Genomic DNA, 72089 nt, shown 5'->3' with positions numbered 1-72089 from the left:
ACATTCATTTGCCACATCATAATCCCCAAAGTCATGAAAATGCTTCATGCAAAATCTAAGGACCTTGATATGGAGATAGTGAAAAGAAGCACATATGAGGCAGATATCACAACAGTTGACAAGGAAAAGAGAGAGTGGAGATATCCAGTAAATTTGGAAACTAGGAATTGCAGTTGTAGAAAGTGGCAGTTAACTGGACAGCCCTGCATACATGCTTTGTATTTTATTACTTCAATGAGAGGCCCAGTAAGTGAGATTGATCAGTATGTACATGAGTACTTTTCTGTTGCTAGGTTCAATGCTACTTATGCTGAAAATTTGCCTGCAATGGAGGGCAAACAACGTTGGGATGTGGTGGACCCTGGGTTTAAATTGTCTGCTCCATTGCAAAACAGGGCCCCTGGTAGACCTAGGAAGACAAGAATTAGGGCAAAATCTAAGGGAAAAGGACTTGGAGGAAGGAGAAAGAAATGTGGCAGGTGTGGAAGGCTTGGGCATCGTGCCACTCACTGCAAGGAATCCATTGACCCAACTTTTGGGGAAGAAGAGCACTGGGGGCTGAAAATGCAACAGATGAACCTTTAGATGCTAAAACTGATGCTGAAAATGCTACAGAGGTGGAAACAGATGCTGAAAATGCTACAGAGGTGGAAAATGATGCTGAAAATGCTAAAGAGGTTGAACCTGATGCTGCCATTGCTACAGATGCACGAACAGTGTCATCAGTTATAAGGTGCAATTGCTGTAGATGTTCTCATTTCAATTTTTGCATCATTTAATGTTCTCATTTCCTTTTTTGCTTCATTTAATGTTCTCATTTCAATTGTAGCCCAAGAAAGAAGTACAAAAAGGCAGCTGACAAAGGGATGTCACCAGCCAAGAAGAGGCTCAAGTATGCACCAAATCCTACAGTAGGATCTGTAACTGGAAGCAACTAGCTAAGTAAAGAAGTGAGCAAAACTGTCACCACAAGGAGGAGTTCAAGGTTCTTAACTAACCCTGCTTGCAACACCAGGAGCTAGAAGATGAAAGATCTGTGAACTTGTTAGCTGCTATGTTAAGTGTGTTGTTTTTGTTATTTAAGAACTATTTGTGAACTTGTTAGCTGTTATCTTAAGTGTGATGCTGAAATTATGAACTTATGTAATGCTGAACTTGTGAGATGCTATCTTGAATGTGCAATGCTATTATGAACTGATGATATTTGTGAGATGCTATCATGTGAGCTGCTACTTTTAAATATTTTGTGAGCTACTACTTTTAACACAACAGATCATTTGGTCAGCTGCTAGTTTCATTAGAGCTGCAGCTGCTACTTTCAAAATGCCAAGCAAGATTCTTCAGTCATTTCCAAATAGAAATATCACATCATTCCCAAATCACAACATTGTTATGGGATAATACATTCCCAAACTAAGCTCCATCAAAGCATATACTACAAAAATAAATCCATTTAGTATGGATTGTTAGACCACCCAGAAACAAATGTGGCCAACATGCTAAAACCAAGAACTATGATAAATCCCCAGGCTTGCATAACCTTGTTCCTCTTCTTCATCTTCAGCGTCAGTTTCTTGTTCTTCTTAGTTAGATACATCACCCTCCTCTCTAAATAATGAGCTTTTAGCCAGCTCTTCCCCAATCATGCATGAAGCTCCTCAAATGCACGACCAACACGTTCGGTCGACGGCGGGTCAATCCAGACAACCCAGTCACATTCATCAGGAAGCTGCAAAATCAATGATCGAATTAGAAAGAGGAGAAAGAGCAGAATCAAGTCAAGCATTCGAAAGAAAAAACACTTACATCAAGAGGGCAGCCGAGAAACCTTCTGCCGGAGCTTGCTCCTCCCCAGGCGACGCGACGAGCAGGAATAAGCCCGTGGCCAGGGCACCGCTGCGACGACCGAACCTCAAGGCCACAGAATGTCAGATCGGGGATGTAGAACTCTGATTGAAACTGAACTATCCCGACGCCATCAACCTATCAGCAAAGGGCAACCCAAATTGATGAACCCTAATTCCGCAATATCGTCCAAATCGACCCTGAAACTTACATTGGCTGCCACAGACGAGGTCGTAGAAGACATGCCCGCCGTGCCCAACGTACCCATCGCTCACCAAGTTGTACCCGACCTGCCCCTCTCTCTTCGACCGCGGCGGAAACGCCCGATCCAGTTCTTGCTCAAAAATGCCCCTGTCGTCGTGAGGAAGAAGAAAGAGGAGAGAGAGGTGAACCGGTGACCTGGGTCCAGATGTAAGGAAGGAGGGGCGAAAATGTCAAATAAACGACACGTTAGCAGTCAAACAGTCTTGACTGGATAGAAACGGCTCGGAGGGGCATTTCTATAAGGGCACATGACGGCGGAGGGGCATTTTTTAGAAGGCTTTGGAATTAGGGGTATATCTGATTAGGTGGTTCGATTTAGGGACAGAAATGCAAATGGCCCTTATATAATAGCATGAATGCTTCATAAATTATAGATACGTTGGAGATGTATCAAGTTCGAATCACCCCTCGTCTCGTCTCTTTCCCCACCTCTGTGCCGGACGACGACGACAAAGACGACGGTCGCGCTTCACCACCGCACCGGAGCTACATCATCTATGCCCTTGTCCACCGCACCGGGTGGTCCACCGACAACGTCGGCCACCGCAACCGACGTGCCTCATAGACACCGAATTCCACTACATCAGGTGCGCTTCACCGATGCCGTCTCCCACCTCACCGGGGCTACTTTACCGAGCACATTGTCACACCTCCGCCCCCCGAGGCCGTTGGGGCTTCACCAACGGTCTCGTCCACCGCATCGTAGCGTTCCGCTGCCACTCAGGATCTGCATCCGTGTGCGGCTAGCCAACGCTAGCGCATCACCCTCGACGGCTCTGAAGTGACCCGCACTCTAGCTAGGCGAGCATGCCCATATGCCGGTCCGAACTAGGTATCCACACATCACTCCCTTGTGCACTATTCCGACGATGTTTGGATATCCATTCACTACTCTCTTATCTTACATGCCTATGCAACTCTGACTTTAACTCTTATTTCTTCTGGAGATATCATCTGAAACAAGCAAACCATTTTTTAGTGAAGCATTACGGTGCTACGGGATCTGGTACACATCCTGCACACCCATATAACCTTCTAAGTATCTGTCCTCCGGTACAACAGTAAGGTCGATTCCTCTTATTTGATCAACCATTCATCGTGTCAAAAATGCAGAGGGGGATGCAAGGAGCACAAGGCCTACACATCCAACCAACTGGTAACATGGACTTGTACATGGAACATCCCAAGAGCCAGTAGAGCTGGAGTGAGCCTGTACAATGAGCTAGCATAAGTCCCTGCATTTCATTTAATTCATACTGGCATGCGTGTATGATTTGTGTGAAGTGGCGGATCCACGAATTCAAGTTACCAGTGGCAAACATTTAACTTAAAAAATACAAAGGCACTAGCAATCCAGAAATCAACATAACTTGAGAAATGTGAAGCTACATGCACTTTGAAAACCAGCTAATGATCCAAAGTAGTTCAGATTATAAACACTAAATGATGCAAGCACCAAAAAACACAAAATGTAACATGGTCTGTACCTGCTTGAATGATTCGTTCTCTGGCTGAAAATATCAAAGTGTAGTTGCACTTATAACCAGTGCGCAAACTGCATATCAATATATCTATCCTACACAAGTATGCCAATAGTTTCAAACACCAGATTAAAAAAGTATTTATGCTATGTTGTCATGATACGGGGACTTTCTGGTAGATGGCCTTGATGTTTCCACAAGCCATGAAAATGCACTATAATTTGTTTGTCATCAATGGCTGCAAATCTCTATGTCTCTCCCAACATAGCAGATCATCATTAGACACGAAATCCGTCAATGGGAGCTTGCAAAATGCTTGCATTAGATCTCTCATTAGACACTATATGTTCATCACCAGGAGCATGTAAAATGTTTGCATCGAATCCTTCATTAACAGTATGTTCATTAGACACTTCAGGCTCAAGAACAACATGAGCTTGTATGTTTGCACCGGAAACTTGATTAGATACATTAGATTCAGTCAGTTCAGTATTGATTGGGGGAGTTATAAAATAAGCATAAATTGGTTTCATTTTCTCATAGATTCCCTACATACAAGCAGTTTTACAACACCATCAGGTTTAACTATTGGCTAGAAATTGATATGTTGAATTAGATATAATCAGGGATGTGATGTACCTGCTCGTTGCGCATGCTACTCTTGCAAGCTACGACTGTCCTTTGCACAAGCTCGATGCCATGGTCGTGCTGCCGCCCATGCAAGCTACACCCAGGGTTGGATCTTCATCTTCTTGTCCTTTCGTTCGCTTGAAGCCCGACGACCACCCTCCAATGAGGGCGTGAGGAAGTGTTGTGTTGGTTTGTCCAGCGGCGGCTAGGTTAGGAGTGAACCGGACTGGAGGCTGGATCGAACGAATTGGGATTTTTCCTGCTGTCGATCGATATGGGAGGCGCTCGCTTGGGCTGCGAGCCTGCTATAGGGCCTGCCTTGCACTTGTGTTATTGGCCCATCCAAATTGAAACATTTTTCTTCTTTTTTTACATTGCTTGCTCGTGTGTTAGGATGAACAAAACTAGCCTGGACCAACCTGGACGACTCAAACTAGGTGCACCCTTTCCAGCCACCCGAGGCGGCCACCCATACCAGCCCCTATGGTGGTGTCGCCCCTTTTTGCGTGTATGATTGGGGCGGTGAAAAATATTCCAGTGGCACTTTTGATTTACCCACAAAATGGTGGAATTGCTTGTTTCTATGAACTGATTTCGCCAATAATGTGAAGGATGCCGGTCTTTTCATCCTATTGTAGATTTCTTAGATCTCGATATGCGAAATGTAATCGCATGAAATATATAGTAAAAGCCAGTGTGACGTGGGTGGCTACAACTAGTCTGACTACACGTCCTCATATAACATATCAAGGACGCACCATCTTACCAGATTAACCATTCGACTAACCAATGCAGTGTGGGAAGAAAGAAGTAATGGGACTGCATATCCAAGCAATTGATGCCATGGACTCCTTCGTAGAACCTTGTAAGCAAAAAATAAGTTGCAGTGTGCCTGTACAAAGAGCTAGCGTAAGTTAAGTTACCTGCTTCTCGAAATTTTAGTTAGCCACTTATTGCAAAATTGTTCAATTACGTTGCTTGTCTTAATTTAGTTTGCTACTGATTACATAATGCCACAGCCTGTTAATCCTATTATAGACTTCACCTATCTGTGTGTTTGATACTTACTGTTAAGAATTAACTGTTTGCCTGAACTTAAATAGCTACTTGTTTGTTTAACTGCTTTGCTGCTGCAACAACGGTTTACAATGATGTTAATAACTACTTTTCAGCATCCAATTGAAATTCTTTAACTCCTTGTTTGTTTAACTGGTTTGCAGTTATAACTCCCAATTGAGATGTTTTGCTAACTTCAACTTTTCTGAATCCAATCGGAACTTTAATGGCAAAACAGGTTAGCCCAAGATCAAAGAGCGAGGTCCCCATGGATGTTATATCATCCCACAGCAGTGGCACCAGCCCAATCGTGCATTATGAATTGCCAACTGCAGATGCTCTAGAGTCTAAACTAGTGGTAGAAAGAGATTTTGCTTCTGCACTTAGAGATGAAGTTGACAGGTTGAGGAAGCAAACATCACAATCACAAGCAGTACTCAAGACAACCATTAAATATTTGGTGGATTTCAAAACGAAGCAAGCTGAGACTGAGCGCATTGTTAAGGTCCTGAAAGAAAAAAGGAAATTTAATTCCCACTTGGCAAATCATAGGTGAAATGTTCTTTCCATCGTTGAATAACCTTTGTGTTGTTTGTTCATGTCATCAACCAAACCATTTGTTTTAGAGATCATGTAATAATTGTTTTTGTTTTTTGGTTTGTAATTTTATTTGACCACAAGTCTGTATTAATTGATAAGACTCAGAGACATTTCATTTTGATTGTTGTGCCATACCTACAAATATGCCAATCGAGCTGAATGTGCATTCAGCAATAATAGTAGTTGCTACGTCTTGAGCTTGCGTTGGTTTTCCTTGAAGAGGAAAGGGTGATGCAGCAATAGTAGCGTAAGTATTTCCCTCAGTTTTTGAGAACCAAGGTATCAATCCAGTAGGAGGCTCCTCAAAAGTCCCACGCACCTACACAAACAAACGAAGAACTCGCAACCAACGCAATAAAGGGGCTGTCAATCCCTTCACGGCCACTTGCGAAAGTGAGATCTGATAGAGATAGTATGATAAGATAAATTTTTTTCTGATATTTTATAATATAGATGCAAAAAGTAAAGATGCAAATAAAAGTAGATTGAAAGCTTATATGATAAAAGATAGACCCGGGGGGCATAGGTTTCACTAGAGGCTTCTCTCAAGATAGCATAAGTATTACGGTGGGTGAACAAATTACTGTCGAGCAATTGATAGAAAAGTGAATAATTATGAGATTATCTAGGCATGATCATGTATATAGGCATCACGTCTGCAACAAGTAGACCTACTCCTGCCTGCATCTACTACTATTACTCCACACATCGACCGACTCCTGCCTACATCTAGAGTATTAAGTTCATAAAGAACAGAGTAACGCATTAAGCAAGATGACATGATGTAGAGGGATAAACTCATGCAATATGATATAAACCCCATCTTTTTATCCTCGATGGTAAGAATACAATACGTGCCTTGCAACCCTTTCTGTCACTGGGTAAGGACACCGCAAGATCGAACCCAAAGCTAAGCACTTCTCCCATGGAAAGAAATATCAATCTAGTAGGCCAAACCAAACTGATAATTCGAAGAGACTTGCAAATATAACTCAATCATACATAAAAGAATTCAGAGGAGATTCAAATATTTCTCATAGATAAACTTGCTCATAAACCCACAATTCATCGGATCTCGACAAACACACTGCAGAAAGAGTTTACATTGAATAGATCTCAACAAGAGAGGGGAAAACATTGTATTTAGATCCAAAAAGAGAGAAGAAGCCATCTGCTAATAACTATGGACCCGAAGGTCTGTGGTAAACTACTCACAACTCATCGGAGGGGCTATGGTGTTGATGTAGAAGCCCTCCATGGTCGATTCCCCCTCTGGTGGAGCGCCAGCGAAGGCTCCAAGATGTGATCTCGCGGATGCAGAAGGTTACGGCATTGGAAATTGTGTTTCGTTGGCTCCCTGGATGTTTTCGGGCTACGTAGGCTTATATAGGAGGAAGAAGTACGTCGGTGGCCGCCCGAGGGGCCCATGAGACAGGGGGCGCGCCCTGTAGGGGTGCGCATGCCCTCCCTTCTCGTGGCCGCCTTGGCTACTTCTTGACTTGCACTCCAAGTCCTCTAGATCGCGTTCGTTCCAAAAATCACGCTCCCGAAGGTTTCATTCTGTTTGGACTCCGTTTGATATTCCTTTTCTTCGAAATACTGAAATAGGCAAAAAGACAGCAATACGGGTTGGGCCTCCGGTTAGTAGGTTAGTCCCAAAAATGATATAAATGTGTAAAATAAAGCCCATAAACATCCTAAAGGGGTAATACAATAGCATGGAACAATCAAAAAATTTAGATACGTTGGAGGCGTATCAAGCATCCCCAAGCTTAATTCCTGCTCATCCTCAAGTAGGTAAAAGTTAAAAACAGAATTTTTGATTTGGAATGCTACCTAGCATAATTCTCAATGTAATTTTATTTATTGTGGCATGAATGTTCAGATCCAAATGATTCAGAATAAAATTTCATATTGATAAAAGAAATAGTAACACTTCAAGCATACTAATCAAAGTAATCATGTCTTCTCAAAATAACATGGCAAAAGAAAGTTCATCCCTACAAAATCATATAGTTAAGCTATGCTTCATTTTTGTCACACAAAGATGTTCCCAACTTCTATACCCAAGATAACAAGCCAAGCAATTATTTCATACTTAAATAATCTCAAACTTTTTCAACCTTCACGCAATACATGAGTGTGAGCCATGGATATAGCACTATGGGTGGAATAGAATATGATGATGGGGATTGTGTGGAGAAGACAAAAAAGGAGAAAGTCTCACATTGACGAGGATAATCAACGGGCTATGGAGATTCCAATCAATTGATGTCAACATGAGGAGTAGGGATTGCCATGCAACGGATGCACTAGAGCTATAAATGAACGCTCAACAAAAGAAAACTAGTGGGTGTGCATCCAACTTGCTTACTCACGAAGACCTAGGGCATTTGAGGAAGCCCATTGTAGGAATATACAAGCCAAGTTCTATAATGAAAAATTCCCACTAGTATGAAAAAGACAACTTATGAGACTCACTATATGAAAAACATGGTGCTACTTTGAAGCACAAAATATGAGACTCACTACATGAAGAACAAGGTGCTACTTTGAAGCACAAGTGTGGAAAAAGAGATAGTAACATTACCCTTTTCATTTATTTTATTTTTTTATTTTTTTGGGCCTTTTTTTTGGACTTTCTTCTTCTTTTCCTTTTTGGCAATGCTCTAATAATGATGATCATCACACTTTCATTGATTACAACATATGAATTACAACTCAGAACTAGAACAAGATATGACTCTATATGAATGCCTCCGACGGTGTACCGGGATGGTGCAATGAATCAAGAGTGACATGTATGAAAATTATGCATGGTGGCTTTGCCACAAATACGATGTCAACTACATGATCATGCAATGGCAATATGACAAAAGTAAAGTATGCCATGATGATGATGAACGGAATGGTGGAAAGTTGCATGGCAATATATCTCGGAATGGCTATGGAAATGCCATAATAGGTAGGTATGGTGGCTGTTTTGAGGAAGATATAAGGATGTTTATGTGTGATAGAGTGTATCATATCACGGGGTTTGGATGCAGCGACGAAGTTTGCACCAACTCTCAAGGTGAGAAAGGGCAATGCACGGTACCAAAGAGGCCAGCAATGGCGGAAATGTAAAAGTGCGTATAATCCATGAACTCAACATTAGTCAAAATAACTCATATACTTATTGCAAAAATTTAGAAGTCATCAAAAATCAAGCACTACGCGCATGCTCCTAGGGGGATAGATTGGTAGGAAAAGACCATCGCTCGTCCCCGACCGCCACTCATAAGGATGCACAAGCCAGGTACACTTCATGTTTCAAATTTGTTACACAAATTTAACCATACGTGCATGCTACGGGACATGCTAACTTCAACACAAGCATTCTTTAAATTCATAATCACCCAACTAGCATGACTTTAATATCACTACCTCCCTATCTCAAAACAATTATCAAGTATCAAATTGATCATAGCATCCAATTCACTTCCTATGATAGTTTTTATTATACCCAACTTGGATGCCTACCATTCTAGGACCAATTTTATAACCATAGAAAATACCATGCTGTTCTAAAATACTCTCAAAATAATATAAGTGAAGCATGAGAGACTAGCAATTTCTACAAAAATAAGTCAATGTCGTGCTCTAAAAGATATAAGTGAAGCACTAGAGCAAAAACTATCAAGCTCAAAAGATATAAGTGAATTCTAATCAAGTAGGATTCTCCCAAAAGGTGTGTACAGCAAGGATGATTGTGGTAAACTAAAAAGCAAGGACTAATATAATACACGATGCTCCAAGCAGAACACATAACATGTGGCGAATAAAAATATAGCTCCATGTAAAGTTACCAATGAACGAAGACGAAAGAGGGGATGCCTCCGCGGGGCATCCCCAAGCTTAGGCTTTTGGATATTATTGAATATCTTGGGGTGCCTTGGGCATCCCCAATCTTAGGCTCTTGCCACTCCTTATTCCATATTCCATCAAAGGTTTACCCAAAACTTGAAAACTTCACAACACAAAACTCAACATGAAATCTTATAAGCTCCATTAGTGAAAGAAAACAAAACCACCACATAAGTTACTGTAATGAACGCATTATTTATTTATTTTGGTGTTAAACCTACTGTATTACAACTTCTCTATGGTTTATAAACTATTTTACTAGCCATAGATGCATCAAAATAAGCAAACAACACAAAAAAACAGAATCTGTCAAAAACAGAACAGCCTGTAGCAATCTATAACTAACGCAAACTTCTGGAACTCTAAAAATCCTACCAAAATAGGAATTCCTGGAAAATTTGTCTATTGATCAGCAGAAAAAATAATCAACGCAAAATCACGTTTCTGTGTTTTAACAAAACTAAATTCGTGCACACAAACTTTCTGTTTTTCAGCAGAATCAAATCAACTATCATCATAGGTTATCTTATAGGTTCTACTTGGCACAAACACTAAATAAAAGATAAAAACACATCTAAACAGAAGTTAGATGCTAGATTTATTAATAAACAGGAACAAAAACAGAAAACACAAAGAAAATTGGGTTGCCTCCCAACTAGCGCTATCGTTTAACGCCCCTAGCTAGGCATAAAAGCGAAGATAGATTTAAGTGGTGCCATCTTTAATTTTCAGTTTTTTAGCAGAGTCATGCTCGAATCCGGGAGGTTCTTTCCGCTTCACTTCATACTCAGAAATTTTAGATCCAAAGAATCCAACCGCTTATTGCAAAGAGTAATCAACATATTCATGTGGTGAAGATTTCCGCTAACACTTTTAAGAGGATCAAGAGACTTTTGTAAAAATTTTGTTACTTCGCAAATCTTTCCAAACACTTGAGTTTCTTCTTGGGTAGGATGTGATCCTCCCTTTTGAGGTAGAGTTCCCACTATTCCCTCTATAATTCCATCCACAATACTAGGATCAATTTCAATAAAATTTCCCTTGGAAATGCAATCCAAGAGTTGTCTATGCGTCATATTTAACCCAACATAAAAATTGCGAAGAAGAATTCTAAAGTTCACCTCTAGGGTGCATTTGTGAAAATATTCCATCATCCTACACCAAGCATCTTTTAAGTTTTCTCCTTGCCTTTGCTTGAAGCGAAGAACTTCAAACTCGGGAGACATAGGAGCGGATAAGGAACTAGACATAATGACAAGCAAACAAAAGGCAAGCGAAAGAGAGAGAGATTGGGAAAGAGAGGGCGAAAAAAACGGCAAGGGTGAAGTGGGGGAGAGGCAAATGGAAACTAATGTAAATGCGAGGGAGATTAGTTTGTGATCGGTACTTCGTATGTCTTGACTTGAGCGAAGACCTCCCCGGCAACGGTGCAAGAAATCCTTCTTGCTACGTCTTGAGCTTGCGTTGGTTTTCCTTGAAGAGGAAAGGGTGATGCAGCAATAGTAGCATAAGTATTTCCCTCAGTTTTTGAGAACCAAGGTATCAATCCAGTAGGAGGCTCCTCAAAAGTCCCATGCACCTACACAAACAAACAAACAACTCGCAACCAACGCAATAAAGGGGTTGTCAATCCCTTCACGGCCACATGCAAAAGTGAGATCTGATAGTGATAGTATGATAAGATAAATATATTTTTGGTATTTTATAACATCGATGCAAAAGTAAAGATGCAAATAAAAGTAGATTGAAAGCTTATATGATAAAGGATAGACCCGGGGGCCATAGGTTTCACTAGAGGCTTCTCTCAAGATATCATAAGTATTACGGTGGGTGAACAAATTACTGTTGAGCAATTGATAGAAAAGCGAATAATTATGAGATTATCTAGGCATGATCATGTATATAGGCATCACGTCCGCAACAAGTAGACCGACTCCTGCCTGCGTCTACTACTATTACTCCACACATCGACCGACTCCTGCCTGCATCTAGAGAATTAAGTTCATAAAGAACAGAGTAACACATTAAGCAAGATGACATGATGTAGAGGGATAAACTCATGCAATAAGATATAAACCACATCTTTTTATCCTCGATGGAAACAATACAATACTTGCCTTGCAACCCTTTCTGTCACTAGGTAAGGACACCGCAAGATTGAACCCAAAGCTAAGCACTTCTCCCATGGCAAGAAAGATCAATCTAGTAGGCCAAACCAAACTGATAATTCAAAGAGAGTTGCAAAGATAACTCAATCATACATAAAAGAATTCAGAGGAGATTCAAATATTTCTCATAGATAAACTTGATCATAAACCCACAATTCATCGGATCTCGACAAACACACTGCAAAAAGAGTTTACATCGAATAGATCTCCACAAGAGAGGGGGAGAACATTGTATTGAGATCCAAAAAGAGAGAAAAAGCCATCTAGATAATAACTATGGACCCGAAGGTCTGTGGCAAACTACTCACAACTCATCGGAGGGGCTATGGTGTTGATGTAGAAGCCCTCCGTGGTCGATTCCGCCTCCGCAGAGCGCCACTGAAGACTCCAAGATGGGATCTCACGGATACAAAAATGTTATGGCGGTGAAAATTGTGTTTCGTTGGCTGCCTGGATGTTTTCGGGGTACGTAGGCCTATATAGGAGGAAGAAGTACGTCGGTGGCTGCCCGAGGGGCCCACGAGACAGGGGGCGCGCCCTGTTGGGGTGGGCGCGCCCTCCCCTCTTGTGGCCGCCTCGGCTGCTTCTTGACTTGCACTTCAAGTCCTCTGGATCACGTTCGTTCCAAAAATCACGCTCCCGAAAGTTTCATTCCGTTTGGACTCCGTTTGATATTCCTTTTCTTAGAAATACTAAAATAGGCAAAAAAACAGCAATATGGGCTGGGCCTCCGGTTAGTAGGTTAGTCCCAAAAATGATATAAATGTGTAAAATAAAGCCCATAAACATCCAAAAGGGGTAATATAATAGCATGGAACAATAAAAAATTATAGATACGTTGGAGACGTATCAGTAGTATAGATGGACCATATGTGGCACGCATCGGAAAGGGCCAAGATGTCGTAGTAGCTTGGCTAAAAAAGGATGTTGTTGTAGCAAAAAAAGTACAGCGGCCTAGCTTATGTATGTTAGTTGTTATTATTGATCCATATACTCTATAAGTGTTTATATTTCCGTTAGTTCTGTACATTCTTGGTTGATTGACTCGGTATTTGAATCTTGATACATCGCATGTGTACATATCTAAATGGGAGTACACATTATGCTGTGTGTGACATTTGACTTGGACATAAAGTGTTCCAAATATTCGAATTCACCTTAAACTGGATTCTAGCTTCTGAATTTGATTATCGGCATTTGTAAACCATATTCATATCAGTGGAATACATCTTTGTCGTGCTTTTGAAGATATATAAAAACACATAGAATGATTTATAAAGACTCATATAGGAATACAAAATGGATTTCAATTTAGTTGCCAGGGTAAACGTGGATGCTTATTGTCCGAAAATTTGAAAGAAGCGGCAAAATGTCAACTCCCACGCTGGCTGGCCAAAGCCAAGTGTTTGGGAGATGGAAATTACTGCCTACCCATTACACAGACAGTCCATTGGCAAGATTTCCACTGCTCTAAATAGGGGTAGGTTAGTAACTTCAACTAGATGTGACACGACCTCCTCTGAGCCCATTACGACACGGTGGGCGCCAAACATGCGCGGCAAAATGAAAAACACATTTGATTCAAGCTCGTCCGAAAGACCTCTGTTTCTCCCTCCATTTCCCCATTCATACACGGTGGGTGGCAAAACAAACTCGACTCGGCCGAAATTGATGTAGGCAAATATTTTCAATACAGGCAGGTTTGTAACTTCACTCAGACGTTACACAACCGCCCTACTTGTCAGCCCCGTTCATACACCATGGGCGCCAAGCAAGGGCGCCAACCACCTTCTCCTTGCCCGAAATTGCTCTGGGTAAATATTGGCGAGATGCGAGATTACCGTCCTATCCCCAACCGACAAGACGTCTAAATTTTAAACGGGGGCTAAGTTCGTAACTTTCCCATATTTCAGACAGGCGCGTCCCAAAAACATGGTTCCCCGTACCTCTCCCTCCATTTTCCCATTCATACACCATCCGCGCTAGAACACTATCCCCACACTAGCCTCCTTCGCCCACCACCCTATCCGTTACCGCCGTCCTCCACCCCATCCATCGCCGCCATCCTCCACCCCATCCATCACCACCGTCCTCCACCATGCCGGAGCGCCTACCAAGACCGCGTCGTCCACTGCTAGAGATGGACGTTTCTCATCCACGACGATGGACCAAGAGCCTTGCATCACGTCCTCTTGCTTCATCGGCGCCGTCGTCCTCTTTGTCGGGGCCGCTCACATGACCTTCTCTTCCACCGCAACGGTACTTATCCCCCGATGCACCCGTCTACCGTCGCATATCTACTTCAATGCCACCGATAGCCATTGCACCCCCGATGCCTACACGGCGTCGCAAGAGAGGTGGTACTTCATATCTCCTCAACCTTTTGATTTCAACCAGAAAATAGATTGTAACTTGGTTACTCTACTTTCTTTTGAGCTCTTAGAATTTAGTTCTTAGTTCGAAGCAAATAATGGATGCTAAATATCATTTCTCTGGTTTGCAGCTTCAAATCTGCCATGGCACAGTCATAATACGGTTTAATTGATCATGTTGGTTCCGTGGTGGTTTCTTTAATAGAAATCGGAGGGGAAACCCTCTTTTACTAAAAAAATATGCTTAGAGTTTCCCCCTTTTATGATCATTATACGATCAGAATACATGCTTCGTGTCATAATAGTACTGCTCCACCCATCAAGCTAAACAATCTTAGTTGTTCAAATACGAATCTCATATTATTAAAACAGAGTCATTTAATTGGTCAGCTAAATGTTCCTAAATTAGTTTTGAAAATGCATGTTCGCCGCTAGGGTGTGTATCTCTACAGGGTGCCCACGGTGGTCCGGCCCACCCTGGGATTTTGGGTCATCCCAAGCCTCGATTCCCCTCTGTTCTACTGCGCGCTTCCGATCTCTACTCGCCCCCAGCCGCCTGCCTCACCGGAGACTTGCCGTCCCCGGACGGCATGACTCTAGGAGGAGATGCCGGACTAACAGGAGGTCAGGAGCCGCTCGCCCAACAGCGTCACCGCTGCCCGGGCGCGCCGCCGTGCCTACCTTCCCAGACTGTTGAGGGCCCAGGCGTGCAGCACCCACTAAGCCAACCCCACTTATCCTGAGATACGTCCTCAACACTCGGCAGCCACTCCTCATCACCCATTTTCTAATTGATTCATTACTCATTAGGCAGGACTGTCATTAGGGTTTGTTGTGTGCTGAGTGCTACCTACACTTAATGGTTCAGATGCATTTCAGTAATCTTTAGTACCTGTAAAGTTCACATGGTTTTCAAAATTCCAGCCCTAGGAATAGACAGTAGTCATTTTGGATTGTTGGTCATAGTGACATTGACCCAGATTACTACTGCAAGCCAAGTTTGTTGACAATTTTACTTGTCTTTCTTACTCATTCGACATAATATCCAATTATTCACGTCGATTAGTTGCAAACAATAAGTGCTAGACAAACTTCTTGATTCAGATTTTGGACGGTCCCTTACTACATCTACAATTCTTCATACTTGTCCTAGTAAGCTCACAAGTAAATGATTGATTCACTACATCTATGCTTGCCTTGTCATATTTTTGTCAATATTCTTTTAGGGTGGACCACCCTATTTCAAAATACTGGAACTGTAGACATGAGTGAATAGTATTTGTCTGTGTGATCTCTTCCATCATGTGTGGGCAACAAACACTGCATTATATAGAAAGAAAGTGTCATTTCCAGCTTTTACATTGGCTTCAATATTTTACATGGAATACAATCTGCCTACTTGCTTTGTGTTGCACTACCAACACTCCACCCTTGAAGCTAAACATTATGACACTCATAATTCCTTAGTTTATTTGTTCAAATACGAATTTCATATGATTCTAATGTTCCTACTTCAGTTTTGAAATGTGTGTCTGCCTGTTATAGAGACATAAGGGTTTGTATTTCTGTGTGTGGTCTGGTCAGCACGGCTGGGGGGTGAACTTTGCCTATGTAGGGGTTTATAGAGACACACTCTTCGAGTTGAATCCGCAATGCATTCCATGGATAATTTGAGTACTTTTTATGTTTTCATGAATCTCAGATTCTAAACAACATCATAATGATTATGAGCTTGCATGCATGAAAAGAATAAAGCAGAACAATGCCATGACTTTCAAACTTGGCATTAAGGGACTGAAATCAAGTCTGGATGCAATGCAATGCAAACACTCTCCACCTATAGATTCATGCTCCGAATATGATCCTAATAGTGATTCTAAGCTAGAGGGATACCTAAGTCAATGTAGCTCCCTAGTGGAGGAGTAAGAGGTAGATGCCCTATCTTATTCACCCATCAAGGTGCTTGCTCTAACTTTCCAAGGTTATATTGGTCGCACCTATCTTGCAACTGATGCTTTGCATTGCTTCTACTTTGTTGCACTGCCATTAGCTTAGTTTACACATCGTGTATGTGAATACGCCCTGCCTATCCATTTTCAGTACATATTCCATCTGTCATCATACCATATCTATCCATTCAAATGTTGTTCTTGTGTATCAGACGTTCAAAAGGAAGAGGGCGATTGCTGATCATGGAGGAGCACAAGCAAAGTATTTGGTAAAGGTAGTGGCACCTGATAAATCAAATAGCCCATTAGGTGTAGTTGCAATATCACCTGACCCACAAAACACCCCAACTCTAGCAGACTCTAGCCCTACTACACTAGTCATTTCTGATGCCCCAACTTAGCGGACCCCAACTGCAGCAAACAATATGATGATGCCAGTTGACATAGCACCACCTCTACGACGCAAAACCCCCATTCCAGCAAAGAGTACACCAAATCTAGTTGCCAAATCCTTTTTCGATCCAGAGAGAGCCCCAACTGCATTAAATAGGATCCTTGTTCCATTTCTTCCCAGTTCAGAAGATGAAGCTTATATTGTTGTCAGGAACTTTGGGCGCATCTTTCCTTCACGGAAAGATTATACTGCAGACACAGAACAATTTCCAGTATTCCTCCACAACTTACGCGTAAGTAATGTACTAATGTTATTCATAGTCATTACTGCATATGTGCTGACGAATGACACAAGATTTCATTCTTTTAAATAGGCGAGGACCAAACTGGATTGTGCAGACGAGCAAGGGTTGGTTGCGCTTTTCAAGCACTCGTTGATGAAGTATCATTCCTACCTGAGGCAAGCACACTTCAACGGCAAGCCTCTAAACAAAATTTCTGTAAAGTCTCCGGTGCTACACTTATCCGACGGTGACTGGAATAATGTTGTTACACATTGGTCTCGGCTGCAGCATAAGGTATTGTCTATGATATCACATCACAATTTTAACTACATTTCTGCATTTGCCCTAATGTCTCACTTGTACGAAAACTGTTAGCAGAAAACATTCATTCTCAAGGGACCACAGAATCTCGCAACTATACTGCACACTGCATTGCTCTTGTGAGTACCTCTTGCCCTGTATGATCATACTTACTTTCATAGCTGTTTGATTATGTAGCATCACTGCACATGTTAGCCCCGTTATCATCCATTTGGTGGACATTGTAAGATCCATATGGACTCTTACATAAATTTAGAATCAACCCAATGGTTTTGAAGAGGTTTAGCTCTGCAGTCCTCTTGTAAGGACTGAACATCGTCTATCATTGTACTTACATTAACAGCTACTCCCTTTGTCCCATAATATAAGAACGTTTTGTATAGTACACCATTGTTCAAAACACTCTTATATTATGGGAAGAGGGATTGGTTCATTGGGTAGCATTCTGCATCCTATCTCCCTCGCCCACCATTTACTAAAAAAGATCAGTTCTATATTTAATCTTACCAAAAAGTAGAATACACAGACAATGCCAGTGCAGAAGTGTAGCCCATTGCTCTTGTCAGCACATTTTGTCCTGTAACACTTATACTTCCAGGGATTGGTAGTTGATTATGTAGCATCAATCTGCATGTTATCTTCATTATCCTCCCTTCCAGTATTATCATATCTATAATTACTCTCTACAAAATGTAGAGTACATGCAATGCTTATGAAGAAGATTTTGTGCTGAACTTCTTGAGTTATCTTCCCTTAACATGGAGAAGGGCATTATAAAGCCGGTATTAACTATTAATGTAAGTCAGTCCTTCTAAAGCCTTTATCCTCAACTGTTGTTTAATTTGCTCATACTCCTTATCGTTTACTGCTATTTAGTTGGTTGTTTCTATCAAAATGCATGTTCGCAAGAACCGTAAGTTCTAAGTTTTACTTGTAAAACCAAATTCCTTATTCATACCATGCACATTACTCAATACTCCTTATATGTATGCTTGTTTTTGTGGATCTATAATCCAGTGTGTGGTGAAGCAGCCCATGTTTGCACCTTGTCATCTCCTATTTTATCTTACTGATGTGGCTGATGATATGAACAACATGCCATGCACATTAACAAAAATAGATACAATGATTGTCTTTGCCCTTCATCTATGCTTGTTATGTTGACATGGTTATCAAGTAGTGTGGTGAAGATCCCCGCATTATGAACAATGCCAAATTATGCTATTGATAGTTTGAACTTACTCTTTATTTTCTAATTTGAAATTGGATGGAATTGACAGCACAGTTATCATCTTTGTTTATACACGTGCAAAACCTGTCATCTCTCTGCTTGTTTTAGGGTGATATGCCTGATGGCATGCACAAGTCTGCTGAAGGCTGTGAGACAAACCCAATATATATTGTAGCAAAGAAGGCAAAACATCTTGAAGATAGCGAGACAACCCCAAAGTCTTGTCTTGATGAAGTGTTCAAGTTACTTGAGACTAGCAGTCAAACAAGCTCACAAAATTTGTTGTCTGAATCAGTTCGACTTCTTGAGTCCCAAGTTCTAGCAGAAAGGCATTCTACAACTCAACTTCGACTTGAAGTCCTATCTCTAAGAAAGATTGCAGAGAACACCAATGAGAACCTCATCAGTAAACAGCTACACCTAGAAGCTATGACCGACATGCTAGGCCGGTCTCACAGCCTTGCTCAGCAGCTTGCGCAGCAGTTCCCGCGCAAGGCTAACATTTCTTGAACTTTCTTAGAAGTGGTCTCGGTTCAATATTATTTTGTTACGCTGCAATGGTGCCCAGTTTTTGTAATCTGCTTCTTCGTTGCACTTTATGATCACTGGTGACGAACTTCGATGCCAAGTGGATGTAATATACCATATATCCTTTATTGTATAGTGTAGGTTTATTCTTAGTTACTATGCCATAATTTCTTTATTGTATAGAGTAGGTTTGTTCTTAATTCCTACTAGTTACTACCATCATTCGCTATTTGAAAAATATCTGATGTAGTCAACCGGGCCAAAACATTCGCCTCTAACGGGCCTAGTTTTTAGCGGGCCTAAATTGGGCTGGCCTGCATCTTTCTTGGGCCCGAATGATTGGGGCCTTCACACTTTGTGCCAGGCCCACAACTTACTCCGGCCTATATTTTAGTTGGGCATTTTGTGTACCCAATGCTTAGTTTGGCACAAGTAGCGTTGGGCCATTAACAGGCTGAATATTCTACTTGCCTGTTATGGCCCAGATGAAACCATGGGCCTTTAGCAGGCCGAAATGCATGTTGGGCCTCAATTTTCACTAGTTGTCGACGGGCCTTCAGCAGGATGAAATGTAGATCGGGCCTTTTTGGGCCCAGTTATATGACGGGCCGTTACCAGGCCGAAACATATCTCGGGCCTTAGTTGGCCCACTGATATCATGGGCCTTTAGCAGGCTGAAAGCTTAGTACAGGCATCAACAGGCCGAATTATACGACAAGCCTTTAACAGGCCCAAAGTCACATTGGGCTTAACTGTTGCCACCTTTATCACGAGCCGTTAGTGGGCCCGATGTCCCGTTAGACCATATATGGCTCATGGGCAGCACGGCCCATTCCCAGGCCGAAAGTCACACCGGCCTGAAATGGGCCCATGTCTACATAGGGCCTCTAACAGGCCAAAAGTCACTGGGCTATAATTGGGCCCAAATATTCGGCGAACAATTAATGGGCCAGATCTGGCTTCGGGCCGTAAATGGGCCTTTATTAAACAACCCATTATTGGGCTGGCCCACTAGTACGCGAGTAAGTACTACGGGCCTTTGACTGGGCTGGCCTTTTTAACCTATATGGGCCTCTGTTGGGCTCCGCCACGTGTCGACGTTTCATAGACATGTCTCCTCCAATGGACGGGCGACATCCGGCCCACTGACAAGCTGACACGTGTTTCCTCCGGCTAATCAGAATTTTACACGTGGAAATTTCCCATTGGTCCGGGTTGTTAACAGGTTATCAGATCTAAAACAGGAACCGATAGCTAGTGGATGCCACGTGTCGTTCACCCTTGACGAAAGCACTTCTGTGACACGCGATTTATCGCCATGGAAGTGGACACTTTCGTGATGATAATTTTGGTAATGTCATGGAACACTTCTACGACAGCACAGGTATGACTATCTTGATTCTGTCATAAAATCGTCATGGATGGACATGCATGGCAAAAAATACGACCTACTGTGATAAACACGTATCATCACGGAAGTGTATTTTTTGTAGTGATTGGAATATCTTGGTCTCAACACATGAGTAGGTGGTTCTCTCTCAGAAAATGAATGTTGGAAGTGTAGGCACGTTCTGATGGCTCTCTCCACAAATGAAGAGTGGGTGGAGGGGTATATATAGCCTCCACACAAAATCTAACACACAGATTCCCAAACTCGGTGAGACCGAATGGTGAAACTCGGTCAGACCGATTCAGGTCAAAATATGAACGTTAGGATTTTCGATGGTACAAACACAGTCATCTCCCGATATGCTAGGGTTAAGGCATAACGTAATCTTGGTGTGAACGATCACATAACCTCGATGGGACCGATTTCAGCAAAAGGCACATAGAGAGTTGGTCAGGCAAACTCGGTGGGACCAATTTGCTCACTTCAGTAGGACCAAAGTGTTACGAAGAGGAAATAGTGAATTTGCATTGCAGACTCGGTGGGACTGATTCGCTCATTTCGGTGGGGCCGAAATGTTACAAAAAGGAAATAGTGAGTTTGCAATCCCATCTCTGTGAGATCAAGATCCCTATCGATAAAATCGAAGTGACTAGGGATTGTGCTAGTGGCTATGTCAAATGAAACTCGGTGGGGCCGGATAGATCAAATCGGTGGGGCCAAATTTGACTTTTAGGTTTAGGACATATGTGGAAATGAGAAGGTGGTTAAGGGTTTTGAAGCATACCACTAAACATTTTGAGCAAGTAAGCCATTAAGCAACACCTCATCCCCTTTTAATAGTATTGGCTTTCTTATTGACTCAATGTTATCTTGGATCACTTGAATGAAAAATGTAGTCTTGAGCTTGTTGCCAATATGTGTCCTTAGCATTTTGAGGGGTCCACATCTCTAGTCCGTGCCATGCCAATCATTGAACTTTCTGAAACGATCATTTGGAAAGAGCATTAGTTCAATGAACTATATGTTGTTAAGAACTACCCGAACCACCCAGGGATTAGTTGCACTTTCAATCTCCCCCTTTTTGGTAATTGATGAAAACATATTGATTAAAGCTTCGACAAATGATAATAAGAATCAAATACAATATCGCTTTGAGAAGTATGTGATAAGCAAGAGCTCCCCCTAAATTTGTGCATTGTTTAAAATTTGCTTTTGAATGCAAATGCACAATTAAATAGGATCATGGGTTACTCTTCCATGTCACATACATATTGGTGGAGAGCTCAAAATGATAAAAAAAAGAGACAAGCACTCATCAGCAAGGCAAAGTGAATGATCATACAAGAGATACATAATGTCATCATTCAAGCATAAGCGTTAACCATAATATGATCAAGCACATGATCATGCAATCTATCTCACACAAGAAAACATAAAGTATCTCAAACAAGCAAGCAAAGCAAATAAGTAGCAAAAAGAAGCAAAGCTCTCTCCCTCCGAAGCCTATGATCTATACACTTTCTCCCCCTTTGGCAACAAGTTACCAAAAAGCTCGAAAATGCATAGTGCTATGCGTCTCTCTAGGCTTAATCTTCATGAGGAGGTGTTGAGATGACTCCAAGGACGAAAGCATCAGTGGAAGATGATGGTGCTGGTGGAGTTGCCACCAGCGGGGCATGACACGTCTCCATCGTATCTATAATTTTTGATTGTTTCATGCCAATATTATTCAACTTTTACATACTTTTGGCAACTTTTTATATGATTTATTTGGACTAACTTACTTATCCAGTGCCCAGTGCCAGGTCTTGTTTGTTGCTTGTTTTTGTATCGCAGAGAATCCATATCAAATGAAGTCCAAAAGTGATGCAACTCCATGGAGAATTATTTTGGAATATTTGTGATTTTTGGGAGGTGGAATCAATGTAAAAGGAGGCTCGAGGCCACCACAACCCACCAGGGCGCGCCACTACGCCCAGGCACGCCCTGGTGTATCGTGCCCTCCTCGAACGTCAGTTGGATCTCTACTTCGGGTGCAAGGAAGCTTATATTAGGAAAAAAATCATGTAAAAAGATCAGCACAATCGGAGTTACAGATCTCCGGGAATATAATAAACGGTTTTCGGCCAGAGAGATAGATCCAATATCGGAGGGGCTCTCGCCCCTCCACAGCCATGGTGCCGGTGGACCAGATGGGAACCCTCCTCCCATCTAGGGGGAGGCCAAGGAATAAGAAGAAGGAGGGGTGCTCTCCCCCTCGCTTCCGGTGGCGCTGGAATGCCGCCGGGGCTAGGATCGTGACGGCGATCTACATCAACAACCTTGCTACCGTCAACACCAACTTTCTACCCCTCTATGCAGCGGTGTAACACCTCTTCCCCCTGCTGTAATCTCTACTTAAGCATGGTGCCCAACTCCATATATTATTTCCCAATGATATATGGCTATCCTATGATGTTTGAGTAGATCCGTTTTGTCCTATGGGTTAATCATGATCCTGGTGGGTATGATTGTATATTTTATTTATGGTGTTGTCCTACTGTACCCTCCGTCTCGCGCAAACGTGAGGGGCCCCCGGTGTAGGTGTTGCAATATGTTCATGGTTCGCTTATAGTGGGTTGCGAGAGTGACAGAAACTTAAACCCGAGTAGGTGGGATATGACGTCTGGGTGTAAAGAGGACTTGATACTTAATGTTATGGTTGGGTTTCACGACCTTAATGATCTTTAGTAGTTGCAGATGCTTGCTAGAGTTCCAATCATAAGTGCATATGATCCAAGTAGAGAAAGTATGTTAGCTCATGATTGTCCCTCATACGAAATTACATGAATGATTACTGGTACTTGTTATTGATTGCCTAGGGACAAATAACTTTCTTGTTGACAAAAGCTGTCCACTTTTTACTTTCCCGCAATTGATCCATAGTTTTGTTCCTGCAAAGTGCTATGTCTTGAGCTTGCATTGGTTTTCCTTGAAGAGGAAAGGGTGATGCAGCATAGTAGCGTAAGTATTTCCCTTGGTTTTTGAGAACCAAGGTATCAATCCAGTAGGATGCTCCTCAAAAGTCCCACGCACCTACACAAACAAACAAAGAGCTCGCAACCAACACAATAAAGGGGTTGCCAATCCCTTCATGGCCACTTGCAAAAGCGAGATCTAATAGAGATAGTACGATAAGATAAATATATTTTTGGTATTTTATAATATAGATGCAAAAAGTAAAGATGCAAATAAAAGTAGATTGGAAGCAAATATGATAAGATATAGACCCGGGGGCCATAGGTTTCACTAGAGGCTTCTCTCAAGAGCATAAGCATTACGGTGGGTGAACAAATTACTGTCAAGCAATTGATAGAAAAGCGAATAATTATGAGATTATATAGGCATGATCATGTATATAGGCATCACGTCTGTGACAAGTAGACCGACTCCTGCCCGCATCTACTACTATTACTCCACACATCGATCGACTCCTGCCTGCATCTAGAGTATTATGTTCATAAGAACAGAGTAACGCCTTAAGCAAGATGACATGATGTAGAGGGATAAACTCATGCAATATGATATAAACCCCATCTTTTTATCCTCGATGGCAACAATACAATACGTGCCTTGCAACCCCTGCTGTCACTGGGTAAGGACACCACATGATTAAACCCAAAGCTCAACACTTCTCCCATAGCAAGAAAGATCAATCTAGTAGGCCAAACCAAACTGATAATTCGAAGAGACTTGCAAAGATAACTCAATCATACATAAAAGAATTCAGAGGAGATTCAAATATTCCTCATAGATAAACTTGATAATAAACCCGCAATTCATCGGATCTCGACAAACACACCGCAAAAAGAGTTTACATCGAATAGATCTCCACAAGAGAGGGGGAGAACATTGTATTGAGATCCAAAAAGAGAGAAGAATCCATCTAGCTAATAACTATGGACCCGAAGGTCTGTGGCAAACCACTCGCAACTCATCGGAGGGGCTATGGTGTTGATGTAGAAGCCCTCCATGGTCGATTCCGCCTCCACGGAGCGCCGGCGAAGGCTCCAAGATGGGATCTCACGGATACAAAAGGTTATGGCGGTGAAAATTGTGTTTCGTTGGCTCCTTGGATGTTTTCGGGGTACGTAGGCCTATATAGGAGGACGAAGTACGTCGGTGGCCGCCCGAGGGGCCCACGAGACAGGGGGCGCGCCCTCCCCTCTCGTGGCCACCTCGGCTGCTTCTTGACTTGCACTCCAAGTCCTCTGGATCACGTTCGTTCCAAAAATCACGCTCCTGAAGGTTTCATTCCGTTTGGACTCCGTTTGATATTCCTTTTCTTCGAAATACTGAAATAGGCAAAAAAAACAACAATACGGGCTGGGCCTCCGGTTAGTAGGTTAGTCCCAAAAATGATATAAATGTGTAAAATAAAGCCCATAAACATCCTAAAGGGGTAATATAATAGCATGGAACAATCAAAAATTATAGATACGTTGGAGACGTATCAAGCATCCCCAAGCTTAATTCCTGCTCGTCCTCGAGTAGGTAAATGATAAAAACAGAATTTTTGATGTGGAATGCTACCTAGCATAATTCTCAATGTAATTTTCTTTATTGGGGCATGAATGTTCACATCCAAATGATACAAAATAAAAGTTCATATTGACATAAAAATAGTGATACTTCAAGCATACTAATCAAAGTAATCATGTGCTCTCAAAATAACATGGCCAAAGAAAGTTATCCCTACAAAATCATATAGTCTGGCTGTTGCTCTATCTTCATCACACAAAGTATTTAATCATGCACAACCCCGATGACAAGCCAACCAATTGTTTCATACTTTAATAATCTCAAACTTTTTCAACTTTCACACAATACATGAGCATGAGCCATGGACATAACACTATATGTGGAATAGAATGGTGGTTGTGGAGAAGACAAAAAGGAGAAGATAGTCTCACATCAACTAGGCGTATCAACGAGCTATGTAGATGCCCATTAATAGATATAAATGTGAGTGAGTAGGGATTGCCATGCAACGGATGCACTAGAGCTATAAATATATGAAAGCTCAACAAAAGACTAAGTGGGTGTGCATCCAACTCGCTTGCTCACGAAGACCTAGGGCAATTTGAGGAAGCCCATCATTGGAATATACAAGCCAAGTTCTATAATGAAAAATTCCCACTAGTATATGAAAGTGACAACATAGGAGACTCTCTATCATGAAGATCATGGTGCTACTTTGAAGCACAAGTGTGGAAAAAGAGATAGTAGCATTGTCCCTTCTCTCTTTTTCTCTCATTTTCTTTTTTTTATTGTTTTTCTTTGGCCTTTTTTTTGGCCCTCCCCCTTTTTTCTTGCTTTTTGTAAAGTCCGAAGTCTCATCCCGACTTGTGGGGGAATCATAGTCTTCATCATCCTTTCCTCACTAGGACAATGCTCTAATAATGAAGATCATCACATTTTTATGGATTTACAACTCAAGAATTACAACTCAAAGCTAGAACAACATATGAGTCTATATGAATGCCTCCGGCGGTGTACCGGGATATGCAATGAATCAAGAGCGACATGTATGAAAATTTTGAAGGTGGCCTTGCCACAAATACGATGTCAACTACATGATCATGCAAAGAGCAATATGACAAAAGTAATGCATGTCATATGAACGGAACGATGGAAAGTTGCATGGCAAAATATCTCGGAATGGCTATGGAAATGCCATAATAGGCAAGTATGGTGGCTGTTTTGAGGAAGGTATATAGTGGGTGTATGGTACCGGCGAAAGTTGTGCGGTACAAGAGAGGCTGGCAATGGTGGAAAGGTGAGGGTGCGTATAATCCATGGACTCAACATTAGTCAAAAGAACTCTTGTACTTATTGCAAAAATCTAGAAGTCATCAAAAACAAAAGCACTACATGCATGCTCCTAGGGCGATAGATTGGTAGGAAAAGACCATCACTCGTCCCCGACCGCCACTCATAAGGAAGACAATCAATAAATAAAATTGTGCTCCAACTTCATCACAAAGCGGTTCACCATACGTGCATGCTACGGGAATCACCACCCTCAACACAAGCATTTTTCATAATCACCTCAACTAGCATGACTTTAATATCACTACCTCCATATCTCAAAACAATAATCAAGCATCAGATAGATCATAGCATCCAATTCACTCTCTATGATAGTTTTTATTATACCCAACTTGGATGCTCATCATTCTAGGACCAAATTTGTAACCATAGCAAATACCATGCTGTTCTAAAAGACTCTCAAAAAGATATAAGTGAAGCATGAGAGACTAGCAATTTCTTCAAAATTAATCCACTGCCGTGCTCTAAAAAATATAAGTGAAGCACTAAAGCAAAAACTATCAAGCTCAAAAGATATAAGTGAAGCACATAGAGTATTCTAGCAAATTCTAATCAAGTAGGCTTATCCCAAAATGTGTGTACATCAAGGATGATTGTGGTAAACTAAAAAGCAAAGACTAATATAATGCACGACGCTCCAAGCAAAACACATATCATGTGGCGAATAAAAATATAGCTCCAAGTAAAGTTACCGATGAACGAAGACGAAAGAGGGGATGCCTTCCCGGGGCATCCCCAAGCTTAGGCTTTTGGCTATCCTTGAATATCTTGGGGTTCCATGGGCATCCCCAATCTTAGGCTCTTGGCACTCCTTATTCCATAGTCCATAAAAGCTTTACCCAAAACTTGAAAACTTCACAACACAAAACTCAACAGGAAATCTTATAAGCTCCATTAGTGAAAGAAAAGAAAACCACCACATAAGGTACTGTAATGAACTCATTCTTTATTTATTTTGGTGTTAAACCTACTCTATTCCAACTTCTCTATGGTTTATAAACTATTTTACTGGCCATAGATGCATCAAAATAAGCGAACAACACACGAAAAACAGAATCTGTCAAAAAGAGAAAGTCTGTAGAAATCTATAACTAACGCAAACTTATGGAACTCTAAAAGTCCTACCAAAATAGGAAGTCCTGGAAAATTTGTCTATTGATCAGAAGCAAAAAGAATCAATGCAAAAGCACGTTTCTGTGATTTAACAAAACTAAATTCGTGCGCGAAAAGTTTCTGTTTTTCAGCAGAATCAAATCGACTATCATCATAGGTTATCCTATAGGTTCTACTTTGCACAAACACTAATTAAAAGATAAAAACACATCTAAACAGAAGGTAGATGCAAGATTGATTACTAAACAAGAACAAAAACAAAAAACACAAAGAAAATTGGGTTGTCTCCCAACTAGCGCTATCGTTCAACGCCCCTAGCTAGGCATAAAAGCGAAGATAAATCTAAGTAGTGCCATCTTTGGCACTCAATTCATAAGTAGCTCGCATGATAGATTCATAATGTAATTTGACTTTTCTTTCTTGGAAAGTGTTCCATGCCTTTCTTCAATGGAAATTGGAATCTAATATTCCCTTCCTTCATATCAATAATCGCACCAATTGTTCTAAGGAAAGGTCTACCAAGGGCAAGAAAGATTGCAATCTATATCAAGAACGATAAAATCTACGGGCACCAAATTTCTATTTGCAACAATGAGAACATCATTGATCCTTCCCATTGGCTTTTTAATGGTGGAATCCGCAAGGTGCAAATTTAAAGAGCAATCATCAAGATCATGGAAACCTAGAGTATCACATAAAGTTATCAGAATCGTGGAAACACTAGCACTCAAATCACACAAAGCAAAACACTAATGATCTTTAATTCTAATATTTATAGTAGGTTCCCACTCATCATTAAGTTTTCTAGGTATAGAAACTTCCAAATTAAGTTTTTCATCATAAGATTGCATCAAGGCATCAACGATATGTTTGGTAAAAGCTTTATTTTGACTATAAGCATGAGGAGAATTAACAACGGATTGCAACAAGGAAATACAACCTTCTAAAGAACAATTATCATAATCAAATTCATTGAAATCCGAGATAGTGGGTTCAATACTATTTCAAGTCATGACCTCTCCAATCCCACTTTTACCAAATTTAGCATCAAGATCTAAAAACTCCGAATTCTTGGGACGCCTTCTAGGTAAAGTTGACTCATCTTCATTCCCATAATTATCAAGATTCATATTGCAAAACAAAGATCTAGTAGGAGACACATCAATAACTTTAAGATCTTCATCATTATTTTCATGAAAACTAGAAGAACACGCCTTTATAAAGCAATCTTTCTTAGCACGTAATCTAGCGGTTCTTTATTTGCACTCATCAATGGAAATTCTCATTGCTTTGAGAGACTCATTGATATCATGCTTAGGAGAATAAGATCTAAGTTTAAGAGAATCAACATCAAGCGAAAGTCTATCAACGTTCCTAGCCAAATCATCAACTTTGAGCAATTTTTCTTCAAGCAAAGCATTAAAATTCTTTTGAGAGATCATAAATTATTTCACACTATTCTCAAAATCAGAGGGCATCTTATTAAAATTACCATAAGAATTATTGTAGGAATTTCCATAATTATTAGAGGAATTACTAGGGAACGGTCTAGAATTAAAGTTTCCTCTATAAGCATTGTTTCCAAAACTATTCCTACCAACAAAATTCACATCCATAGATTCATTATTATTCGCAATAAAAGTAGAAAAAGGCATATCATTGGGATCAGGAGGAGTATTCTTAGTAGCAAACAATTTCATAAGTTCATCCATCTTTCCACTCAAAACATTGATTTCTTCTATAGCATGCACTTTTTTACTAGAAGATCTTTCGGTGTGCCATTGAGAATAATTACCCATAATATTATCAAGAAGTTTTGTAGCATCTCCTAACGTGATTTCCATAAACGTGCCTCCCGCAGCCGAATCTAAGAGATTTCTAGAAGCAAAGTTCAAACCGGCATAAAAAATTTGTATGATCATCCATAAGTTCAAACCATGAGTAGGGCAATTGTGAATCATTAATTTCATTCTTTCCCAAGATTGGGCAACATGCTCATGATCAAGTTGTTTAAAAGTCATAATATCGTTCCTAAGAGTGATGATCTTAGCAGGAGGAAAATACTTAGAGATAAAAGCATCTTTGCACTTGTTCCAAGAATCAATACTATTTTTAGGCAAAGACGAAAACCAAACTTTAGCACGATCTCTAAGTGAAAGTGGAAATAACTTCAATTTAACAATATCATTATCCGTATCTTTCTTCTTTTGCATATCACACAAATCAACAAAGTTGTTTAGATGAGTAGCGGCATCTTCACTAGGAAGGCCGGCGAATTCATCTTTCATAACAAGATTCAGCAAATTAGTATTGATTTCACAAGACTCAACATCATTAAGAGGAGCAATCGGAGTACTAAGGAAATCATTATTATTGGTATTCGAGAAATCACACAATTTGGTATTATCTTGCGCCATGGCAAGAAGTAATCCAACACACAAGCAAACAGAAAAAGACAAGCGAAAAGAGAGGAGGAGATTGGGAAAGAGAGGGCGAATAAAACGGCAAGGGTGAAGTGGGGGAGAGGAAAATGAGAGGAAAATGGCAAATAATGTAAATGCGAGGGAGATGAGTTTGTGATGGGTACTTGGTATGTCTTCACTTGAGCGAATACCTCCCCGGCAACGGCGCCAGAAATCCTTCTTGCTATGTCTTGAGCTTGCGTTGGTTTTCCTTGAAGAGGAAAGGGTGATGCAGCATTAGTAGCATAAGTATTTCCCTCAGTTTTTGAGAACCAAGGTATCAATCCAGTAGGGGGCTCTTCAAAAGTCCCACGCACCTACACAAAAAAACAAAGAACTCGCAGCCAACGCAATAAAGGGGTTGTCAATCCCTTCACGGCCACTTGCGAAAGTGAGATCTAATAGAGATAGTATGATAAGATAAATATATTTTTGGTATTTTATAATATAGATTCAAAAAGTAAAGATGCAAATAAAAGTAGATTGGAAGCAAATATGATAAGATATAGAACCGGGGGCCATAGGTTTCACTAGAGGCTTCTCTCAAGAGCATAAGCATTACGGTGGGTGAACAAATTACTGTCGAGCAATTGATAGAAAAGCGAATAATTATGAGATTATCTAGGCATGATCATGTATATAGGCATCACATCCGTGACAAGTAGACCGACTCCTCCCTGCATCTACTACTATTACTCCACACATCGACCGACTCCTGCCTGCATCTAGAGTATTAAGTTCATAAGAACAGAGTAAGGCCTTAAGCAAGATGACATGATGTAGAGGGATAAACTCATGCAATATGATATAAACCCCATCTTTTTATCCTCGATGGCAACAATACAATACGTGCCTTGCAACCCCTACTATCACTGGGTAAGGACACCGCAAGATTGAACCCAAAGCTAAGCACTTCTCCCATGGCAAGAAGGATCAATCTAGTAGGCCAAACCAAACTGATAATTCGAAGAGACTTGCAAAGATAACCCAATCATACATAAAAGAATTTAGAGGACATTCAAATATTTCTCATAGATAAACTTGATCATAAACCCACAATTCATCGGATCTCGACAAACACACCACAAAAAGAGTTTACATCGAATAGATCTCCACAAGAGAGAGGGAGAACATTGTATTGAGATCCAAAAAGAGAGAAGAAGCCATCTAGCTAATAACTATGGACCTGAAGGTCCTTGGTAAACTACTCACAACTCATCGGAGGGGCTATGGTGCTGATGTAGAAGCCCTCCATGGTCGATTCCCCCTCCAGCAGAGCGCCAGCGAAGGCTCAAAGATGGGATATCGCGGATAGAGAAGGTTACGGCGGTGGAAATTGTGTTTAGTTGGCTCCCTGGATGTTTTCGGGGTACATAGGCTTATATAGGAGGAAGAAGTACGTCGGTGGCCGCCCGAGGGGCACACGAGGCAGGGGGCGCGCCCTATGGGGGGGGCACCCTACCCTCTCGTGGCCGCCTCGGCTGCTTCTTGACTGTGATTTGTATTGTGTTCTTGCTCTAGAGCGTGAGCGTTCTGTAGTTTCGAATGAGTCGAACCCCTTCTACGTTGCGCATGGGCCTCCTTTTATAGGCTCAAGGGATCACCGACAGGTGGCAACACATGCAGGGGTAAAAGTGTAAAAGGGGTGGTTGGTACAACTGCCATCTACAGTGGATCCTACCTAACTCTGACGGCAGGGGACAAGAGAATTTAATGCCCGTCCGCGTCGCCCAAACAGTGCAAAAAAGCGACCGTTAGGGTTGCCACAGTTCGCCACGATGGCCTTCTCGTCATCTCCACTTGCCACCTCGCACCGCTTGGCTGCACAGCTTCCTGCCACGTGCGCCTGGAACGGTCCTGCAGCGACACGTCGATGGATGCGCTGAAGCGTGGGCACAGAGTGGTGGCTTCGCCGCGGCAAGCGCCTTGCCGCGGTCGTTGTCTTGTCGCGCCCGGGAGCTTGTCGTTCATCGGGTCTTGCCGGGACGCGTGGCGCGTCGCGGCAAGTTTCTTGAAATGCCTTGGTTTGCCTTCCCGGCAAGCTCATCTTGCCGGGGCCTTGTCCTTCCCGGCAAGCTCCTCTTGCCGGGGTCTTGTCTTCTCAGTTAAAACACTTTGTTCTTGAATGGCTTCAATAGGAACTACGGAGCATCTTGGCGGGCACCCGGCAAGCCTTGCCGCGGGACGCTGCGACTGCCCGTGCACAAGTTCGGGATACTAAGGTACCCCTACTTTAGTACACCCATAGGAGCCCCCGGGCCTGGGCCACACACGGTGCCGAGCGCTGTTGGGCCAGGCCCAAAACAGGGCACGGGCACACGCGGCCTGGGTCCACACCATATCTAACTCTGTATCCACCGCGCCCTCCCGTAACGGCACGCGTCGAACGCGGCGTCGCGGGAGAGATCGTGGGTGATTCTTTATTCGGAAAAAGTGTAACGTTCGCCTCCTCCTCTTTATAAGCAGGGGAAACAGGGGCCGTTCCCCCACCTTCGCCACTTGCAGTTCCTTCCTCAGAAATCTCCGCCGCTCCCCTTCGCTTCCCAAAGCCGAAAGAGAGCAGCGCTCCGCCCCCCGTCTTTGCCGTCGCCGCTGCACCCTCGATCTCCCCCACCGCTTCCGCCATGGCTCCGAAGACCGGGAAGGGTGCGAAGTCGGCCGAGGCGCTGCGGCTTGAGGCGCTGCGGAAGGAGCGAGCACTCTTCCCCTCTGAGCTCACCACGAAGGAGCTGAGGGATGGTTCTATATCTTCTGGTCAACGGAGACGCGGGCGCATCCGCGCACGCAGGTACTTTCCGCCGCCGCTTCCACTTTGAAACGGTGTCCAAAAGGATACCCCTTCTTTGCTCTATTCTTCTATTGCGGGCTCTGCCCGCCCTTCTCCGATTTCTTCTGTGATATCATGAATACCTACGGGTTTCATCTCCTTGATTTCACCCCCAACGCCGTTCTGACCATGGCGGTTTTCGCACATCTCTGCGAGAACTTCGTCGGAATCCACCCAAACGTTGCCCTTTTTCGCCACTACTTCATGCCCCGGGCCGAGAAAGGAGAGCCCTTAGCTAGCGGGATCGCCTGGATCTCGAGAGTCGGCATGAAGGAGGTCTATCTGGAGGGGGAGCTCCATAGCAAATGGGAGGAGTGGAGAGCGGATTGGTGTTGGATTGTTGATGAGAACCCGCAGCCATTCACCAACTTGCGCCAAACCCGAGTAGTGCGAGGTGGCGATTGGAGCGCCCTGGCGGCGGACGATGCCAGACTGAAGATCGCCACCACCCGGATCTTGCGGCTCAGGCTTGCCGGGCTTACTGTAGGGGCTGTTGGCGCGGACTTTCTTCGGCGCCGCATCGCCCCTCTGCAGGAGAGGGGGAGACCCGCCTGGCCATTCGGGGGTCCGGCGGATATCATGAGGCTGTGCCCGGGCCTCAATTTTAATTTCACTGTTTTGGAGTTGGAGCTGAAGGTGACGCAGCTAGAGGCTGATATCAAGGCGAAAAATGAAGAGCTTGCCGCGCTCCAGCACGAGCGCGAGAAGGACGCCCTTGCCCATGGTGAGCTGCAGGGTCGTCTCTCTGAGAAGGGCAGGGAGCTGAACGCCGCCAAGGACGCCAATGCCGATCTCAAGCTGAAGCTGGCTACGCTGACTGAGACGCTGGACGGCGCCAAGAAGCGGAGGAGGACTTGAAGCAGGAGCTCAAGGCCAACGAGGCGCTGCTGACGAGGGCCGCCGAGAATCAGAACACCTTCAGGGATACCGTGGAGCTCTGGACGGAGGGCCTTGTCAACATCGCCGCAGTCATCGACGAGGAGCTGGTGCAGCTGGAACTGGAGGGTTTCGGGTACTCCTCCGATGAGAACCTCCAGCCCAGCGCCAAGCTCACTCTGTTCTTCAAGGGCGTGGCGACGGTGATCCAGCAACTCCGGGAAAGGACCCCCAAGCAGCTGGCCGACGAGTCGTGCACGATCTGCGCCAGAGTTCTGGAGAAGGTGCTGGTGAAGGTGCTCTTCCGCAACCTAGGCATCAACCTCACCCACATCCTCAAGAAGCTGCCGGCGGGTGCTGATCTTGAAGAGCTCAAGGCCCTTGTCGCACCCATTGTGGACAAGGTGAATGAAGTCAAGAGGGTTGACGGCGATCGCGTAGACTAGGCCGCCTGTTTCCTCCTTTCCTTGTCGCTCCCATTTATGTTACGAGGACAATTCAGTTAGTGCTGCGACAAGTTACCTTTGTAATATAACTTTATCTTGGGCAGTATTTTCCATGTTATTTCCTTTACTCGATTCCTTCCTTTGTATGTTTTTACCCTACGCTTTTAGAGAACTTGCCGGCGTGAGCACCCTTGCCGCGAGCGCTGAGTGCGGAACATCAGCAGCCTGCTGGCGGTGCTACCTCCGGCAAGAAACCTTGTCGCAGCTAGTCGCAGCACACTTAAATTGTTGAGCGGACTCGAAACAAAGTAAGGGCGCAAGTAACTACGAGTTGGTTCCTCCGCGCATAGGTTTTCCATACAAAGCACGGTCGTTCAAGGAAAATAACTAATTTTTTTTTTAAAACTGATTGTGCTCAAACTTTGGCAACTTAGCTTTTCTGTCGTTTTCGTCCCGGCAAGGCGATACTTTCTTGAACGACGCCTGGTCCACACCATTATCTTCTCCTCCCCCCCGGTGAACTTGTGGGCGAGGGAACCTTCCTTTTGAGAAAAAGAAAGAAGAGAAAATAAAGATATGGAGCCTTAGGGCTCGTTGTTGCTTAACGGGGGTAAGTTCTGCACAAAGTGTCAGATAATACATGCAAAAAAGAAAAAAGCATGAAATATAACAAGATGTGTGGAGCATATGATCTTTATTTGTGCACGGGATCTGCGCCCGGCTTTGTACAAAGGGTTACATGCAATAGCGGCAAGGCTTGTACAAAAGGTGCTTGCCGGAACAGGTTCCGGCAACCGCGCCTTACGGGTAAAACTTACAAAGATGCTCAATGTTCCAGGAGTTGCTCACCGGAAAGCCATCTTTGGTCTCAAGGCGGACAGCGCCAGGCCTAGTGACCCGTTTCACCCGATAAGGGCCTTCCCACTTCGGCGTCAACTTGTTAGAATTCTTGGCGGATTGAATGCGCCGAAGAACAAGGTCGCGTTCCTCGAGACTTCTGGCATTGACTTTGCGGCTATGGTAGAGGCGCAAAGCTTGCTGATATCGAGCAGCTCGTACAGCAGCCTGAAGACGATCTTCCTCAAGGAGCAGCGCGTCATCTTGTCGCAGCTGCTCTTGCTCAAGCTCATCATAAGCGAGCACTCGAGGGGATCCGTATACGAGTTCCATGGGGAGAACTGCCTCTGCTCCATATACTAGAGCGAAAGGTGTCTGGCCAGTGGCTCGATTTGGCGTCGTCCTGATCGACCAAAGAACCACCGGCAGCTCCTCAATCCAGTTCTTTCCGCACTTGTGCAGCCTGTCAAAAGTTCTGGTCTTGAGCCCGCGCAGCACTTCAGCGTTTGCCCTCTCGGCTTGACCGTTGCTTCTCGGGTGAGCAACAGAAGCGAAGCAGACCTTGGCGCCAAGATCTTGGACGTACTGCATGAAGGTGCGGCTCGTGAATTGTGTGCCATTGTCGGTGATGATCCTGTTAGGGACTCCGAAATGGCAAACAATCGACCTGAAGAACTTGACTGCTGATTGTGCTGTCACCTTCCTCACCGCTTCCACTTACGGCCACTTTCTGAACTTGTCGATTGCAACGTACAAGTACTCAAAGCCCCCGACAGCTCGGGGAAAAGGGCCGAGGATGTCGATCCCCCAGACGGAAAATGGCCAGGATAAAGGGATCGTCTGGAGAGCTTGAGCTGGCTGGTGTATCTGCTTGGAGTGGAACTGGCACGCTTCACACTTGGTTACTTGTGCAGTTGCATCCTGGAGGGCTGTTGGCCAAAAGAAACCTTGCCGGAACGCCTTGCCGGCAAGTGCTCTTGCGCCAATTTGATGACCACATATGCCTCCATGTATCTCTGCCAATAGCTTCTGTCCATCTTCCTGGGGAATACACTTCAATTTCACTCCATTGAATCTTCTTCTGTATAGTATGTCGTCGATAAACTGGTACATACTTGATTGCCGGGCTAATCTCTCCACTTCTTCTTGTTCTTCGGGAAGTTCTCCTGTCTGAAGGAAACGGACAATCTGCTGCGCGCATGCTGGAGCTTGCGGCTCGACAACAAGGATTAATAGCACAAATGCTGCTGCGGGAACATCTGCTTCTACGGCAAGAACCTGCGGCTTAGCCGGAGCTTGATGTTCCCCGGCAAGCTTGCCGGAGCAAAACTTGTTGGGAGCGTCTGCTTCAACGGAACAAACCCTAGGGCTTGTCGGAGCAGACTGCTCCCCAGCACCTTTGGTGTTGATCTTGGGGACCTTCTTGGCGGCGGCTTTGGGGAGCTCCGCCGGAAAGTAGTCACCGGAAATCAACTTCCTCTTCTTGCTCTGTCCAGTTGGTGGTGTTATAGATGGTTGAGTCAGCTTGAGCACAAAGATCCCTGGTTCCACAGGTAACTTTAATGCAGCGCACTTTGACAGGCCATCAACAACTTCGTTCTGGGCTCTCGGGACATGCTCCATCTGCAGGCCGTCAAAATGCCCTTCCAACTTTCTCACTTCATCAATGTAAGCTTCCATCAACGGACTCTGATAATCTTTCCTTACTTGATGGACGACAAGTTGCGAGTCACCCCTAACAATAAGCTTCTTGATCCCAAGGTCTGCCGCGATCCTGAGTCCGGCAAGCAAACCTTCATACTCTGCAGTATTGTTTGTCGCTTGCTCCTTGGGAAAGTGCATCTGGACCACACACTTGAGGTGCTCTCCGGTGGGTGCGACAAGCAACACTCCCGCACCGGCGCCTTGCATGGAGAAGGCACCATCAAAGTACATGATCCATTCTTGGTTTGCTTCCTTGACGGGGATGCTCGTCTCTGGAGTTTCTTCATCAGGTGTTGGCGTCCATTCTGCAATGAATTCTGCCAATGCTTGGCTCTGAATAGTTGAAGTACTCTCAAACTTGAGGCCAAAGCTTGACAGTTCTAGTGCCCACTCGACAATCCTGCCTGTTGCTTCTGGATTCTGCAATATCCTCTTCAACGGAAAGCGAGTGACAACTGTGATCTCATGTGCTTGAAAGTAATGGTGCAGCTTCCTCGAGGCCATAAGAAGGCCTAAAAGCAATTTCTGCACACCAGAATACCTTTATCTAGCCCCCTGTAGAAGGGAACTGACAAAGTAAACTGGGCGCTGCACCATCTTCTTCTGCTTCTCTTCTTGTGGCTGCACAGATTCATCTTTGTCGGGACCAGAGCTTGTCGGGGAAGCCCCCTGCTTGTCGCTGGACGTGCTTGCCGCGGTCGCTGGCTCATCATCCGCCTCCCTCTCCGCTACTAACGCAGCACGAACCACTTGATTGGTTGCCGCTAGATATAGCAGCAACTTCTCTTGTGGCTTAGGTGCGACAAGTATTGGAGTGGAGGACATGTACCTCTTCAAGTCCTGCAGCGCAGCCTCCGCTTCCGGAGTCCATTTCATTGGACCTGCCTTTTTCAAAATTTTGAAAAATGGCAGGGCGCGCTCCGCAGACTTAGAGATAAACCTGCTGAGAGCAGCCACGCAGCCGGCAAGCCTTCGTACATCCTTGACGCGCTTCGGTGCTTCGATCTGCTCAATGGCCTTGATCTTGTCGGGATTGGCTTTGATCCCCCGCTGAGATACGAAGAACCCGAGAAGCTTGCCAGAAGGGACTCCAAACACACACTTCTCGGGGTTGAGCTTAAGGTTGATCTTGCGCAGATTTGCAAAGGTCTCGTCCAAATCTTGGATCAGAGTTGCTCTATCTTTGCTTTTGACCACTATGTCATCCATGTAAGCTTCTACATTTCTGTGCAACTGTGACTCAAAAGCTTTGTGAACTGCCCTCGCAAATGTTGAACCAGCATTCTTTAGTCCGAAAGGCATCCGTACAAAACAGTATGTGCCACATGGAGTAATGAATGCGGTTTTCTCCTCATCCTCTTCTGCCATGAGGATCTGATAATATCCTGAATATGCATCAAGAAATGACAGCATATCACATCCAGCCGTGGAGTCAACAATCTGGTCAATGCGTGGCAAGGTAAATGGGTCTTTGGGACAAGCTTTATTAACATCAGTGAAGTCAATACAAAGCCTCCATTTCCTATTTGCTTTGCACACGACTACAGGATTGGCCAGCCACGTAGGATGGAGCACTCCTCTGACAAGCCCTGCTGCTTCCAACTTCTTGATCTCTTCTGCAGTGAATTCTTGTCGCTCTACTGTTTGTTTCCTGACTCTCTGCTTGACGGGTCGCGCGTGAGGACAGATGGCAAGGTGGTGCTCAATTACTTTCCTGGGAACACCGGGGATGTCAAACGGTTGCCATGCAAACACGTCGACATTCGCCCGCAGGAAAGCAACGAGCGCGGTTTCCTATTTAGGGTCAAGCGTGGCACTGATGGTGAAGGTACCACCAGTGCCGTCCTCCTTGGCGGCCACTTTCTTGATCTCTGGTGAAGCTGTCTTTGCCTTCTTACACTTGCCGGTGGAGCTCGATGGTGCGTCCTCGACGGTAGCGTAGCACTCCGAAGAGGTGCGCTTGCCGGAGTGGGCATCAGAGCTCTTGCGGACTTGGTCTTCTTCTTCCCCCTGGGAGCTTCGGCGGCAAGTGGCTTGCGTTCTGCTGCGGCTGCTGCTTCCCGGTAAATCTTGTTGGTACAGATAAGGGCGTCCTTCTTGTCGCCAAGGACAGAAATGACACTTATCGGACCGGGCATCTTGAGCACGTTGTAGACATAGTGAGAGGCTGCCATGAACTTGGCGAGCGTTGGACGACCGAGTATCCCATTGTAGGGCAATGGGAAATCAACAACGTCAAAAGTGACTTTCTCTGTTCTGAAGTTCAGCTCGCTGCCAAATGTCACTGGCAACGTGATCTTCCCCTTCGGCTTGCTCCTTCCCGGATTAATTCCTTGAAATGTGCCGGTCTCTTCGAGCTCGCTGTCGGGGATCTGGAGCTTCTTGAGTACCGCGGAGGAGATCAGATTCAAGCTGGCCCCGCCGTCAACCAGCATCTTTGTGACCTTGAGGTTGCGGATAGTTGGTGAAACCAACATCGGCAAGCACCCGACCGCAGTTATGTGATCAGGGTGATCCTCAACATCAAAGACGATAGGCGTGCTGGACCACTTCAGAGGTTTGCGTGACTCAACTGATGGTTCTGCTGCATTAACTTCCCGCACCCACTGTTTGAGCTGGCGGTGCGAAGTATGCAGAGAAGCACCGCCATCAACGCACAAAACCTCTGTGGCTTTCTGAAACTCCTGCTCGTCGGTCTCATCATCATCCATGTCACACCCTAGCTAGTCTTGCATTAGAGTGTTGCATCATGTTTACTCATTCATCAGAAACCTGAAATGGGGATGACAGAACCCCCAGTCCTCTCTGAAACCAACTAGGGTTTACTAAAATAATTTTCAATGAACCTGAAATGCCCTTCTAAAATGCCCATCATTTTTGTCTTGGTTCAGAACCTCTGCCAAAAGTGGTGCACATTTTCCTAGGGCATCCTAGGGTTTTTGAATTAAATCATAGATATTTGAGTTTGGGCATTTAAAATAATATAAAATATTTAAATGCTCAAATATCTCCAAACTAAAATGTTTCATGTTGGAAATAATCCAACTATGGGCCAGAAATAGTTTGGTGAATTTTGAAGTTGCCTAGGTATTTTATTTAATTCAACAAAGTTGCAGATATATTAAATAAAAACAGAAAACAGAAAATAAATAAAAGGAGTAGACTTACCTGGACCTACCTGCCCAGCCCAGCCGGCCCAGCACTGTGCTGGCCCGTGCCAGCCAGCTGCTTCCCCTTGCTAGAGCAGGCAGGGAGGTGAGCATGGCGCGCCCGAGCTCGCCACGCACCACCCAGCCTCTCTGCATCGCCCTGGTCGCCGTTGCGCCGCGTGGATCGTCTTCTGGTCGTCGCCCCGACCTCGCCGACACCCCATTCACTCTCCCCGGCTCTCCCTCGCTCTCTCTCCCGCCCGACCGAACACCACCGTCGCCACCGTTCGCCATAGCCACCGTCTCCGACCACCCCTTGCTCCCCCGACTAGCTCAAGAGCTCCGCCTCGACTCCCTCTTCCTCCCCACCGCTCCACGGGCCCCCGGAAGCCCTGCATCGCCGCCTCGTCGCCGTTCCCCTCTTCGGACTCCGATCATCGTCGCCGTCAAATTCGTCGTCTCCGACGCGTCCCCGAGCCCGCTTCGACGCCCACTGCAACCGCGGTGAGCCCCCGAGTCGTTTCCCCCTTCTCCCCTGGTCTCTCCCGACCTCTAGGCCCTAGCTCCACCTCGGCCGAGAGCTCCACGCCGCCGGCGATGTCGCCGTCGTGGCCACGGTCGCCGTAGCGCCCAACCGAGCTCACCATCGTGCTCCACACCTCACTAGGAGCACGTAGCATGCACCAACACCCCCCCAAACCCCCTGCAACACTGATCCCGACCGCACCCGAACTCCGGCCGCCGCAGCCGAGCTCGCCGCCGTCAACTCCGGCCACCCCGAGCCCAACCACCACCACCAATAGACGCGGCTCGACCTCAGCAACACGTAGATGTCCTCCGTCGTCCATTTGGTGGCCGAAACGACCAAAACCACTCTCGCCGCCGCGCTAATGGTCGCCGCCGGCCAGAACTCCGGCGGGCTGACGTGGCTTAGTTAATTAGTCACTAACCCCCCCACCTACTGACGCTGACAAGTGGGCCCAGGGCATAGTCAAAGCTAACCAGCCCGGGTCAACGCGGGATTAGCCCCTGTGTCACTGACGTGTGGACCCCACACGTCAGGTTTGACCCGAGCCAGCCCTGTTGACCTGCTGATGCCACTGTGACGTCAGGCTGACGCAGTAATTGAATTTCTGGATTTAAATTAAATCAGGAAATTCCAGAATATTAATTAAACTTCAAAAATTCATAACTTTTATTCTGTAACTCCAAATTGGACAAATTATATATGAAAAATGATCAGAAAAATCCAATCTATCCATCTGTACTATTTCCATGCATGATCAAACAAGTTAACTTGATGTTTTAAGCAGAACAAGAAAAGGCACTTTAAAAGGCCATATTTGAATTTGGAATTTGAATCTTTGATTCAAATTTGTTCAAACACTTCTGGCTTTAGTTGCATTAGCCCAACACACTCATATTGCCATGTTTCATGCATGCATCATATTGTTGCACATTGTTTGGTGATGCTTGTATATCGATGTCCTTTGCGACAGGATCTGTTCCCGAGGAGTACCGTGATTACCCTAACGAAGAACCGTATCCGTGCATCGAACCATCAGGCAAGCAACCAACCATTTGATCATATCGATACAATCCCATGTTCTCGCTCCTGCTCCCTTTTACTGCATTAAGACAACGCGATTCAAACTGCTGTGTGCTGCGGTAGTTGAACCCATTTCCTCTGCATGACCTGTCATTGCCACAGTAACTAGATGAAACCCACTAGCATGTGTAGGAGTTGATTGAGCCTTATGTATGTGTTGTTCCTACCTTGCTATGCCTGCTATGCTTAGAGTTGTGTCAGGTCTGGTTCATCTGGGTGATGGGCTAGAGTGAAATGATTATGTCGGTAATGAGAGAGGTGTGGTGAACACGATTTGGTAAAGGTATCGATGAGAGGCCATGTAGGAGTACATGGTGGGTTGTTTCATTGAAGCCGACCTTAAGCACTGAGATCTGTATGTGTGATTTAAGAATCAGCTACTACCATGCATTGGGCCCGAAACCAATGGACCCTCTCGGCTTCTTATTCACCCTAGTTCTCCGTCCAGGAGTTGCAAGTAGTTTCTGGTGTTTGTAGCCTACTGGAGGCCGTGGACAGCGCTGACCGTAGGGGTGGGCTGTGATGCGGTAGGTACGTGGCACGGTGTACCGAATACCCGTTAGGTATCTCGGGAACCCTGTTCACATCGTTCGGGGCCGTATGGGAAACCTCGGCCGGACTCCCTGCGAATGGAACCTGAATAGGCGATAAACCTGGACTGGAGGCTTAGGTGATTAGGTAGGTCGTGGCCGACACCCACGTTGGGCTTCCGCTTGAAGGTTGCCGAGTACATGTCGTGTAAACGACGGTAAGTGGTGGGAGCGTGTATGAAGAAGTACACCCCTGCAGGGTTAACATGATCTATTCGAATAGCCGCGTCCGCGGTAAAGGACTACTTGGTTGCCTATACAGTTCATAGACAAGTAAATGGAAACTACTAAAAGCCTCAAGATAAGTGTGAGTGCCGAGGATGGCTCTTCCGTAGGAAGACGGAGGTGGATCCTCGGTAGTGTATTGAAGTGGTGAATAGTGGACTCGTGTGCGCAAAACTATTCCAAAATGGAGTAACGTAGGATAGTCTAGCCAAGAGTCAAAGCTGGCTTGCTGCAATAACTCCACCAACCCTTCTTGATACTATGCATGTATGTAGGATCTGATGTAAGTCTTGCTGAGTACCTTTGTACTCATGTTGCTATAATCTACATTTTTACAGAAGACGCTGCAACCCCTTCTGATGGGTTCTATGTAGACGTTGACATCAACGAGTAGGCTAAAGACCCAGGTGGTGACCCTGAGCTTGTGAAGGACCACGTAGTATAGCTAGGCTTTCCAAGCCTCTTTTATTTTACTAGTTGTCTGTACTCAGACAAGTTACTTCCGCTGCTAGCTTGTATGACTGTATGACTTGTATGTTGGGTCGTAAGACCCGTACCCTTGTGTGTATGTTATGTATGGCTCCCTGAGCCTTAAATAAAGTACTTGTGTCATAGAGTCATGTTGTGATGCTTCGTTGTATTTGCACATATCGAGCATATTGTGTGTGTGATTGAAATGCTTGGTATGTGTGGGATCTGACTATCTAGTTGTTTATCTTTAGTAGCCTCTCTTACCGGGAAATGTCTCCTAGTGTTACCGCTGAGCCATGGTAGCTTGCTACTGCTCTGGAACACTTAGGCTGGCCGGCATGTGTCCTTCTTCGTTCCTGTGTCTGTCCCTTCGGGGAAATGTCACGCTTTGAGTACCGGAGTCCTGTTAGCCCGCTACAGCCCGGTTTACCGGAGTCCTGCTAGCCCAGTGCTACAGCCCGGACCCACTTGCTGATGACCGACACGTTCGAAGCTGGGTCATGGATGCCTGTCCCTGTAAGTCTGTGCCACTTTGGGTTTACGACTAGTCATGTCAGCCCGGGCTCCTTATCATATGGATGCTAGCGACACCATCATATACGTGAGCCAAAAGGCGCAAACGGTCCCGGGAAGAGGTAAGACGACACCCGTGGGGATACCGTGCGTGAGGCCGCAAAGTGATATGAGGTGTTACCAGCTAGATCGATGTGACATCGAGTCGGGGTCCTGACAGCGTTGGCATCAGAGCCGGACTGCCTGTAGGTTCTCCAAGCCAAACTGGTCGATGTTGAGTCTAGAAATTCTTAGTTATATGTAGGGGAATTGTTTGTGGGTTGGAACGTAAGGCTCCTTTTACTTCTTATACCTTATGACCTTCTGATCTGAGTCAGTCCATTCTTCCACCGGGGGTTAAGGAATTAGGATCTGCTCTCTCTATCAGGATCACGAGTTACTAATCAGTAGTACCTTATAAGTTTGATGGATACAAGCCTAGTTCAGTTCTACTACCACATTATGTTGCCAACCTGATTTCAGAACTTTGATATGATGATGTTGAGTGTGTACGAAATCCTTGTCAAATGTCTCAAAATCCTTCTTGAGCATTTACAGCTGTTATGCTGCCAAAATTTTGCTAGAAATTCTAATGCCTTTGCTTATAATTGTGCTTTCAGATGGCCACTCGCGACCTCAATCAAGTGGTTCGCCTGACTCGATGCCTAGATGTACCCGGCCATACTGCTAAGTTGGTCAGGGTAATGACTGAGGCTGGATACCGCTGGTATCCCGAGTACACGGTCGAAGAGCAATTCCGAGATTTTAATCAAAACCAGTATCTCTGCACTGTCAGGATATTTCCATCTTATCCTGGATCCACCGAGCCTCTTCACTGTTCCTATGGACTCGGGGTTACTATCGAGATGGCTGTGCAGGATGCCGCCTACTCTATGATGACCATTATGCGAGTCAGATCTGGTTTATTTCGGGACTCTGACTTCCGGTATATGCCAGGATCACTCCCGGGAGCACAAGGATATCTCCAGGCTATCTATGCTGACTCCACTCAGGAGGATTCACGGACTCGCACCACTGCTGAGATGCTCGAGGATAAGGACCGTGAAAATCGGGCCTTAAGGTTAGAGCTCTTCAATACCCGTGCTGACCACTGGGCCACTTTGACTCGGTTCGAACCGGCGGTGCAAGCTGGATATTCAGATATGCGCGATCTCTATCCTGTGAGATCTGCTCTGCCGGACGTGATGGTTTGGCGTGATGTAGGAGGCATCACCCCACCTCGCGGTCCCCGCAGGCCACCGTTTGTTGGTCCAAGGCCTCATCCTAGCCCCTATGGTCCACAAGCTCCACGAGACCGTCTGTTTCTGGATGATCATCTTGCATTCCGAGTTATTCCTTACATTATGTATCCTATGTCGGAATCTTACCATTCTGACTAAATCATTGTCTTGTTTACCTAGGATGGTCAACACGCGCGCTAACCCTGCTTCCCAAGAGCAGGCCGAGGGCAGTGAGGGCAGGAATGAAAATCTGCCTCATCCTCCTTCACTAGCCGAGGTTATGATGGAAGCTGAGAGAAACAAGCGGGAGACAAACCGTTTGTTGGAGCGTATTGAGCAGAATACAGCACACCATCAGAGGGCTAACGTGGTGTCACTCAGTGATTTTATCAAATTGCATCCACCCACGTTCCATCACTCCGTCGAGCCTCTCGACGCTGATGACTGGCTTCGCAGTATCTCTCACAAGCTGCATTCCGCGCTGGTAGCGGAGGCTGACAAGGTCACCTTTGCTGCATATCATCTTGAAGGCCCCGCCAGTCTATGGTGGGAGAATTATGGAGCTATGCACCCAGCAGGCCATGTCCCTACTTGGACTGAGTTCAGCGAGGCTTTCCATGAACATCACATTCCGGAGGGTCTCATGGACCGTAAACGTGAAGAATTTTGCAATTTCACCCAAGGCCGACTTTCTGTGGATGTCTATAGCAGAGAGTTCGGTAATCTCGCCCGATATGCAACTGAGGAAGTGTCTACTGACGCCAAGAAGCAAGCAAGGTTCCATAAGGGCCTTAGTCCTGAGCTTCGCCGCGACCTCCGTCTGCATGAGTGCACATCTTTTTCGAAACTTGTCAACAAAGCCATCAGTGCTGAAACTGGTCAGACTGACTATGACGCAACACGCAAGCATGGACGTGACATGGGTTCCTCATCCGGTGCTGGTCCTCAGAAGCGCCGCGTGTGGGTACCCAACACCGCCCTGCCACCCAGGTTCACACCGAGGCCATCTTTCCAGGCGCCTCGCCCCGCTCAACAGTCTGCTCCGGCCAAGCCCTATGGGGGACCAACCAATAATGCTCCTCCACGTACCAGTTCCGTGACTTGTTTCAAGTGTGGGGAATCTGGTCACTATATGCGGGAGTGCCCCCAGACCAACCCCAATCAATCTGCTAAAGCTGTTGGCCGTGGCAAGCCGACAGGGAAAGTATTCCACGCTAAACCGGTCACCGCTTCACGTGGCCATGTCAACTGTATCTCTGCCGAAGAAGCTCAAGAAGATCCCAACATCGTTCTCGGTACGCTTCTTGTTAATTGCCACCCGGCATCTGTTTTTTTCGATACAGGAGCCTCTCATTCTTTTATATCTGAAAATTATGCTCGTTTGCATAACGTTGCATTCTGTGACTTGCCATCCTCTATGGTAATTCAAACTCCGGGATCCAAATGGCAAACTTCTAGAGTAAGCCATGGAAATGAAATCCAAGTCGACAGACTTGTTTTTCTCGCATCTTTGATAGCCCTTAAATCTTCAGATATTAATATCATTTTGGGTATGGACTGGATGTCAGCTCATCAAGCCAAAATTGATTGTTTCTCTAGGACTGTTCAACTCACCCACCCTTCGGGCAAGATAGTCAACGTTTTGACTCGAATAGCCAAGCGACAACTATATTCTCTTAACGCCAACCCTTTGCCAGACCTTGAGGACGTTCCGGTAGTCTGTGACTTCCCGGATGTCTTTCCAGAGGAATTGCCAGGTGTTCCACCTGACAGGGATGTTGAGTTCGTAATAGACCTCATTCCAGGAACCGTTCCGATTGCTAGAAGACCTTATAAGATGGCACCCCTAGAACTAGCCGAGCTTAAGAAACAACTCGATGAATCCTTGAAAAAGGGTTTCATCCGACCTAGTTCATCTCCGTGGGCTTGCCCCGTCCTATTCGTCAAGAAGAAGGATGGTACGGACCGGATGGTTGTAGATTACCGACCTGTCAACTTGGTCACAATCAAGAACAAATATCCACTTCCCAGGATCAACGACCTGTATGATCAGCTCGCTGGATCCTCAGTCTTCTCCAAGATGGATTTGAGGTTGGGCTACCATCAAATCAAAATCAGAAACGGGGACATTCCTAAAACGGCCTTTGTTACTCGTTATGGCCAATACGAGTACACCGTCATGTCCTTCGGATTAACCAACGCTCCAGCCACCTTTTCTCGGTTAATGAACTCAATCTTCATGGAGTATTTGGATAAATTCGTCGTAGTTTATCTCGATGATATACTCATCTACTCCAAGAACGAGGAAGAACATGCCGAACATCTAAGGCTAGTGTTGAAGAAACTTCGAGAGCATCGCCTTTATGCCAAATTTTCTAAATGTGAATTCTGGTTGTCAGAAGTGACCTATCTGGGTCATGTAATATCTGGTAAAGGTATTGCTGTTAACCCTGAGCGAGTTCAAGCCGTCCTCAATTGGACTCCACCCGAATCGGTCAAGCAAGTTCGGAGTTTTCTAGGCTTAGCGAGCTATTGTCGTCGCTTTGTCGAGAACTTCTCCAAAGTTGCTAAACCCCTAACCGAACTCCTCAAGAAAGATAAGAAGTTCGAATGGACTCCACAATGTGAGCACAGCTTTCAGGAACTGAAAAGACGCCTGACTTCTGCTCCCGTGCTGGTACCGCCAGACTTCTCCAAAGACTTTGTTATCTACTGCGACGCCTCGCGACAAGGACTAGGTTGCATTCTCATGCAAGATCGACACGTAATTGCTTACGCTTCGCGGCAATTGCACCCACATGAGGAGAATTATCCTACTCATGATCTAGAGCTTGCAGCCGTAGTCTATGCACTTAAGACCTGGCGACATTACCTCCTCGGTAATCGTTGCGAAATATTCACTGATCACCAAAGTCTGAAGTACATCTTCACCCAACCGGATCTGAATCTCAGGCAAAGACGTTGGGTTGAATTGATCACAGACTTCGACTTAGGAATAACCTATACCCCAGGGAAAGCCAACGTCATGGCTGATGCGCTAAGTCGTAAATCTTATTGTAACAATCTGATGTTACAACAAAGTCAACCGCTTCTCCATGAGGAATTTCGGAAGCTTAACCTTCACATTGTACCTCAAGGTTTTCTTTCCACCTTGGTGGCAAAACCTACCCTTACGGATCAAATTATCAAAGCACAGAAGGTAGATCCGGGAATCTCCCGCATCAAGAGAAACATTCAGAAAGGAATTGCGAATTGCTTCTCCATTAATGATCAAGGGATCGTATACTTCGGGAATCGACTAGTGGTTCCCAAAGTGCGAAACCTGAGGCGTTTGATCCTTAAGGAAGCTCATGAATCTCCTCTCACCATTCATCCCGGTAGCACAAAAATGTATCAGGACCTACGCCAGAGGTTCTGGTGGACTAGGATGAAGAGAGAAATTGCTCAGTATATTGCCAATTGCGACGTCTGCCGTCGTGTAAAAGCAGAGCATCAACGGCCTGCTGGCACCCTTCAACCCTTAGCTATTCCTGAATGGAAATGGGATAAAATTGGTATGGATTTCATTACCGGTTTTCCCAGGACCAAAAGAGGGAATAATGCTATATTCGTCGTGGTCGATCGTCTTTCCAAAGTAGCTCATTTCTTACCTGTTCGTGAGAGTATAACCGCTAGCCAGCTGGCAGACTTATACATCTCCCGAATAGTGTCCCTCCATGGTGTTCCTTTGGAAATCAATTCGGATCGAGGAAGTCTTTTCACCTCTCGATTTTGGGAAAGTTTCCAAAATGCTATGGGAACTCGTCTCTCCTTTAGCACCGCTTTCCACCCTCAGTCAAGTGGTCAAGTGGAACGCGTCAATCAGATTCTAGAAGACATGCTTCGAGCCTCCGTTATCTCTTTCGGAATGGACTGGGAGAAGTGCCTTCCATTTGCCGAATTCGCTTACAACAACAGCTATCAATCTAGCTTGGGTAAAGCCCCTTTTGAAGTTCTCTATGGACGACGATGTCGAACACCCCTTAACTGGTCAGAGACCGGGGAAAGACAATTCTTTGGCCCGGATATGATTCAGGAAGCAGAAGAACAAGTTCGAATCGTTCGTGAAAAGTTGAAAACAGCCCAATCCCGTCAAAAGAGTCAATATGACCGAAAACATAAGGCTATGACTTTCGAGGTTGACGAGAAGGCTTACCTTCGGGTCACCCCTCTGAAGGGAACCCATCGTTTCGGTATCAAAGGCAAATTGGCTCCTTGTTACATTGGACCTTTTCGCATTCTTGCCAAACGAGGAGAAGTTGCCTACCAATTGGAACTACCTCCGCACCTCTCCAGAGTTCACGATGTCTTCCACGTTTCTCAACTCAGGCGTTGCTTCTCGGATCCTATCCGTGAAGTGGACCACGAAACGCTTGATCTCCAAGATAATCTTACATATCGAGAGTACCCCATTCGTATCCTCGATCAAGCCGAACGTACCACGCGACGTCATAATATCAAGTTTCTCAAGGTTCAATGGTCGCACCATTCTGAGGATGAAGCAACTTGGGAAAGGGAGGATCGTCTTCGACTCGAGTATCCCGCCTTCTTCCCGGAGGAACCCAAATCTCGGGACGAGATTCTTTTGAGTGGGGGTGAGTTGTCACACCCTAGCTAGTCATGCATTAGAGTGTTGCATCATGTTTACTCATTCATCAGAAACTTGAAATGGGGATGACAGAACCCCCAGTCCCCTCTGAAACCAACTAGGGTTTACTAAAATAATTTTCAATGAACCTGAAATGCCCTTCTAAAATGCCCATCATTTTTGTCTTGGTTCAGAACCTCTGCCAAAAATGGTGCACATTTTCCTAGGCCATCCTAGGGTTTTTGAATTAAATCATAGATATTTGAATTTGGGCATTTAAAATAATATAAAATATTTAAATGCTCAAATATCTCCAAACTAAAATGTTTCATGTTGGAAATAATCCAACTATGGGCCAGGAATAGTTTGGTGATTTTTGAAGTTGCCTAGGTATTTTATTTAATTCAACAAAGTTGCAGATATATTAAATAAAAACAGAAAACAGAAATTAAATAAAAGGAGTAGACTTACCTCGACCTACCTGCCCAGCCCAGCCGGCCCAGCACTGTGCTGGCCCGTGCCAGCCAGCTGCTTCCCCTTGCCAGAGCAGGCAGGGAGGTGAGCATGGCGCGCCCGAGCTCGCCACGCACCACCCAGCCTCTCTGCATCGCCCTGGTCGCCGTTGCGCCGCGTGGATCGTCTTCTGGTCGTCGCCCCGACCTCGCCGACACCCCATTCACTCTCCCCGGCTCTCCCTCGCTCTCTCTCCCGCCCGACCGAACACCACCGTCGCCACCGTTCGCCATAGCCACCGTCTCCGACCACCCCTTGCTCCCCCGACTAGCTCAGGAGCTCCGCCTCGACTCCCTCTTCCTCCCCACCGCTCCACGGGCCCCCGGAAGCCCTGCATCGCCGCCTCGTCGCCGTTCCCCTCTTCGGACTCCGATCATCGTCGCCGTCAAATTCGTTGTCTCCGACGCGTCCCCGAGCCCGCTTCGACGCCCACTGCAACCGCGGTGAGCCCCCGAGTCGTTTCCCCCTTCTCCCCTGGTCTCTCCCGACCTCTAGGCCCTAGCTCCACCTCGGTCGAGAGCTCCACGCCGCCGGCGATGTCGCCGTCGTGGCCACGGTCGCCGTAGCGCCCAACCGAGCTCACCATCGTGCTCCACACCTCACTAGGAGCACGTAGCATGCACCAACACCCCCCCAAACCCCCTGCAACACTGATCCCGACCGCACCCGAACTCCGGCCGCCGCAGCCGAGCTCGCCGCCGTCAACTCCGGCCACCCCGAGCCCAACCACCACCACCAATAGACGCGGCTCGACCTCAGCAACACGTAGATGTCCTCCGTCGTCCATTTGGTGGCCGAAACGACCAAAACCACTCTCGCCGCCGCGCTAATGGTCGCCGCCGGCCAGAACTCCGGCGGGCTGACGTGGCTTAGTTAATTAGTCACTAACCCCCCCACCTACTGACGCTGACAAGTGGGCCCAGGGCATAGTCAAAGCTAACCAGCCCGGGTCAACGCGGGATTAGCCCCTGTGTCACTGACGTGTGGACCCCACACGTCAGGTTTGACCCGAGCCAGCCCTGTTGACCTGCTGATGCCACTGTGACGTCAGGCTGACGCAGTAATTGAATTTCTGGATTTAAATTAAATCAGGAAATTCCAGAATATTAATTAAACTTCAAAAATTCATAACTTTTATTCTGTAACTCCAAATTGGACAAATTATATATGAAAAATGATCAGAAAAATCCAATCTATCCATCTGTACTATTTTCATGCATGATCAAACAAGTTAACTTGATGTTTTAAGCAGAACAAGAAAAGGCACTTTAAAAGGCCATATTTGAATTTGGAATTTGAATCTTTGATTCAAATTTGTTCAAACACTTCTGGCTTTAGTTGCATTAGCCCAACACACTCATATTGCCATGTTTCATGCATGCATCATATTGTTGCACATTGTTTGGTGATGCTTGTATATCGATGTCCTTTGCGACAGGATCTGTTCCCGAGGAGTACCGTGATTACCCTAACGAAGAACCGTATCCGTGCATCGAACCATCAGGCAAGCAACCAACCATTTGATCATATCGATACAATCCCATGTTCTCGCTCCTGCTCTCTTTTACTGCATTAAGACAACGCGATTCAAACTGCTGTGTGCTACGGTAGTTGAACCCATTTCCTCTGCATGACCTGTCATTGCCACAGTAACTAGATGAAACCCACTAGCATGTGTAGGAGTTGATTGAGCCTTATGTATGTGTTGTTCCTACCTTGCTATGCCTGCTATGCTTAGAGTTGTGTCAGGTCTGGTTCATCTGGGTGATGGGCTAGAGTGAAATGATTATGTCGGTAATGAGAGTGGTGTGGTGAACACGATTTGGTAAAGGTATCGATGAGAGGCCATGTAGGAGTACATGGTGGGTTGTTTCATTGAAGCCGACCTTAAGCACTGAGATCTGTATGTGTGATTTAAGAATCAGCTACTACCATGCATTGGGCCCGAAACCAATGGACCCTCTCGACTTCTTATTCACCCTAGTTCTCCGTCCAGGAGTTGCAAGTAGTTTCTGGTGTTTGTAGCCTACTGGAGGCCGTGGACAGCGCTGACCGTAGGGGTGGGCTGTGATGCGGTAGGTACGTGGCACGGTGTACCGAATACCCGTTAGGTATCTCGGGAACCCTGTTCACATCGTTCGGGGCCGTATGGGAAACCTCGGCCGGACTCCCTGCGGATGGAACCTGAATAGGCGATAAACCTGGACTGGAGGCTTAGGTGATTAGGTAGGTCGTGGCCGACACCCACGTTGGGCTTCCGCTTGAAGGTTGCCGAGTACATGTCGTGTAAACGACGGTAAGTGGTGGGAGCGTGTATGAAGAAGTACACCCCTGCAGGGTTAACATGATCTATTCGAATAGCCGCGTCCGCGGTAAAGGACTACTTGGTTGCCTATACAGTTCATAGACAAGTAAATGGAAACTACTAAAAGCCTCAAGATAAGTGTGAGTGCCGAGGATGGCTCTTCCGTAGGAAGACGGAGGTGGATCCTCGGTAGTGTATTGAAGTGGTGAATAGTGGACTCGTGTGCGCAAAACTATTTCAAATTGGAGTATCGTAGGATAGTCTAGCCAAGAGTCAAAGCTGGCTTGCTGCAATAACTCCACCAACCCTTCTTGATACTATGCATGTATGTAGGATCTGATGTAAGTCTTGCTGAGTACCTTTGTACTCATGTTGCTATAATCTACATTTTTACAGAAGACGCTGCAACCCCTTCTGATGGGTTCTATGTAGACGTTGACATCAACGAGTAGGCTAAAGACCCAGGTGGTGACCCTGAGCTTGTGAAGGACCACGTAGTATAGCTAGGCTTTCCAAGCCTCTTTTATTTTACTAGTTGTCTGTACTCAGACAAGTTACTTCCGCTGCTGGCTTGTATGACTGTATGACTTGTATGTTGGGTCGTAAGACCCGTACCTTGTGTGTATGTTATGTATGGCTCCCTGAGCCTTAAATAAAGTACTTGTGTCATAGAGTCATGTTGTGATGCTTCGTTGTATTTGCACATATCGAGCATATTGTGTGTATGATTGAAATGCTTGGTATGTGTGGGATCTGACTATCTAGTTGTTTATCTTTAGTAGCCTCTCTTACCGGGAAATGTCTCCTAGTGTTACCGCTGAGCCATGGTAGCTTGCTACTGCTCTGGAACACTTAGGCTGGCCGGCATGTGTCCTTCTTCGTTCCTGTGTCTGTCCCTTCGGGGAAATGTCACGCTTTGAGTACCGGAGTCCTGTTAGCCCGCTACAGCCCGGTTTACCGGAGTCCTGCTAGCCCAGTGCTACAGCCCGGACCCACTTGCTGATGACCGACACGTTCGAAGCTGGGTCATGGATGCCTGTCCCTGTAAGTCTGTGCCACTTTGGGTTTACGACTAGTCATGTCAGCCCGGGCTCCTTTATCATATGGATGCTAGCGACACTATCATATACGTGAGCCAAAAGGCGCAAACGGTCCCGGGAAGAGGTAAGACGACACCCGTGGGGATACCGTGCGTGAGGCCGCAAAGTGATATGAGGTGTTACCAGCTAGATCGATGTGACATCGAGTCGGGGTCCTGACAATCCATATCCTCATCTTCGTCCTTGTCGCGGCCGCGGGGAGGTCTGTCTCCTTGCCGCTGCTTGGCCTTGCCGCGGCGCCCTCCCCGGCCGGGACGCTTCTTGTCGGATCCACCAGTACCTTCCTGGGCCTTCTCCTTGTCGCGTCGCTCGTACTCAGCTTTTTGCAGTTTAACAAGCTGCTCAACCTTCTTGCAGGTCTGGAGATCATGGCCCTTGGTGCGGTGGATCTTGCAGTACTGCTGGCCGGAGCCGTCCTGCTTGTCGGCGACCACCACAGCCTCGCCGGAGTTACCAGCTTTGGCCTTCTCGGCGCCACTTCCGTTGCCGGACTGCTCGACAACTAGCACATCTTTAGCTTTCCTCTTCTTGTTGTTCCGCCGCCGGTTTTTCCTTGCTGGGGCGGCTTCCTCACTATCAGACCCTTCTGCTCCTGTATTCTCTCCGGGGAGTTTCCTCCCTTCCTCAGCACGTGCACACTTGTCGGCCAGAGCATATAGCTCACTGACATCTCTAATCTTGCACATCGCCATCTCCTCCCTCATCCTGCGATTACGCACGTTCTGATGGAACGCGCTGATAACCGCGGCAGGGTGGATGTCTGGGATGTTGCATTGCACTTGGCTGAACCTTTGAATGTACTTGCGCAGTGGTTCTCCTTCCTTCTGGGCGAGCAGATGAAGATCGCTCTCCTGGCCATGGGGTTTGTGGCCGCCTGTAAAGGCGCCAACAAACTGATGGCACAGATCTGCCCATGAGGAGATGGAGTTGTCCGGCAAGTGCATGAGCCAGGATCTGACGTTGGGCATGAGTACCAGTGGGAAGTAATTGGCAAGGATCTTGTCGTCGCGCCCCCTAGCAGCCTGCACCGCAATGGTGTAGATGCTGAGGAACTCTGACGGATGCAGCCTGCCGTCGTACTTCTCGGGTACATGTGGCTTGAAGTTCTTTGTGCTGGGCCACTGGACTTGCCGCAGCTCACGAGTAAACGCAGGACAACCTACCGCGTACAGCAAGTCGCCTGGTTCCCCTGGCGCATGCATGTCAACAGCGGGCCCAGCGCGCTGGTCTGACCGACGCCGCGCTTCTCTCCGACGCTCGATGCGGGTGCGAGCATCTTCTTGTTGTCGTTCTTGAAGAACTTGGCGCTGATCACGACGAGTCAGTGTCGAGGTTGACCCGGCGAGTCGGCGAGCTTGGCCTTCGGGGTGGGGAGTGCATAGTGGTTGCACCCCCACCGGTCTTGTCGTCACCGGCTCGCACCTGGGCGTCTTGCCGCGGCTTCGACGTGCTCGGTTGCCGGGGAGTGTCGCCGTTGGCGAAGCCGATGAGGCTCTGAATGGTGGCCCTCCAATCGTCGATCTTGTCTAGCGCTGGAGGGTAATTTAGAAGCAGTTGGGCTCGGGCCAACGCTTCTTCTGGAGTCTTGGGTGGTGGCGGCGAACGACGCGAGGAACGAGATATGCTCGCACTTCTAACAATGTTAGAAGGAGCAGCATCTTGTCCAGGCGACCGTGCTGCGCTCGTGCCAGCATGTTGACGCGCATGCTGGTCTTGAACGCCCCGAGATCCACCAGCTTGGCCTTGACCCAACGAACGTATGGTACCGCGCGTACCATGACGTTGTCGGTCCCGCACCTCTTGAGATGGGCGCGGTGCGTGTATGGATGCCGAGGTCTATGCAGCCTTGTCCTTGGACCTGGCAGCATCGTGAGCTCCCTCACTGGCGTTCGTTCCTGCGCCGGCGTCTACCCAACACCCGTTTGCTCCGGTGGCGGTGGAATCGATGGAGACGGACCAACCACCTCCGAAGCCTTCTTCTTCGGTGGCATGTCGATGAAGATGATGATGTAGCACGCGCAAACACTGGATCAGGTTCGCACAGCCTCGACGCCCCCTACCTGGCGCGCCAAAGATGTCGTGGGAAACGAACACCTATGGGGCAGGGCCCCTTGTCGGTCCGGTAGGGAGCGGAGGGCACACGAAGAGCGGATCGAGGCGAAGCACGCGAGGGATTTACCCAGCTTCGGAGCTCTCCGGAGAGATAACACTCCTACTGCTGCCTGTGATTTGTATTGTGTTCTTGCTCTAGAGCGTGAGCATTCTGTAGTTTCGAATGAGTCGAACCCCTTCTACGTTGCGCATGGGCCTCCTTTTATAGGCTCAAGGGGTCACTGAAAGGTGGCAACACATGCAGGGGTAAAAGTGTAAAAGGGGTGGTTGGTACAACTGCCATCTACAGTGGATCCTACCTAACTCTGACGGTAGGGGACAAGAGCATTTAATGCCCGTCCGCATCGCCCAAACAGTGCAAAAAAGCGACCGTTAGGGGCGCCACAGTTCGCCACGATGGCCTTCTCGTCATCTCCACTTGCCACCTCACACCGCTTGGCTGCACAGCTTCCTGCCACGTGTTCCTGGAACGGTCCTGCGGCGACACGTCGACGGATGCGCTGGAGCGTGGGCACAGAGTGGTGGCTTCGCCGCGGTAAGCGCCTTGCCGCGGTCGTTGTCTTGTCGCGCCCGGGAGCTTGTCGTTCGCCGGGTCTTGCCGGGACGCGCGGCGCGTCGCGGCAAGTTTCTTGAAATGCCTTGGTTGGCCTTCCCGCCAAGCTCCTCTTGCCGGGGCCTTGTCCTTCCCGGCAAGCTCCTCTTGCCGGGGTCTTGTCTTCTCAGTTAAAACACTTTGTTCTTGAATGGCTTCAATAGGAACTACGGAGGATCTTGGCGGGCACCCGGCAAGCCTTGCCGCGGGACGCTGCGACTGCCCGTGCACAAGTTCGGGATACTAAGGTACCCCTACTTTAGTACACCGACAAATACAATGGGTAATGTTAGTTTATAATTATACAATAATGTTGCAAAAGTACATGATGGGATTTCATTGCCATTTTCACTAACCCCGCCACTAAAAGTTCGTTTAAGTTTTGTGTGGATGACGTGTTCGAAGATCGAGGAGGTCTCAATATGAGGAGAAGGAGGAGAGGCAAGAGCTCAAGATTGGGGATGCCCAAGGCACCCCAACTAAATATTCAAGGAGACTCAAGCGTCTAAGCTTGGGGATGCCCCGGAAGGCATCCCATCTTTCTTCAACAAGTATCGGTATGTTTTAAGATTCGTTTCATTCAGGTGATATGTGCAAATCTTGTAGCGTCTTTTGCATTTAGTTTTTAGTTTTCTTTTATGCACCATGCTGGTATGAGATAGTCCATGGTTGATTTGTATAATGCTCATTCTACTTCACTTATATAATTTGAGTATAGCTTTATAGAATGCTTCATGTGCTTCACTTATATCATTTGAAGTTTGGATTGCCTGTTTCTCTTCACATAGAAAACCGATGTTCGTAGAATGATCTTTTGCTTCACTTATATTTATTAGAGCATGATATTTTGTAGAAAGAATTGAACTCTCATGCTTCACTTATATCTATTTAGAGAGTTAGCAGGAATTGGTCAATTGCATGGTTAGTCATAAAATCCTACAAAAAAACTTATGGACCACTGAGTATGATATGTTTGATTCCTTGCTATAGTTTTGTGATATAGAGATGATAAATATGTGGGAATTACTAGTAAACGGTTGTGGTTAAGTAAGAATATTGGTGTTAAGGTTTGTGATTCCTGAAGCATGCATGTGTAGTCTCTCGTTATGCTATGAAAGTTGGAGCGCAATTTATCCTTGATTGTATTCCTTATGAGTAGCGGTCGGGGACGAGCGATGGTCTTTTCCTACCAATCTATCCCCCTAGGGGCATGCGTAGTAGTACTTTGCTTCGAGGGCTAATAAACTTTTGCAATAAGTATATGAGTTCTTTATGACTAATGTGAGTCCATGGATTATATGAGTTCTTTATGACTAATGTGCATTGCCCTTTCTCACATCGAGACATGGTGAAAACTTCGCAGGTGCATCCAAACCCCGTGATATGATACGCTCTATCACACATAAGCCTTATTATATCTTCATCAAAACAGCCACCATACCTACCTATTATGGCTTTTCCATGGACATTCCGAGATATATTGCCATGCAACTTCCACCGCTTCCGTTTGATGACTTGAGCATTCATTGTCATATTGCTTTGCATGATCATATAGCTGACATAGTAGTTGTGGCTCAGCCACCGTTCATTTTTCATACATGTTATGCTAGGTCATCTGTTAGAGGCATTCATATAGAGTCATATATTGCTATAGGAATCGAGTTGTAATTTTTATTCCTTTTGAGCTATAAGTAAATAGAAGTGTGATGATCATCATTTTTAGAGCAGTGCCCTAGTGAGGAAAGGATGATGGAGACTCTGATTCCCCCACAAGTCGGGATAAGACTCCGGACAATGAGAGAAAAAAAATAAAAAAAAAGGAAGAAAAAAGAAAGAAAAAAAGAAAAAAAGAAAAAAAGAAAAAAAAGGAAAGAAAGACAGAAAAAAAAACAAAGAGAGAAGGGGCATTGTTAGTATCCTTTACCACACTTGTGCTTGAAAGTAGCACGATGTTTTTCGTATGGAGAGTCTCCCATGTTGTCATTTTCATACACTAGTGGGAATATTTCATAATAATATTAGATGCAAACCCACTTAGTTTTCATATGGAGCTTTCCTCTACTTATAGCTCTTAGTGCATTTGTTGCATGGCAATCCCTACTCCTCGGATTGATATCTCCATGGCCCGTTGGTTAGCTGCGTCAATGTGAGACTTTCTTACTTTTTTGTCTTCTTTATATTTACCCCTATGATCATACTCTATTCCACCCGTAGTTCTATATCCATGGCTTGCGCTTATGTATTGTGTGAGCATCGAAAAAGATGAAGCACGTTAAAAAGTATGAACCAATTGCTCGACTTGTCATCGGGGTTGTACATGATTTATACTTTGTGTTAAGAAGACAGAGCATGAAAAGAATATATGATTTGTAGGGATAGCTCTCTTTAGGGTTGATCTTCTGAAAGACATGATTGTTTGTAGGGATGCCTGCATATTCATGTCTTTGTGTCAAATTATAGACTATTGCTTTGAATCACTTATGTCTTAATATTCATGCCATGACTAGATATAGGATCAAGTTTATCCTAGGTAGCATTCCACATAAAAAATTATCTTTTTTATCATTTACCTACTCGAGGACGAGCAGGAATTAAGCTTGGGGATGCTGATATGTCTCCATCGTATCTATAATTTTTGATTGTTTCATGCCAATATTATTCAACTTTTACATACTTCTGGCAAGTTTTTATATGATTTATTTATACTAACTTACTTCTCCAGTGCCAGTGCCAGTTCCTATTTGTTGCCTATTTTTGTATCGCAGAAAATCCATATCAAATGAAGTCCAAATGTGATGCAACTCCATGGAGAATTATTTTGGAATTTTTGTGATTTTTGGAATGTGGAATCAACATAAACAGAGGCCCGAGGCCACCACAACCCAACAGGGCGCGCCACCAGGCGTAGCCGTGCCCTGGTGTATCGTGCCCTCCTCGAACGTCGGTTGGATCTCTACTTTGGGCGCAAGGAAGCTTATATCAGGAAAATAATCGTGTAAAAAGATCAGCGCAATCGAAGTTATGGATATCCGGGAATATAAGAAACGGTTTTCGGCCACATCTGAAGAACGCGAAACAGAAGAGGACAGAGAGACAGATCCAATCTCAGAGGGGCCCTCGCCCCTCCACAGCCATGGAGGCCATGGACCAGAGGGGGAACCCTCCTCCCATCTAGGGGGGAGGCCAAGGAAGAAGAAGAAGGAGGGGCCTCTCTCCCCCTCGCTTTCGGTGGCGCTGGAGTGCCACCGGGGCTTGGATCATGACGATGATCTACGTCAACAACCTTGCTACCGTCAACACCAACTTTCTCCCCCTCTATGCAGCGGTGTAACACCTCTCCCCCTGCTGTAGTCTCTACTTAAACATGGTGCTCAACTCCATATATTATTTCCCAATGATATTTGGCTATCCTATGATGTTTGAGTAGATCCATTTTGTCCTATGGGTTAATCATGATCTTGGTTGGTATGATTGTAGAATTTATTTATGGTGCTGTCCTACGGTGCCCTCCGTCTCGCGCAAACTTAAGGGCCCCCCTCTGCAGGGTGTTGCAATATGTTCATGGTTCGCTTACAGTGGGTTGCGAGAGTGACCGAAACTTAAACCCGAGTAGGTGGGGTATGACGTATGGGAGTAAAGAGAACATTATACTTAATGCTATGGTTGGGTTTCACGACCTTAATGATCTTTAGTAGTTGCGGATGCTTGCTAGAGTCCCAATCATAAGTGCATATGATCCAAGTAGAGAAAGTATGTTAGCTCATGCCTCTCCCTCATATAAAATTACAAGAATGATTACCGGTACTTGTTATCAATTGCCTAGGCAAAAATAAATTTCTTGTTGACAAAAGCTATCCAATTTTACTTTCCCGCAATTTATCCGTAGTTTTATTCTTGCAAAGTAGTCATAGTTTTATTCTCGCAAAATAGTTTCAGACTTGTTTTGGGTAAAGCAAATGTTAAGTGTGCGTAGAGTTGTATTGGTGGTCGATAGAACTTGAGGGAATATTTGTTCTGCCTTTAGCTCCTCGCTTGGTCCGACACTTATTTATCGAAGAAGGCTACAAATGATCCCCTATACTTATAGTTATCAGGGCAACTGGAGCTGTGGCTGCAGGTGCTGAAGTTGTTGCTCTTGTATCTGGCACTGGCACTGCTGCAGACCTCTGTGCCCTAGGCACCCTGTGAAACACCTTTATAGTTGCTTTTCCCTTCCTCTCTTCTGCTTCTTCCTGGAGCTCTTCAACTTCTATCTGAATTTCAATTACCTTCAAGTCAAGATCATAGAATTTGGTTTCAATGATCCTCTCCAAGCTATCCTGGTTCTGAGTCAAGGTGGCCAGTCCTTTATTAATTCTCAAGGTTGCTTGAATAAGATATCCAAGCTGGTCTTACTTTGACTTGAGGAGCACTTCTGAAGCTTCTTCAACACTGGTCATCTTTGCTGCCTTCTCAGCTTTAGCTTTTTGTCTGTTCTATTGAGCTTCTAGGGATGTTGGATCTCCAACATTCATGACATCTGTGTTGTCCTCAAAGTCAGGTTTCAAAGACAGATGCTCTTTGTCCAACAAGTAGACTCCCTTGGGCATCTTGGAGTTGATCAACATTTGTATGTGTGGAGCATACCCACACGACCATTTCTGGTCAGCAGATGTCCTCTTGATTGTCTCAACAATCAGACTCATGACTTTGAATTTCTGTGGCAAATCAAACATCTGTAGCAGATTGATGGAATGGCCTTTGATCCTCCTATGATCTCCTGATTTGGGCAACAAGTTGTGCCTCAATATTGTGTTCATAGTGGCCAATCTAGACATCAAGTAATACACTGACCCTAGCTTGTGAGTCTCCAAAGCTTTGTCGGGTATTTCCTTGTACATGTTTGCCATGGAGTTGTGGTCTTTCTTTTTCTCAGCATAGACATCAATGTCTTTCTCATGCTCCTTGGGTGCTTTGATGAGCTTTTCCCACTCATCCATAGTAGACTAGTACCTTGTTCCTTCAGTCCTACACACTATCTTTCCATCTGGACAGAAATGAGCTATAGAGTAAAACTACACAATGAGCTCATCATTCCATTTGGTAAACTTTTTACCCACAAATTTGTCAACACCATTGAGCTTGAAGCTCTCATGCACTCCTGGAAAGTGGTATTCATTCCCATCAATATACTCCCAATCAACCCACTTCATGTCACTGACAATGGGCTTCTTGTCAAGCAGAACTATTTCATAAAAACCTTGTTGTTCTTTTGTGTGTAATCTATAGTCCACATCTGTCCTTCTCCTCACTACATATGGATCATCTTGTCTCCACAATCCGAGACCTGCATCTTTCATTTCGTTCATATTCTCCGTCAGGACCCTGACTCAATGCCACATCGATCTAGCATGTAACACCCCATATCACTTTGCGGCCTCACGCACGGTATTCCCACGGGTGTCGCCTTACCTTTGCCCGGGACCGTTTGCGTCTTTTGGCACACGTATATGATAGTGTCGCTAGCATCCATATGGTAAGGAGCCCGGGCTGACATGGCTAGTCGTAAACCCAAAGTGGCACAAACTTACAGGGACAGGCATCCATGACCCAACATCGAACGTGTCGGTCATCAGCGAGTGAATCCAGGCTGTAGCACTGGGCTAGCAGGACTCCGGTGAACCGGGCTGTAGCGGGCTAACAGGACTCCGGTATTCATCGCATGACATTTCCCCGAAGGGACAGACACAGGAACGAAGAAGGACACATGCCGACCAGCCTAAGTGTTCCGGAGCAGTAGCAAGCTACCATGGCTCAGTGGAAACACTAGGAGACATTTCCCGGTAAGAGAGGCTACTAAGGATAAACAACTAGAAAGTCAGATCCCACACATACCAAGCATTTCAACAACATACACACAATATGCTCGATATGTGCAGATACAACATGGCATCACAACATGACTCTACAACTCAAGTAATTATTCAATAGGCTCCAAGGAGCGAGATATTACAAACATGGGTCTCATGACCCAACACTCAGAGCATACAAATCAAAGCACAAGCGGAAGCTATCATGTCTGAGTACAGACATCTATCAATGAAAAAGGCTGAGAAGCCTGACTATCTACCAGATCCTGCCGAGGGCACAAGATCGTAGCTGAGGTAACAAGCTAAACGTCGAAGACCACGCGGAATTACTAGTGAGACTGAAGTCTCTCTGCAAAAACATAAAATAGGCAAACGTGAGTACAAATGTACCCAGCAAGTCTTACATCAGAACTATCTACATATGCATCATTATCAACAAAGGGGATGGTGGGGTTTAACTGCAGCAAGCCAGCTTTGACTCGGTGGCTATCCTGAACTACGACTGCAAGTAACTCTTTTGAGGTGGCGCACACGAGTCCACATATTCACCAACCAATACACCACTATGGATCCGCTCCCGTCTCCCTACGAGAACGCCATCCATAGCACTCACGCTTATCTTGCATATTTTAGAGTATCCACTTTCACTTGTCTATGAACTATGCAAGGGGTCCAAGTTTCCATATCGGAGGAATCCGGCTATTCGAATAGATATTGATAACCCTGCAGGGGTGTACTTCTTCACACACGCTCTCGCCACTTACCGCCCTGTACACGTCATGTACCTCGGCAACCTTCAAGCGGAAGCCGGGCGAGGGAGTCGGCCACGACCTAACTAACCGAACAAGTCTCTAGTCCAGGTTTATCGCCTATTCAGGTTCCATCCGCAAGGAGATCCGGCCGGGGTGTCGCTTACGGCCCCAAACGATGTGTGCAGGGTTCCCAAGCCCACCAACCGGGTGCCACTTGGTACACCGGGCCACTGTGCCTAGTCTGTCCCAAGCCCACCTGTACCGGGTGCCACTTGGTAGACTACTAACACTACCTACAAACACCAGAAACTAGTTGCAACTCCTGGACAGAGATCATGTTGATTAATAAGCCGAGAGGGGTCGAGTTACTGGAACCCAATGTGTGGTAGTAACTGGTCATGGATCACAAACACAGAACTCAGTTCCTGAGGACGGCTGCAATGAGACAACCCACCATGTACTCCTACATGGCCTCTCATCGCTACCTTTACCAAATCGTGTTCACACACTTAGTTCACCCATAGTAGGACATGTTCACACGCCTCTGATTCATCCCCGATGAATCAGACCTGACTCAACTCTAAGCAGTAGCAGGCATGACAAACAAGCATGAATGAGTAGGCACATCAGGGCTCAAACAACTCCTACTCATGCTAGTGGGTTTCATCTATTTACTGTGGCAATGACAGGTCATGCAAAGGATAAAGGGTTCAGCTACCGCAGCAAGTATCAAATATGTCGTTGTTGTCCTAATGCAGTAAAAGAGAGCAGGAGCGAGAGAGTGGGATTTTATCGGAATGAACAAGGGGGTTTTGCTTGCCTGGCACTTCCGAAGATAGCATTGAGTCTTCATCAGTGTCAACGATCACATCGTCGATACAACGTCTACCGAGGGGGAACAACACCGGCAAACACAGAAGAAACACAATCAATGCAATGCACAATATGATGCATGCTATGACATGGCAATATGAATGTGTTTTGGGCTAATGCACCTAAAACCAGATTAAATGAAGTTGGTTTGAATCCAAGATTCAAATTCAAACTCCATATGTGGTTATTTAAATGTCATTCACTTCATTTGTCCTAAACAGTAGTGATAAGTTGTTCTGACATGTATGAAAATGGTACAGATGGATAGATTGGATTTTTCTGATAATTTTTCATATATAAACTATTTAAATTGGAGTTACGGTTGAATTTCTATGAATTTTATAAGTTTTGGACATTTTCTGGAATTTCCTGAATACAAATAAATCCAGAAAACATTACTACGTCATCCTGACGTCATGATGACGTCAGCAGGTCAACGTGGCACAGTCCGGTCAAACCCTGACCTGTGGGTCCCGAGTGTCAGTGTCTAACTAAACTAACCTAGCTTAGTTAATACTAACCTAACTTAATTAGCCGGGCGGGGCCCGCATGTCAGTGAGAGAGAGGGGGTCAAACCGGGCAGTGGGGTCAACCCACGCCGGTCATCGGGTCAGCGGTCGCCGGCGTTTAGCCGCCGGCGAGTCCAGACGCGGCGGAGGGCTCGGAAACGAGCCACATGGCATCGTTTTGGCCGTGGTTTGTTGCATTCGAACGCGCGCAGTGGCGCGCATCTAGTGGTGGCGGTGATAGGTGCTGGGGTGGCCGGAAAAGTGGCCGGCGACGAGGTTTGGCGGCGGCAGCAGCTCGGGCAATCCTGGGGTGGTGCTATAGAGCACTAGAGGAGAGACCGAAGGGCGCTGCGGGCTCCTGGGAGGGCGGCGAACATGGTGACGCGCTCAGGCGCAAGCTGGGATGGCCCTGGCCACGGCGCCGCCATGGCCGTCGGCGAAGAGCTCTCGGCTCGTTGTGAACGGCGGCTAGAGAGGGAGATAGGGCACGGGGAAAGGGGGAATCGGGTCAAAGGCTCACCGCGGAGCTGCAGGGAGGGTTAGTGGGCTCGGGGGCGGCCGGAGTGCAGCGAATCGACGGCGACGATCTCCGGTGGCCGAGGAGGGGAACGGCGACGTGGGCGGCGATGCAGGGCTCCCGGCGTTGCGTAGCTCCATGGAGAGGTCGGGGGCGTCGAGGCGGAGCCTTTGGTCACTCTGGTGGGGTGGAACGACGGTGGTGGCTACGGCTGCGACGAGCGGCGGCGACGGCGGTCCTCGGTCGCGCGAGTGAGAGAGCCAGAGGAGGGGGGAGCGGTCCAGAGGGAGAGGGGAGAACGCGGGGAGGCTCTGGGTGTCTCCGTGGCGTCGCAAGGATGTCGGGGAGGCTGCCACGGCGAAGCAGGAGGTGGAGGCCCGGGCACGGGCGCGTCGACACGCCTCTGCCAGTAGGCAGAGGTTGAAGACAGCGGTGCCCCTGGTGGGCTGGGCCGCCAAGTGGACTGGCAGGGGGGCTGGGCCAGCACAGGTGAGCGCCAGGTAGTTCCTTCTCTCTTTTTTAAATTTTTCTGTTCTGTTTGTTTTATTAATTTATTTTGCCACTGTTTTGAATTTAAAAATAATTCAAACAATGCCAAAAGCTCCTCTGAATATTTTTATTTTGCTAGATGGACTTTTGCAAAAGCTCATAAAATATTTCAGGGATATTTGAAATTATATTCTAATTATATGAATATAATTCAAATTCAAATAGCTAATGAATTAAATTCAAAGTCCCAAAAATAAATCCTTAAAAATGTTCAATATTTTGGTTGGGACCAGAACCCTTACCAAAAATTATCAAACATTTAAGAAGAGCATTTTGGAGCAATGAATGAGATTTCTCGGGTTTTTGCCCCTCTTTTATTTAGGGTTTTGAGGCTTCTGAATTCCTCAGTTCAAATTTCAAAAATATAGACATGATGCACACATGAAGCTAGCCTAGGGCACTATCAGCAGCTAGGGATGTGACATTCTCAGCCACTGGATGATTGTCATCATGGTCTGGAATTTTTGGCTTGAGCTTCCTGAGCACTGGGCTTCAGCATCTTCTTCCTCAAATTCAGGCACCGGGGCCTTGTTCTTTTATGCAGTAGGGATGTTCTTGGTGCTTCTCTTAGGTGTTGTCTTGGAGGCTTGAGCTGGAGCTTTGGAGGTTGTCTTGGGCTTTGAAGGAGCAGCCCCAGACTTGATTGCATCCCCCATCAGCTTTTGTGACTTGGCAGGAGGTGCTGGTGCAGCATCCTCTTCTTCCTCTTCCTCCTCACTAGTAGAATCTCTCCTCATAGATGGATTTCCAAGCACTCTTGAAGTGGTTTTCCTGACCCTTTTCTTGCCCTCTTCACCTTTTCTTTGCCCAAGTGTAAATACCATGGTCTCTTGAGTTGATACCCTGGCCTTTGACATTGGCACTCTCCTGGCAGGTGCTTTCTTGTGCTGTCCTGGCTTGGTAGAACCAGCATCAGCATATTCCTTCTTTAGCACCTTCTTCTTTGAGCTGACTTCTTCAATCTCAAAGTCCTCATCCTCAAAGTCTACAGTTTTCTTCTTCCTTGGCCTAGTCTGAGCCTTAGGTAGGTTACTTGGTGTGCTCCTCCTACCTTTATCATAGCTTCCAGAGGGACCAGTGCCCTCACTCAAGTCCATCTACTCCTCTGACTTGTTCTGACTATGACTTTGATCAGACATTCAGCACAGCAAACTGAGAGCTGACCCTGTGAATAGTTGTAGATGAGATAGAGTAGATGAGTATCACAAAGTGCAGAGTTTTTGCAAAAAGAATGAGTGAAAAAACATAGTTTTACTTTTCTACATGAAGCATTTCGGAGCTACCGATTTGTAAAACTCGGTGACACCAAAGCAACTTTGGAGTCTTGTCACACCCTGATTTTCATGCCACAACACTTAAGTCAATAAATCATGCTAAAATGAGGTTTGACAAAAATACTTTTGAGTGTTTTGTCTTTGCTTTGATGGAATGTTTGACTGCTGTTTGCAAGTGCTCTAAAAATCAAATAAATCCTCCAACTCTTATACTCCTTCCCCTTGATCCAAAAACCTTTCCCAATGATCATGCCATGTGTATAGGACATAAAAATAATTTCTTACAAAAATAATTTGGCCAAATAGCATTTTCAAAAATTAGTTTTCCAAAAACCCCTGAATTGAGGTTTGCACTGCAAGTATTTAACTTGGGGTGTTAAAAATCTTTCAAAAAGGTATATTTGAATCCTATTAGATGTAGGACTCCCATAAACCACAAAAATATAATTTGAAAAGTTATTTTCCTATTTTATTTAAAAGCTTTTTCTTAAGACCAGAAATGGTCTTTAAAAGGGAAAATTATTTTGTTGTTTCAAAAATATTTGACAAAAACCTAGGGAAACACAGTGGACATATATTGTCCATATATAAGAGTTTCAACACATGGTCATGTTCACAATATTGGTCAAATCCCTCAAAAACCCTTCCTGGATATTTCAAGCTTTTGAAATATTTACAAAGGAAATATTCTCCAAAAATTCCAAGACAATTCTATCATGTCACATATGACATTTTTGATAATCTTGACAAGTATCATGTCTTGGAGTACAATATAACATCATCAAATCCCCTCAAAACCATTTCTGTCCATTTTGAAGTTTGAGCAACTTTACATTGACAAACATTTCCAAATGCTCTCAAATCTTGTGAAAATGCTCAAATGGTCTAAGAATTCATCTAGACCAAATGGCACAAGTTGGAGAAAATGTTATATTACTCAAAATGCCCCAAAACCAAATGGCACAAGTTGAACAACTTTGTACTACCAACATTCTCTCCTTGACCCCAACTTTGGTGGGCATATTCACATGACCAAATGAAGCCACTACACCAAGTGGTGCATCAAGGAGAAGTGATTTTCTCAACTAGATCTACACAAGTCCATTTCTGCTAATTTCTAGGGTTTACAAAAGTTGCATTGACAACTTTGCCCAAATAAACTCAATCTTGGTGGAACCTCTTATTTTCTCATACCATTTGACCCTGTCAAGCCTCATGACAAATGGATATCATCTACTTGCCTAAACCAATATCAAACACCTTCTGCCACTTTCCCAAAATGCCATTTTTGAGCTCTTCCACTAATCTCCATGGGCTCAACTTTGTACCACAGCTGATCCTGACCCTCTTCTACCTCCAGTAACTTTCCCCTGGCCATTTGTCAATTATTGTTGGGCAAAAACTCCAAGATTCCTCTCTAGACAGCCATGGCAGCATCTCTTTCCTCCCTTTATTTTTATTTCCTACCTCTCCCTTAGTACCTAAGATACCCCAGGGCATCTCCATATGCACTAGCAGCTAGTAGACAAGCTGGGACACATCCAGAGCGCGTGGGCATGCTGTGGCATGCCAAATGGGCGCTCTTGAGCGCGCTACAGTGTGCTCCCGCACCGTAGCTGCATCCTGCCCGAGGTTTCCGACTACCTCGAGCCTCCCCCGCGCGCCATTCGATGCTCCTCGACGTCCGCAACACGCCGCGCCCCTGTCCCCCTTCTCTTTCTTCCTCCTGCTGCCTCCTCCACACGCACCCCGACCGCCCGAGAGCTCCAATGGGCGAGCTCACACGCATGAAGCCTCTGGCACCTCCCCGCTCTCCCTCTGCCTTTCCCTTGGCCCTGGCCACGCCTACAAACGCCCTGGACAAGGCACTGGGTGCCAGTTTGGCCCCTGGCACTGCATTGGACGTGGCCGTGGACGGCGCCCATGGTGCACCAACGCCCCGCCATATGAGGATCTCCCCGGGCCTCCCCCTCGTCTCCATCCACCCTCTCTTAGACCCAGCTATCTCCTGGACCAGCTCACTCCTCTCCATGCGCCCTCCATAGCCCTCCATGGCCGGAGAGCCGCCGCCGACATCCACCTAAATTCAGCCGAGACCGAGCTCTTCTCCCTCTCCTCTCTCCACCAGAAGGCTCCCCGGATCAAGGCGGAGCTCCCACGCTCTTTCCCTCGTCCGAGGGCGCACCGTAGCGCCGTCTCCAATCTCGCCCGACGCCACCGTCCGCCAGCGTCCAAGCCGTCGTCGCCTTGACCATCCCCGGCAGCCGTGGCATACATGAATGGATGCGATGTTTGGCGCCGAGCTCATCCATCGCCAGGGCATCTCCGGAGGTGCTCCGTAGCGCCGGAAGTCGCCGTCGGGGCTCTCTGCTCCCTCGGCCAGGCAAGCACGCAGGAGAAAGACGAAGATGAAGGCCATGCAGGCAGGCCCCGCGCGTCAGTGGCCCAGCCACCGGGCCATGCTGGCAAGTGGAGACGGGCTAGGCGAAATGCACCTTCGACATCGCCTGTCGTCCGCGCGGCCAAGCCGCTGGGCCGGCCCACGGTCTATCTGTCGCCCCGCGCGCAGGATAAGGTTAAAGCCTTCTTTCTTTTCTTTTTCCAGTCAACTTCAAAAATCCATAAATAATTCAACAGAGCTCCAAATTTGATGATTCAAATTTCTAGTAGTTTATAAATTCATGCCCTATCTCATGGTGCCATTTGAAAATTTTTCCAGAAGTATTTCTTTCGCAAATAATTACCAAATCCCATTTTTCCATTTCTGTCATAAATTTAGAAAATCACAGAGGGCTCACATTTGATCCAAATGCCATGATTCAAATTTCCAGATGCTTCTAAGTTCATAACTTAGTTTATGAACATTTTTATTAATACTTTCAGTGCCACACAATATAATGAGCCATTTCTTCATATTTGCCAACTTTGCAAATTCATAGGAAATTTATATCAACTCCAAATCCAGTGAAACCAATTTCTAAATGTTTCTAAAATCATGCCAGATTTAATGGGTAATTTTACTCATTTTTATAAAAAGGCATTCTGTAGACAACTTGCAGATCCATTAAATCCCTTGTTCCATCATATCGAAATGTTTAGAAATATCCATTGATCCACTTCCAATGAAATCACCTTGGTCATTCCTCATATGACCAGAGGCATCCTAGAAAATTCCAACTCACATTTTTTAGAGCACTTTTATTTTCTGCCTTGCTGTGTTGCTTATTATGATTGTTTCGACGTTAGTTGACGAAGTAGACGGAGTACTTGGAGCAGGACCAGAAGATCTCAAGACTCTGATGAACCAGGCAAGCATCCATTTGACCATGTTTATGAAACCCTTTTTATGCATGTCATATAGCACCATATTATTGTTGCAATGGAATCATGATGAGGTGGTAACCACTTTGATGGTTTGCCACCGTACTTCCTCGTTCATACTTGCATTGTGCATGACCCTACCTTCTTATGAGGGTTATGCCGGTGGGAGTAGATAGGATGCTAAAGTAGATGCTATGCAAAAAGGGACGGGAATATGCATGGTGATGGAGACAAAGTATTTTCAAAAGACTTTTCGAAAACCCCAACGGGTGCCACTTATGCCCCGGGGAGATGATGAGTTGGGTAGCCACTTGATGACGAAGTGGTGTACCGAGGCAAGTGTGTGTGTTGTTTTCAAAACAGATTGGTTTAAGTTGCGACCGTTATTCCAACCTTACATGTGCAACCACTCTACCCTTATATGGGAAAGGGCATTATTGATTACCTAGGCCGATACTAGCTTGGAGCCCACATTACTAGTGACGGGGGAGAGTTGGTGCTCTCTCTCGGGACAGGGTCGTGCCAGGTAGGGCGGCCATGACTGTTTTCACAGGGCACCGGATACACCGTTGTGTCCCCTCTCGGACGTTACGATCTTGAGAGAGTCTCGTATGATGTACATCGTGAGGATACAGAACAATGAGTGGACTCCTTGTTAGTGTCGTCTAGGGAAAGATAGTGATCGGGTGCTTACCCCGGGTACTTGAGGTATCGCGGGTCGTGGATGACACGGAAGTTCCCCGGATCTTGTGGGTAAAGTGTGCAACCTCTGCAGAGTGTAAAACTATTCAAACAGCCGTGTCCACGGTCAACGACAGTTGGGTAACCGCTCTTGGGCTACGTCCACATGTCTACAAACCGAGTTTGTGTGTTGATAAAACTACTTGGGTCAAGTCAAGGGACTTGACATGATTGAGTTGGGTTGGTGCCCACTCTATTTATGTTGATATCTGTAACCTGCCCTCATGGTTACTTTAATTCTCCTAATGCATGTCTTACAAGTTGTTGAACATGTCATTGCACTCAAAACTAGCTTTCTGCAAAAATTTACCTATATCACGTATTGTTACATATTGGACCAAAATATGGGTTGCTTGCGAGTACATTCAAAGTACTCATTGGCTTGCCACTGGTTATTTTATTGGCCAGGCATGAAAGAGCAGGATATGATGAAGAATACTTCGGTGACGAACATGCGAGCTAGGACGCTTCCCAGTCAGAATGCCTGTAGGGTTAAGGCAGATGGCACGGGTCCAAGTTATCGACGAAGATTTCCGCTGCGATGATACACTCAAGACTTGACCATAATGGTACTACTTGTGTAAGACGGTATGTTATGGATGTAAGACTCTTGTTGTTTAGCTTCTGTGTGTTCAGTGAGCATTGATATCTGGGATCGCTGTACACGTGCATTCGGTGATCTCGACTTATGAGTCGGGTCCCCACAGAGCTGGTATCAGAGCCATCCTGACTGTAGGAAGCCTTAGTTAGCATGGTCGTTAGTTAGGGTAAAACTATTTCCAAAACTGTTACAAGTTTTCAAAACTATCTATACTTCTCTTCCCTTCTCAGTTTTTCAAAAACTAAGGTATACTTTCCCCATCGATCTCTTCCCTTCAAAACTATTGCAAACGGTCGCTAGCACCCTCAAGCCCTTGACCACGGGATTCCTTGTAATCCTTGTGGATAGCCTAGAAGGAGTACACCTTGCCAAACACTCACCCACCTATTTTGAACCCAAGATTCATGACACCACAACAAGGCGATGCCAACAGAACATACGCCTTTGAAGAATGAGGACATGAAGACCCAGAGGATGGTGACACCTTTGAATTTGCCCCAGGATGATGCAACCTTGTCCTATGACGATCAGGGTGTAAGATATGCAAGACCATGATAGACATCGCTAATAGAGCAATCATGTCCTTATCATTGTTGTATCAGAAACCACCGGTGGATGAGAACCTCACCTTTTGGCCCGCCTCACAATAGTGAGCAGGAAAACGGTTCTCTTCATCCCCCGCTCTTGGTGTCGATGTTTTCAGCAATGTAACCAACATGTTGGACCTCTACTATGCCTTGTTAATATCATTGCATAAGGGATTACCTACCTGGTACCGTCGACGCCTTAGAAGGCAAAAGGGGTCGTCATGATTAAGAAGACAACAGAAGACCGAGTCAATGCCTGCTACGAGGAGCCACCTTCACCCCATCACTTCAACAGGCGAGAAGTTGCTGAAGAATCTTCAGGCTCAACCCATATTGTTTCATGGAACAACTACGAGAGATGTAGCAACACCTGAGGAAAACTCAGAAGACTGCATGAGGCACAAGGCACGACTACTGAGTCCGAGAACCCCTAGGGTAGGATGAGTCGTGTACCCCCTATGCGCAGTCGAGTCCGTATGATAGTTTGAATAGAACCATGATTGTGTGTTGCTTGTTTTTATTTGTGTGTGTTTTGATATAGGTCGCACTTTTGCCCTAGGCGACTAGTATGCGACTATATCACCTTCCTTACCTTGCTTCTTCTGTTTGGCCCTTTTTGCACCTGTTCGTTTGCACTTGCACTATATAACCCCCTTTAGGCATTCCCCTCCTCTATGCTAGTTTTCCCTCTCATCTCTTTCCTCAACTGAAGACAAGCAAGAGAATATGCACCAAGGATTCCACCTCGGCGACCAACAAGCACTGAAGACTTTGGTACAACCTCCTCGACCAAGTACAACCCCATATGTTTACACCTCAAGACTAGAACCCTATTCCTAGACCCTTCGGGACTTCACGAAATACCCCAGATCGAGT

The sequence above is a fragment of the Triticum aestivum genome, chromosome 6B (genome assembly GCF_018294505.1).
Source record: "Triticum aestivum cultivar Chinese Spring chromosome 6B, IWGSC CS RefSeq v2.1, whole genome shotgun sequence".
In the NCBI taxonomy this organism is placed as follows: Eukaryota; Viridiplantae; Streptophyta; class Magnoliopsida; order Poales; family Poaceae; genus Triticum; species Triticum aestivum.
This window is presented reverse-complemented; position numbering follows the sequence as displayed.